The sequence below is a fragment of the Rutidosis leptorrhynchoides genome, chromosome 5, assembly GCF_046630445.1.
Source record: "Rutidosis leptorrhynchoides isolate AG116_Rl617_1_P2 chromosome 5, CSIRO_AGI_Rlap_v1, whole genome shotgun sequence".
NCBI classification, from domain to species: domain Eukaryota; kingdom Viridiplantae; phylum Streptophyta; class Magnoliopsida; order Asterales; family Asteraceae; genus Rutidosis; species Rutidosis leptorrhynchoides.
In genome coordinates, this window is record NC_092337.1 from 99,061,394 (window position 1) to 99,133,482 (window position 72,089).

Genomic DNA, 72,089 nt, shown 5'->3' on the forward strand with positions numbered 1-72,089 from the left:
AAAGCTGTTTTAGCACCAGTCTCAAATTGTGTATCCTATCGAGCGATTGGATTATGAAGATTGCTACCAGCTGAAAACGTAAAGGAGACAGCAATCATTCAAGTGAAAAATGACATTATTAACCAAGATCATATCAATACAGGCTTCTTGACCCTTTCGGTGTCCATGACCAATGACATCAACTCAAAACAATGACATCAGTAGGGTCATCATATTGTATTGAAGGAAAGCCAGATTCATGGTTATCGTTCAGGCTAGTGTTGTAATGTCTAACACTTAAGACCAAAAAGCTAAAACTAACCAGAGTTGTACTTTCAATGCATAAATCTAAAAGATCTAATTGAAACATTATATTAATAATTAAGTGATATTAGTTTGGAAATTTTTAGACAAAGTTTCAATGGACCCAACCCAAAATCCCACACCAAAAATAACTCATTTGACCAGAACACGTTGTTACCCAACAATATTGGACCGCTAGTCATTTCCAACCTTAATACTTTGATAGTAGATAGCATGCACATAGAAGTCAACGAACACATAAGGTTCATGTAACATACCTTATCAAATGTTAGGATATTTGTACTGATGAACACAATTTGTAGAAGCTCATGCGTAGTGGTTTGCAATAGCTTGAGAACGTATGGAAATATTCCAACTGACAAGGCATACAATAAAAGAAAAAGTTGTCATTATAAGATAATTCAATGTGATATAACGATGATAAGAAGCACGTTACATGTTAACGATAAACCTACCAGATCAACAGCACATGGACCTATATCAAGAAATCGTCCAAGAAGCACAAGAGCACGAAACATGTGGCATTGACTGAGTAAAACCTGAACCACAAGAAATTTCAAATAGCCAACACTTGCTTAGACTAATCCAATAAACATAAGTAAACACGATGAAAACAACATTACACATACCTGCAGAATAGTTGGCAATTGCTCGAGTGGTTTCTGGTTCAGATCCATGATCGAGCCACACCTCAAATGCAGTCAATTGTTCTGTGAAAAAGGATTTGGCTGTAATAATAAACAAAAATCGACATCAACATCAACGTAGATTCATAGAAAAAATGTTTTGGTCAAATTCAAACAAAACCAATTTGATTATGTGAAACACAAACCTGAAATTCTGCATTAGGATCCTCAAGTGATCACCGTAGCAACATAGCATGTGGTTCATGTCCCGAGTATTTTAACCCATATCACAGGTTACTCGATCTATCATGCTCCATTTACTCATATGTGTCCCAACCTATTTGATGCAGGATGCAAAATAACTCCATTTAGTGTTGTGAACATGGCTGTACAATTTAACTTTACAAAGTTAGAATCCACATATTTACAAGTACCTCAATTTACATTCCATTTGGCTGATAAAATTTCTCACTTGCGTACCACATCACTATATCAAAAAGTACTTTTCAAACCATAACTTAAAGCCTTATTGTGCTCAGATTTAATGTGTACAATCAAATGATCAATAACAGATATGTAAATAATAAAATATAATCAAACTACTAATATGTCAAACTACTACATTTCAAACAATAACAATAAAATATACGAATTCATTCGCTTGTATCGATGATTTCAAACTACTAAATTAGAGATGTAAACAAATATGTAAACCAGTGATGCCAAATAACAATAATCATCAAAATACTAATATGTCAATCAATAACAATCAAATATATGAATTGAAAGAAATCATGTATACACCAAATAAAAGATAAAAATCATTGATTCATCGACATTATTGTTATTGACCATTCAATAGTTCAATAGACTTATTGGTAGGGTTTAAAGTGTGTGAAAAGGTGTACCTGATTAGTAAAGTTATACGCCAAATCGCATGAAATCGTGGATAAATCTTTACTGCTTATGCAATTACCAGCAAAGGTAACTTCGTTCATTCAATTGGAACAATTACGGACTGCGAATTTTCTATTAAATCGATTGAACATGTAAAACCCTAATCACATGAGACCGAATTCGTCAATTGTAATGGTTTTGATTAAGTAGACGGATGTAATATTGAATCGATTTTCAGGAAAATCTAGGTAACCATAATCTTTAGGTATTATTGAATCGACAGTTGCAGCGTTAATCGATTGTTGTATATGTTTTAGGGTTCGAATGAATCAGGTGATCAATTTAGGGTTCGGTTAAGGAGCAATTTAGGGTGGAATGAATAACGTGAATGAAAGGGATGAGGGTGACCCCTCAACCGTGTATTTTCTTCCGTATACTAATACTAATGTAGGGGTATTTAGGGTGTTTTAATTGCTAAATGTGACTTATTGATCAATAATTAAAATGAATGGTTAGATGATGGGGTAGTGGATGTCTTTTAGTTGATCTAATGGTTATAATTTAAGGAATTTTTTTTAATATATCTCAATTAAGCTTTTCTTATAATGTATAGTGTAGAAGTGTAGATATTATATATTAAAAACCGTCGGCAAACTAGAAAACAAAGGGATTGAGCTGGATCCAGCTGGCCATGCGATCGCATAGCCAGGAAGACCATTATTCATGCGATCGCATGAAGCCAGAAACCTGGCCAGGTCCTATAAATTCAGCATTTTTCGACGAGTAAAAGATATCTTTTTCTCTTCCTTTCTCTGTAAGAAATATATATGTATATATATATATATATATATATATATATATATATATATATATATATGTATATATATATATATATATATAATTTAAAGTTTAATTTAAGTTTAATAATAATTGGGTTATTGTAAGAAATATTTTAAGGTTTTGTAAGTCTGAAATCTGTCCGTGTAACGCTACTCGATTAATCACCACTGTAAGCTATGTTCTTCCTTTTTAAATTAATGTCTTGCAACTAAGTTATTATTTTGCTTATTTGAGCTAAAGTAATCGTGATGTTAGACTAAATATTAAGACGGGGTTATCAGATTTTGTACCATAATTAAGGTTTGGACAAAAGACCGACACTTGTGGACATTGGACTATTGACTATTAATAGATAGGGGGTATTGTCTAATCGAATAACAACTCATTAGAATCTGTCGAACCTATCTTCAAATTAGTTAATCTAATAATTATTTAAATGATTATGTATATTCTATTTAGTGACGTTTATACAACATCTTTTACGATCATTTAATTAATTATTCGGGTTGGGTAATTGATTATTCATTCTGATCAAGTGGGTAAATTAATATTCATATCTCATTAAAACATGGGTGGATTACATACAAGGATAATTGGTGTAATTGTTAACAAAGTAATAAAACCTTGGATTACACGCAGTCGATAACCTGGTGTAATTATTAAACAAAGTATTAAAACCTTGTTATAGTTCGAATCCCTAATTAGTTAGAATATTTGACTTCGGGAATAAGGTTAATTTGACGAGCATTTTATAATTATGACTGATGGACTATTATGGACAAAAACCAAATAGGTATCAAATAATCCAGGACAAAGGACAATTAACCCGGGTAACAATTAATTAAAATCAAAACGTCAAACATCATGATTACAGAAGTTTAAATAAGCATAATACTTTTATTTCATATTTCATCGTACCTTTATTTACTGTCACTTTAATTACTGCAATTTACTTTATCGCAATTTAAATTCTGTCATTTATATTATCGTCATTTATCTTTACGCTTAAAATATAAAATCGACAAACCGGTCATTAAACGGTAAAAACCCCCTTTTATAATAATACTACTATATATAATTATATATATTTTATACAAATATAGTTATTAAAAATATAGTATGTATCACTAGATCCCTGTGGATCGAACCGGACTTACTAAAAATTACACTACTTTACGATTAGGTACACTGCCTATAAGTGTTGTAGCAAGGTTTAGGTATATCCACTCTATAAATAAATAAATAACTTGTGTAAAATTGTATCGTATTTAATAGTATTTTGTAATAAAATAATAGTATTTCGTATACATCTCGCATAACATCAACTATCCAGACATCAAATCGCATGGTTGTGATCACCATGTTTACCATTCTATCTGTCAGCTTCGTATTGCGACATAAAGGCTCAATGTTTTAGATGAGTTTGGTTTCATTCATGATGCATTTCATGCATCCAGCTTACTGAAGACGCCTGTAAGGCTAAAAACATCATCTTTTCTTTTGTGGATATATATTCATATGACATATTCATGTTAACAAGAAACGAAATCAATTTGTTGATCTTAAGGTCAAGAGACTTAATTAAGGGCATATACCTATTCTTATACGCCCAAGTACCTTTCAAGGTAAATCGCTCACTTCTGAGCTCACGAGTCACTCGGAACTTTGATACGCTCCTTCATCTTCAAATTCGGTACCGTTGTTGGTCACTCCTCAAAATTTCGGGACGAAATTTTCTTTAACGGGTGGGTAATGTAACGACCCGACTTTTTTGACTTATATTTTTGCGCTCTATACTTTCACGAATCTGCGTATATGTACGTAATGAGCTAGTTTATGCTCTGGGATCTTTATTCATGATTAATTACTTTCGTTAATGTTTTAAAACGTGCTATTAAGTGTTTAATCACTTAACTTAATCCTCGAATGCTTTTATGGCCGTTAGTATCACTTGACGTTTAAAGCGAGCTACGTACTTGGTACACGTTTAATTTTTGCTATAATTGGAATATTATGACTACGTAATACTAATTGTTATTTTCTAATGACAATTACTTAGCTTATTGGTTGCTTAATTACGCTTAGTAATTTACTAATGCACACTAGTTAGTCTTAATGGACTTTCTACCTTACTGGACTTAAGCCCACCCTACTCTAGCTATTGGACTTTTAAGTTAGCCCAACTTTAATGGATTTATGACCCATTAAGAAGTAGGACAAAAACCCATTAAGATGAGCCAACATATTAGCATTTTTGCTAACCATTACTATACATGTTGCATGGGATCCCAACAATAAGCACCACCTTTAGACCACCACCATGCAAAAAGCAAAATGTTGTCCCCTTGTCCCCCCCCATGAAACCCACGGCCATATGCACCCTCCACCACTATAAATATCAAGCCTATTTCATTCGTTTTACACTTGATCTCATTCTCATTTTACACACACTTGCTCTCTAATTTTCCCTCTAGTTTTTCTCACACTAAAATTGTAAGTTTTAAAATTTCTTCTTCTTCTTCTTATCTTCGAAATCACGACATCATCATCATCATAAGATCAAGCTTTTTTAGCTTTTTGATCTTGTTATATCTTGTAGATTCAAACTTTGATTTGAATCCTTCAAGAACATGAAAGATTCAAGCTTTCTAGCTTTGAATCTTCATTACTTTGTTGGATCTAAGTTTTCTAGCTTATGATCTCTTTATTTTTGTTAAAAGATCAAAACTTGTGTTTATGATCTTCATGGAACTTGAAGATCTAACCTTTTGCTTTAAAGATCTTCAAGAACATAAAAGATTCAAGCTTCTAGCTTTAGATCTTCATTACTTTGATGGATCTAAGCTTTATAGCTTAAGATCACTTTGTTTTTGCTAAAAGATCAAAACTTATGTTTATGATCTTCATGAAACTTGAAGATCTAGCTTGTTGCTTTAAAGATCTTCAAGGACATAAAAGATTCAAGCTTTCTAGCTTTGAAATCTCATAATTATTGTTAAGGGATCCAAGCTTTCTAGCTTAGAGTTTCATTACTTTGTTTGATCTAAGTTATGTGACTTAAGGTCTTGCTTAATTTGAATCAAAGTTTATAGCTTCTTTCTTCTTGACAAATAGAACAGGTGCTCCCCACGGAGACGAGCTAGGACAAATGAAACCTTTCTCCAAAAGTTCTTGGAGTTGGTTAGATAATTCCTTCATCTCTGGTGAAGCTAAGCGGTATGGTGCCTTTGCAATAGGTGCAGCACCGGGGGTCAAATCAATCTGAAACTCAACCTGTCATTGGGGAGGGAGACCAGGGAGTTCCTCAGGAAATACTTCGGGAAAGTCTCTAACCACCGGTACATCTTCAATGCGTTTCTCTTTCGGTTCGACTTCCTTAACATGAGCCAAGATGGATTGATATCCATTCAGTAGATTTGATGCATGAAATGTTATTGAGTTTGGAACCACTCTTTTCACCTTGAATGACTAGAGTTTCACCATTCTCTAGAAGAATACTAACAGTTTTATCTAAGCATGGGATTCTCGCTCTCAATGGGGCTAAACAATCCATTATAAATACATCGAACTTCGTAACTTGATCGACAATAAGTCAATGTACTCATAAGTATGAGGTAGTTTGGTCAAAACGAGTTCTTTGTATGTCTTCAAATCAGATGATGATTATCCTTCATGTAATCACATTGAGATTTTCGAATAAGTGGCTTGGAAATTTTTCTTTGATCCACTTTCTATTCCATATGTCATGATATTGGAATTTCTATATGAATTACCTTAACATAATCACGTTGATCAGGCATCATTATGTTTCACTAATTCACACTTCCATTCCAAGGTCACTCCATAGGGTCAGGATATGTGATCAAACTACAGAATTTTTATTTATTAAAAAACTTTCTAGGGACTTAAAGATCAATTGCCGTTTAAAGAGTTCATAACCTAAAGCGTTTCCCAATGCACTAAAGACTGCATGGAGAGAATCTTCATGAGTCTAGAAGGGCATTTTTTTGGTTCGCAAACCAAGGCATCACGGTATGTACAATAATGTTATATACATGACCGTAATAAATGACATGGAAAATGTCGCAAAATTCAAAAGTCATAAATGTCATCCTTAGGAAAGGAAGCAGTGTATCAAGAGGGATGCTAAGGAAAGATACAAGGGCAAGATATAAAGAAACGTATAATAAGGAAGCACTAAAAATTAAGGCAGGAATATAGACAAATAAGAAAGGCACTTAAGCTAAGCCAGGAAAGGTTATAGTCCTAAAGATTGCTAAAGCACCCTAACTAACATATAAGGCACACATAATATGCAATCCTGGTTCTCTATAACAAACTGTGCTCTGATACCACTCTGTAATACCAACAAATAGGGCTGGGGGTAAATATGACTTTTCCAATATCATCACACGGTTATATAAATGAGAACGACTCTAAATGAGACATTTAATAAAATCAGTAATTTAATTACAACGGAAAATGAATTGTTTTACATGTTAAACCCAAATGTAATAAATGTTTAACAATGCTAAATATAAGAAATGTGGACTCCAATGCAACAGCAAGCAAGCAACATAGGGCAGTATATAAGCTATTCATCACCTGAGACAAACATGCTTAAAATGTCAACACAATGGTTGAGTGAACATCATAAGTTTAATAATTAATAAGTTTAGACCACAAGATTTATTTCAAAATATCAAAATATTCAATATGACATGTGTTATAATACCGAGCTAAACATTAGCCCCTGACACTGTACGGGTGTCGGTAATCATTATTATGTACCCCCTTGACGATCGGTCAATGGGTAGAGACGTCACTCTCAATAGGCCTACTCACAATAATTAAGCTTGCAACATTTTAATTCCAGCAATTAACGATATTATGGCGGGGATTTTGCATGTAAGAATACAAGTTAACAAAGTCTCACGAAGTTGCATATCAAAAAGTTTAGGCACTTGTGTCTAAATTGTAAATCATTTCAAAAGCAAGCATGTATCTCACCCCAAGATTTATAAAATTCAATAAAATATGTAAAAAGCGGGGCTATGAGTTCACCTTAGTAGCACAGAAGAGTTATTCCACAAGAGAAATGAATTTGGACGAAAGAATGTGATCGGAATCTCAACCTAGAGATAGAACGTACGATCAGATATTGCCTAAAAGACTTAAGTATAATAATTATACTAATAACGATGGTTTTCTAAGATAATTTTCATTTTCGGAAAGTTACTATTTATGGAAAGTTTCCACTTATAGAAACTTTCTAATTATAGAAAGTTCGGGTTATAATATTTAGCAAGACGCTATACACCGTTACTCAAATCTAGTTGCTATCATACAAGTCACTCTGATGGTCAGTTGTTATCGGGCGCCCAGGATTCTTGACCAGAATCTATGTCATGGCATTCGAAATCCACAAGCGGTTCCCAAAAGGCAACAAGGACCACCCTAGTGTAGTGACCTGAACTTTTCCATGTTTATATATATTAAATCAAATTGTTATTTACATGATTAATTGTTTCCAACATGTTAAGCAATCAAACTTGTTAAGACTTGATTAATTGAAATAGGTTTCATATAGACATTTGACCACCCAAGTTGACCGGCGATTCACGAACGTTAAAACTTGTAAAAACTATATGATGTCATATATATGTATATATATATATATATATATATGTATATATATATATATATATATATATATATATATATATATATATATATATATATATATATATATATATATATATATATATATATATATATATATATATATATATATATAGTTAACATGATAGTATGATAAGTAAGTATCTCACTAGGTATATTAACAATGAGTGTTATACATAAAAATGAGTTTATTGAATTAAGAAACTCGAAACGATATATATAACGATTATCGTTATAACAACGTCTTACTAATTACCTATGAATCATATTAATATATTGTTACACTATGATAAACATGATAAATGATAAGTAAACATATCATTAAGTGTATTAACAATGAACTACTTATGTAAAAACAAGACTACTAACTTAAGGATTTCGAAACGAGACATATATGTAACGATTATCGTTGTAACGACATTTAGATGTATATATATTATATTAAGATATATTAATATATCATAATATCATGTTAATGTAATAATTTAACATCTCATTAGATATAATAAACAATGTGTTAATAACATTTAACAAGATCGTTAACTTAAAGGTTTCAAAACAACACTTTCATGTAACGACTAACGATGACTTAACGACTCAGTTAAAATGTATATACATGTTGTATTTTAATATGTATTTATACACTTTTGAAAGACTTCAAGACACTTATCAAAGTACTTCTACTTAACAAAAATGCTTACAATTACATCCTCGTTTATTTTCATCAACAATTCTACTCGTATGCACCCGTATTCGTACTCGTACAATACCCAGCTTCTAAAGGTATGTACTATTGGTATATACACTCCAATGATCAGCTCTTAGCAGCCCATGTGAGTCACCTAATCATGTGGGAACCATAATTTAACATCTAGCATGAAATATCTCATAAGATTACAAACTAATGAAGACTATATTGCCATCCTACTTCACGTGAACTAGCATCACCATAAATGCATTCATTTTTCAATTTTCTTGAATCAAACTACTCTCTATCAAGTGTTCTTCCATTGTTCTAAGTGTTCTTCATAATCTTCATCAAAATCTAGCTCAATCTAGTTCATAAATCTATACATAAACCAAGTTATAAAACAACTACTCAAGAACACACCAACAACACTTCCAAGTTTGCTAGCTTACTTCCAATCTTGCAAATCCACTTTGAGTGATCATCCAACCTCAAGAAATCTTTCTTATTTATAGTAAGATATCTTTCTAATACAAGGTAATACTCATATTCAAACTTTGATTCAATTTCTATAACTTTAACAATCTTATTTTGAGTGGAAATCTTACTTGAACTTGTTTTCGTGTCATGATTTTGCTTCAAGAACTTTCAAGCCATCAAAGGATCCTTTGAAGTTAGATCTATTTTTTTTCATTTCCAGTAGGTTTATCCACAAAACCTGAGGTAGTAATGATGTTCATAACATCATTCGATTCATATATATAAAACTACCTTATTCGAAGGTTTAAACTTGTAATCACTAGAACATAGTTTAGTTAATTCTAAACTTGTTCACAAAAAAAAGTTAATCCTTCTAAATTAACTTTTAAAATCAACTAGACACATGTTATATATCTATATTATATGCTAACTTAATGATTTAAAACCTGAAAACACGAAAAACACCGTAAAACTGGGTATACGCCGTCGTAGTAACACCGCGGGCTGTTTTGGGTTAGTTAATTAAAAACTATGATAAACTTTGATTTAAAAGTTGTTCTTCTGGGAAAATGATTTTTTTATTATGAACATGAAACTATATCCAAAAATCATGGTTAAACTCAAAGTGGAAGTATGTTTTCCAAAATGGTCATCTAGACGTCGTTCTTTCGACTGAAATGACTACCTTTACAAAAATGACTTGTAATCTGTATTTCCGACTATAAACTTATACTTTTTATGTTTAGATTCATAAACTTAAGTTCAATATGAAACCATATCAACTTGAATCACTCAAAACGGATTTAAAACGAAGAAGTTATGGGTAAAACAAGATTGGATAATTTTGCTTGTTGTAGCTACGTGAAAATTGGTAAAAAATCTATATTAATCATATCTTAGCTAACTTATATTGTATTATACATGTATTATAATATATTATGTAATCTTGGGATACCATAGACACGTATGCAAATGTTTTGACATATCATATCGACCCATGTATATATATTATTTGGAACAACCATAGACACTCTATATGCAGTAATGTTTGAGTTAGCTATACAGGGTTGTGGTTGATTCCAAAAATATATATACTTTAAGTTGTGATCTAGCCTGAGACGTGTATACACTGGGTCGTGGATTGATTCAAGATAATATATATCAATTTATTTCTGTACATCTAATTATGGACAACTAGTTGTAGGTTACTAACGAGGACAGCTGACTTAATAAACTTAAAACATTAAAACGTATTAAAAATGTTGTAAATATATTTTGAACATACTTTGATATATATGTACATATTTGTTATAGGTTCATGAATCAACCAGTGGCCAAGTCTTACTTCCCGACGAAGTAAAAATCTGTGAAAGTGAGTTATAGTCCCATTTTTAAAATCTAATATTTTGGGATGAGAATACATGCAATTTTATAAATGTTTTACAAAATAGACACAAGTACGTGAAACTACATTCTATGGTTGAATTATTAAACCGAATATGCCCCCTTTTTAGTCTGGTAATCTAACAATTAGGGAACAGACACCCTAATTGAAGTGAATCCTAAAGATAGATCTATTGGGCTCAACAAACCCCATCCAAAGTACCAGATGCTTTAGTACTTCGAATTTATCATGTCCGAAGGGAGTCCCGGAATGATAGGGGATATTCTATATGCATCTTGTTAAGGTCGGTTACCAGGTGTTCACCATATGAATGATTTTTATCTCTATGTATGGGATGTATATTGAAATATGAAATCTTGTGGTCTATTATTACGATTTGATAAATATATTGGTTAAACCTATAACTCACCAACATTTTTTGTTGACGTTTAAAGCATGTTTATTCTCAGGTATTTATTAAGAGCTTCCGCTGTGCATGCTAAAATATGGACAAGATTTGGTGTCAGCATGCTTGTATAATATTGTTTAAAACTGCATTCGAGATTTACTTTGTTGTAACATATTAATATTGTAAATCAATATGTATTGGTAGTGTGTAAGTGTGATATTTTTAGATTATCATTTCTGGATAATCTAGGTAGTGTCCTTTTAACCTTGTCGATAAAATAAAGGTTATGCTTTATTTTAAAAACGAATGCAGTCTTTGAAAAATGTCTCATATAGAGGTCAAAACCTCGCAACGAAATCAATTAATATGGAACGTTTATAATCAATATGAACGGGACATTTCACCTAGGCCATATGTAGCAGTGATGTTCGTATATAGTGCATGTTATCTTGATTATAACCTTCACTTAATATAGGTGTATAAACTTTTATTATATGACTGTGTTAATTATATATATAGTTACTATTTGTATTATATAACTATTAAGTTTAATAATTATACATGTATTATTATTCAAGCCACAATTATTATCTTAACTTAGATTAATTAATATCTATAACCTACTAATCATTATCTCATTCAATAGATATAACATAATTAGTTATATTATTTGTTGTTTAATTTACAAGATACTTCGTAATATAGTACTTAATTAATTCAATATTATCCATAAATACCAAAATAATTAATTAAATACCTAATAATCATATACATAATTTTTATAGCCTTAGTTAGTTATAAAAATCAGTAGAAAAATTTAAGAAAGTAATTTTATTACAATTTTGTATTTATATTTATTTATATTCTTAAATTAATCACAAAACAAGTTTAATTCTACATAAAATACCAAATAAACATAAATAGTTATTTTTAAAATTTTGTAAGTTTCTTACAGTTAATTAACTTGTAGAAAAATATTAAATAAAAGATTTCTTTACTTTTATAATTATTTCCTTATTTACCCTCTATTTACATAATAAAAGAGTTTAATTATACAATAATTATTAAATCAACCCATTTATTAATTTTTATATTTTTTAAGATCTAGACAAATTTTATGAACTCATAAAAATTATTTATTTATTTTTATTTACTGTATACATTTTTATTACGAATTTCCCCTTGTTTCTATAATTAAATAACACATAATTCGAATTTAATTTTTATAAATTATTTTCTGACCTAAATAATTAACTTAAATATCATACTTGACTGGAAAAATATTTATATAGCTTAAATAGCCTTTTTCTAATTTTTTTTATAAATATATATATATATATATATATATATATATATATATATATATATATATATATATATATATATATATATATATATATATATATATATATATATATATATAGATATCGTATATATATATATATATATATATATATTAATAAACTGTTTTAATTAAATAAAATATAAAAATGTATTAAATATCAGAAAAATTATTTTTACTATATCTAATATTACTTATTAGTAATTATCATTCACAATATATAAATTAATTAGCTCGTTACATAATTATTATGTATTTATTTAGGGTTCGGCCGAATAGAATACAAACAAAATAAAAAAAATTAGTAAATTGATCCATAAATCTGAAAAACGAATTTTTATTAATCATAAACTTCATGTTGACAATTATCATGCAAAGTTTTTATTTAATTGAGTTGTAGATTATTTAAAAAAAAATATTTGTTTGTGTTTGTGTTTTCCGGTCGAAAAAAAAACAAGAAAAAGAATTCAGAAAAAAAATAGAAAAGTAAAACTTACAAAAATTTTAGATTTTTGAGAGAGCTCCAAAGATTGAATGAAAAATATTATGGCCTTAGGGTTGTATTTATAGGGATTAAAATACTTGGTGAACAAGAAAGGATTTATATTTGGAAATAAATACACCTTAATTATTTATTTATTTATTTTTTACCCTTAGCCGTCCCATATTATTATTATTTATTTTTTTTATTTTTTTAACATGGAACATTCTAGAATTGTTTGTATTTCCTTGTATTTATTTATTTTTATTTTATTTATCTAATTAATATATATATATATATATATATATATATATATATATATATTTCGACATATATATATATATATATATATATATATATATATATATATATATATATATATATATATATATATATATATATATATATATATATATATATATATATATTTATTTTACAAATTTTATATTTAATACCCCTAACTTATACATTTTATATATTTACCCATAATTATATTTTATTTATATTTTCTTTACACTAATATAGAGTATATACACTTTAATACGTAATATATACTTTGAAAAAAAAAAAAAATAATAATAATAATAATAATAAAAATATTAGGGTTAGGGTTAGAATAATAAATACAATCATTTAATAAATTATAGTTCATTTAATACGAGTATTAGGGTTAGGGTTTGGTTTACGAATATTAACTACTTCATTTATTATGTCCGTATAACAACCCTAACATAATGTACGAATCAACAATGAAACCCTAGGGGCATTATAGTCATTACAGAGTGAAAAAATGAGGGTTGTTATAGTACCTCCCCGTTAATTTAAACTTCGTCTCGAAGTTTCAGGAAGACTTCTCTGATGTATCAGCAATTGGAAAAAGATGAGGATATTTCCGCTTCATCTGGTCTTCACATTCCAAGGTATACTCGGGGCCTCTTCGTGAATTCCAACGGATCTTAACAATAGGAATAGAGCTTTGTTTCAAGCTTTTAACCTCACGATCCATAACCTCTATCGATTCTTCAACAAAATGCATTTTATCATCAATGCGGATATCATCCAATGGAATAATGAGTGTGTCATCAGAAAGACACTTTTTAAGATTCGAGACATGAAATACATCATGCACATTACTAAGCTCGGTGGGTAATTCTAATCAATATGCCACAGGACCAACTCTTTCAATAATCTTGAAAGGTCCAACATAACGTGGACTTAATTTTCTTCGCCTACCAAAACGAACAATGCCCTTCCAAGGGGATACTTTCAACATGACTTTATCACCAACTTGGAATTCTAAATCATTCCAACGTTTATCAGCATAGCTCTTCTGTCGGCTACGGGCAATTTTTAATGGTTTCTTAATCTGGACGATCTTTTCGGTAGTTCCGTGAATGATTTCAGGACCAGTTAACTGTCTGTCCACTAATTCATCCTAGCATAACGGGGATCTACTTTTTTGTTCGCATAAGGCTTCAAAAGGTGCAGCCTTAATACTTGAGTTATAGCTGTTGTTATAAGAAAATTCAGCTAAACGCAAGTGTCTATCCCAACCTTTGCCGAAATCGTAGCACAAGCACGAAGCATATCCTCCAATGTCTGAATGGTTCGCTAACTTTGACCATCAGTTTGCGGATGATAAGCTGTACTCATGTCGAGTTGAGTTCTAAGAGCATATTGTAAAGTTTTCCAGAATCTAGAGACAAATCGACTGCCGCGATCAGAAATGATTGAGATAGGAACTCCATGACGTGAGACAATCTCTTTGATATAAAGTTGTGATAATTTCTCCATCTTGTCAGTTTCCTTGATCGGTAAGAAATATGCAGATTTAGTAAGACGATCAACTATGACCCAAATAGTATCGTTGCCATTTGAAGTCTTGGGCAACTTAGTGACGAAATCCATAGTGATACATTCCCACTTCCACTGCGGCATATCCGGCTGTTGAAGTAAACCAGACGGCTTTTGATGCTCGGCCTTAACTTTTAAACAAGTAAGGCACTTGCTCACATAATCAGCAATGTTAGACTTTAGATGAGGCCACCAATAGAATTTCTTCACATCGTGATACATTTTACTGGAGCATGGGTGAATAGAATATCTAGTCTTATGCGCTTCATCCAAGACTAGTTCTCGAAGATTTCTAAAAATTGGGACCCAGATTCGGTTATTGAAATATCTTGTTCCGTTTCCCTTGAGTTTGAGTTGCTTTTCGAGACCCTTCAGTCCCTTAAGTTGGACATTATCTTCCTTCAATGCCTCAAGTTGTGCTTCTCGAATTTGAGATGTAAGATTCGTACGAATACGTATATTTAAAGCTCGGACTCGAATCGGTTTGAAACGATCCTTTCTACTAAGGGCATCAGCTACTACATTCGCCTTACCGGGATGATATCGAAGTTCACAATCATAGTCATTTAGTAACTCGATCCAACGCCTTTGCTTCATGTTTAATTGCTTCTGGTCAAAGATAGGTTGAAGACTTTTATGATCGGTATGCACCGTGATTCTAACCCCATAGAGGTAATGTCTCTACATCGTTAGCGCAAATACCACGGCTCCTAATTCTAGGTCATGCGTGGTATAGTTCTTCTCATGTTTCTTCAACTGTCTAGATGCATAAGTAATAACCTTTTCATGTTGCATCAAAACACATCCGAAACCTTGATTCGAGGCATCACAATAGACTACAAAATCGTCGGTACCTTCAGGTAATGACAGAATTGGGGCTGTGGTCAATTTATCCTTCAGAATCTTGAAAGCAGATTCCTGTTATTCGGACCACTCAAACTTCTTCCCCTTATGAGTTAGCTTGGTAAGAGGTTTGGCAAGAATAGAAAAATTCTTGATGAACCTTCGATAATAACCAGCAAGTCCCAAAAATTAGCGAATATGCTTCGGATTCTTAGGCACTTCCCAGTTTTGAATAGCGGTGATCTTCGCTGGATCGACGTGTATTCCTTTACTATCAACTACATGTCCGAGAAATTGAACTGTTCGTAGCCAAAATTCACACTTGGAAAACTTAGCATACAATTATTCCTTCTTTAAGAGCTCTAGAATCAATCGCAAATGTTGCTCATGCTCTTTCTCGCTCTTGGAGTAGATTAGAATATCATCGATAAAGACGATCACGAACTTGTCAATATAAGGCTTGCATACACGGTTCATAAGATCCATGAATACAGCAGGAGCATTGGTTAAACCAAAAGGCATGACAAGAAACTCATAATGTCCGTATCGAGTTCGGAAAGCAGTCTTAGAAACATCAGTTTCCTTGACTCTCAATTGATGATAACCGGACCTAAGATCAATCTTCGAATAGACGTTGGACCCTTGCAATTGGTCAAACAGGTCATCAATATACGGGAGGGGATAACGATTCTTGATGGTTAGCTTGTTGAGTTCACGGTAATCAATACACATTCTCAACGTACCATCTTTCTTCTTGACAAATAGAATGGGTGCTCCCCACAGAGATGAGCTAGGACAAATGAAACCTTTCTCCAAAAGTTCTAGGAGTTGGTTAGATAATTCCTTCATCTCTGGTGAAGCTAATGTAGTGACCCGAACTTTTCCATGTTTATATATATTAATTGAGATTGATATTTACATGATTAAATGTTTCCAACATGTTAAGCAATCAAACTTGTTAAGACTTGATTAATTGAAATATGTTTCATATAGACAATTGACCACCCAAGTTGACCGGTGATTCACGAACGTTAAAACTTGTAAAAACTATATGATGACATATATATGGATATATATATAGTTAACATGATACTATGATAAGTAAACATATCATTAAGTATATTAACAATGAACTACATATGTAAAAACAAGACTACTAACTTAATGATTTTTAAACGAGACATATATGTAACGATTATCGTTGTAAAGACATTTAATGTATATATATCATATTAAGAGATATTCATACATGATAATATCATGATAATATAATAATTTAAAATCTCATTTGATATTATAAACATTGGGTTAACAACATTTAACAAGATCGTTAACCTAAAGGTTTCAAAACAACACTTACATGTAACGACTAACGATGACTTAACGACTCAGTTAAAATGTATATACATGTAGTGTTTTAATATGTATTTATACACTTTTGAAAGACTTCAATACACTTATCAAAATACTTCTACTTAACAAAAATGCTTACAATTACATCCTCGTTCAGTTTCATCAACAATTCTACTCGTATGCACCCGTATTCGTACTCGTACAATACACAGCTTTTAGATGTATGTACTATTGGTATATACACTCCAATGATCAGCTCTTAGCAGCCCATGTGAGTCACCTAACACATGTGGGAACCATCATTTGGCAACTAGCATGAAATATCTCATAAAATTACAAAAATATGAGTAATCATTCATGACTTATTTACATGAAAACAAAATTACATATCCTTTATATCTAATCCATACACCAACGACCAAAAACACCTACAAACACTTTCATTCTTCAATTTTCTTCATCTAAGTGATCTCTCTCAAGTTCTATCTTCAAGTTCTAAGTGTTCTTCATAAATTCCAAAAGTTCTAGTTTCATAAAATCAAGAATACTTTCAAGTTTGCTAGCTCACTTCCAATCTTGTAAGGTGATCATCCAACCTCAAGAAATCTTTGTTTCTTACAGTAGGTTATCATTCTAATACAAGGTAATAATCATATTCAAACTTTGGTTCAATTTCTATAACTATAACAATCTTATTTCAAGTGATGATCTTACTTGAACTTGTTTTCGTGTCATGATTCTGCTTCAAGAACTTCGAGCCATCCAAGGATCCATTGAAGCTAGATCCATTTTTCTCTTTTCCAGTAGGTTTATCCAAGGAACTTAAGGTAGTAATGATGTTCATAAAATCATTAGATTCATACATATAAAGCTATCTTATTCGAAGGTTTAAACTTGTAATCACTAGAACATAGTTTAGTTAATTCTAAACTTGTTCGCAAACAAAAGTTAATCCTTCTAACTTGACTTTTAAAATCAACTAAACACATGTTCTATATCTATATGATATGCTAACTTAATGATTTAAAACCTGGAAACACGAAAAACACCGTAAAACCGGATTTACGCCGTCGTAGTAACACCGCGGGCTGTTTTGGGTTAGTTAATTAAAAACTATGATAAACTTTGATTTTAAAGTTGTTATTCTGAGAAAATGATTTTTATTATGAACATGAAACTATATCCAAAAATTATGGTTAAACTCAAAGTGGAAGTATGTTTTCTAAAATGGTCATCTAGACGTCGTTCTTTCGACTGAAATGACTACCTTTACAAAAACGACTTGTAACTTATTTTTCCGACTATAAACCTATACTTTTTCTGTTTAGATTCATAAAATAGAGTTCAATATGAAATCATAGCAATTTGATTCACTCAAAACGGATTTAAAATGAAGAAGTTATGGGTAAAACAAGATTGGATAATTTTTCTCATTTTAGCTACGTGAAAATTGGTAACAAATCTATTCCAACCATAACTTAATCAACTTGTATTGTATATTATGTAATCTTGAGATACCATAGACACGTATACAATGTTTCGACCTATCATGTCGACACATCTATATATATTTCGGAACAACCATAGACACTCTATATGTGAATGTTGGAGTTAGCTATACAGGGTTGAGGTTGATTCCAAAATATATATAGTTTGAGTTGTGATCAATACTGAGATACGTATACACTGGGTTGTGGATTGATTCAAGATAATATTTATCGATTTATTTCTGTACATCTAACTGTGGACAACTAGTTATAGGTTACTAACGAGGACAGCTGACTTAATAAACTTAAAACATCAAAATATATTAAAAGTGTTGTAAATATATTTTGAACATACTTTGATATATATGTATATATTGTTATAGGTTCGTGAATCAACCAGTGGCCAAGTCTTACTTCCCGACGAAGTAAAAATCTGTGAAAGTGAGTTATAGTCCCACTTTTAAAATCTAATATTTTTGGGATGAGAATACATGCAGGTTTTATAAATGATTTACAAAATAGACACAAGTACGTGAAACTACATTCTATGGTTGAATTATCGAAATCGAATATGCCCCTTTTTATTAAGTCTGGTAATCTAAGAATTAGGGAACAGACACCCTAATTGACGCGAATCCTAAAGATAGATCTATTGGGCCTAACAAACCCCATCCAAAGTACCGGATGCTTTAGTACTTCGAAATTTATATCATATCCGAAGGGTGTCCCGGAATGATGGGGATATTCTTATATATGCATCTTGTTATTGTCGGTTACCAGGTGTTCACCATATGAATGATTTTTATCTCTATGTATGGGATGTGTATTGAAATATGAAATCTTGTGGTCTATTGTTACGATTTGATATATATAGGTTAAACCTATAACTCACTAACATTTTTGTTGACGTTTAAAGCATGTTTATTCTCAGGTGAATATTAAGAGCTTCCGCTGTTGCATACTAAAAGAAGGACAAGATTTGGAGTCCATGTTTGTATGATATTGTGTAAAAACTGCATTCAAGAAACTGATTTCGATGTAACATATTTGTATTGTAAACCATTATGTAATGGTCGTGTGTAAACAGGATATTTTAGATTATCATTATTTGATAATCTACGTAAAGCTTTTTAAACCTTTATTTATGAAATAAAGGTTATGGTTTGTTTTAAAAATGAATGCAGTCTTTGAAAAACGTCTCATATAGAGGTCAAAACCTCGCAACGAAATCAATTAATATGGAACGTTTTTAATCAATAAGAACGGGACATTTCAGTTGGTATCCGAGCGTTGGTCTTAGAGAACCAGAAAATTTGCATTAGTGTGTCTTATCGAGTTTGTCAGGATGCATTAGTGAGTCTGGACTTCGACCGTGTTTTCTTTAAAAATGATTGCTTAACATTTTTGTTGGAAACTATATATTTTTAACATATGAATATTATGTGATATATTAATCTCTTAACGTGTTTGATATTATGTGATAGATGTCTACCTCTAGAACAAGTCCCATTGACTCACCTAATAATAATGAAGAGTCAAATGTAAATTGGAATGATTTGTGGACTGATTCACAAGTTCCCGAAGAGGAACCGGAAGAAGAGTCGGAACCGGAAGAAGAATCGGAACCGGAAGAAGAATCGGAACCGGATGAAGAAATAGAACCGGTGGGGGAAATAATAAAACGGTTAAGTAAAAGAAAATCCTCAACCAACCGACCAAAGTTAATTATGGTCAATGGTGTTTCCGCCAAGGAAGCAAAATATTGGGAGGATTACCAATTCTCCGATGAATCGGATTCCGACGAGAATTCCGATGATGTTATAGAAATTACCCCAACTGAATTTAAAAAGGCAAAAGAAAATAATAAGGGAAAGGGCATAAAAATAGAGAAATCTAATTCCAACCCCGATGAACTTTATATGTATCGTCAACCCCCGAAGTCCTTAAGTTGTAACAATGACCCGGGAACCTCTAAACCACCAGGTTTTTCTAAACCAATGCGGACAACGACGGCTCGTATTAGGGGGAACATCATATATCCCTAGAAACTTGGCAAAACGAACCAAAACCGAAGAAGAAGAAACGAGCGAGTTGGAATAAGATAGTTGTATTCGTGTGGTGTAATATATGTAATATAGTGTTCTTATGCTTTATGATATATGTAAAAATTGCTTGTATTAATAAGTATTTTTTTATGAAACTAACTCTTGTCTATTTTACAGTTTAAAAACACAAAATGGATAGACAACCCAATATTTTAAGAGACCTACCCGGAGACATGATTGATGAAATCTTGTCTAGAGTCGGCCAGAATTCTTCGGCACAACTATTTAAGGCGAGATCAGTTTGTAAGACATTCGAAGAACGTTCCAAGAATGTCTTGGTTTATAAGAGACTTTCGTTTGAAAGATGGGGGATATCACATTGGGAAACCCATAAGTTACGATGTGTTTACTTTGACGCATATATTGCGGGGAACCCAAATGCTATTTTACGCAACGGGTTAAGAAATTATTTTGACTCAATATATCCGAATATTGGACTTCGTGATTTAGAAAAAGCGGCTAACATGCAACATAAAGAAGCATGTTATGCTTACGGATTAGTAATGTTCGCTTCTCACCAAAGTGAGAACAAGAACATCGGGCTACAACTATTAAACAAAACGTTTCCACAAGTGACGGAGTCGGTAATTGGGGTAAGAAATGAGGTTTTTAGATTATTAAGGGACTGTTGGACATTACGTAACCCTCGTCCCTTTGATGACGTTACAACACGCTGTCTTATCAACGGCCATAACGGTTATGTTGCACAAGACCAAGGATGGGAAGTAGTCCTAGTAAAACCAGAATGCATGACTTGTTTCTGGACGTATGAATTACGTGTCTTTATTGTCTTTGCTGAACGACTTGTGTACTAGCTAGAATTGTCTTCACAACTATCTTGTATCAAAGTTATTGTGTGCTATATTTCATGCTTTATGTAAAATAAGCGGTATTGTAAGTTTGTAAAATATTGTATAAAAGTTTGAACGCGAAATATTATTACAATCAGTTTTTCATATAGAATTGTAGTAGTTGAATTGTATATTAGCTACTAAGTATGAACTTAACGGGGAGGTACTACCCGAATTTAAACTTATAAAACGCTAATATGAAGAAAAAGCTTTTATAAATGAGTTCATATTATGCTACGAAATACTATTAACTACTCTTAATATTCTGTATGATTAACTTGTTCCATTTAACTATTTTGAAGGAAATGGCACCGACTACTCGACACACCGTGAATATGAATGAAGAGGAATTCCGTACTTTTCTAGCTTCAAACATAGCCGCAGTACAGGCTGCGCTACATACCAACAATAACCTTGGATCTAGCAGTACAGGAAATCGTGTAGGATGCACCTACAAAGAATTCACTGCCTGCAAACCTTTGGAATTTGATGGAACCGAAGGACCGATCGGATTGAAACGGTGGACCGAGAAGGTTGAATCGGTGTTTGCCATAAGTAAGTGTACTGAAGAGGACAAAGTGAAGTACGCTACGCATACCTTCACAGGTTCTGCGTTAACATGGTGGAATACCTATCTAGAGCAAGTGGGACAAGATGATGCGTACGCACTACCGTGGTCAGCATTCAAGCACTTGATGAACGAGAAGTACCGTCCCAGAACCGAGGTCAATAAGCTCAAGACAGAACTTAGAGGGTTACGAACCCAAGGATTTGATATTACCACGTACGAAAGACGATTCACAGAATTGTGCCTATTGTGTCCGGGAGCATTCGAAGATGAGGAAGAGAAGATCGACGCGTTTGTGAAAGGATTACCGGAAAGAATCCAAGAAGATATAAGTTCACACGTGCCCGCCTCCATACAACATGCATGTAGAATGGCTCACAAACTAGTGAACCAGATTGAAGAAAGAATTAAAGAACAGACTGCTGAAGAGGCCAATGTGAAGCAAGTCAAAAGAAAGTGGGAGGAAAACGGTGATAAGAATCACCAATACAACAACAACAGCAATTACAACAATAATCGCAACAATTATCCCAACAATCGCAACATCAATCGCAACTACAACAAATGGCCCAACAACAACAACAACAACAACAACAACAACTACAACAATCATCCCAACAACAATAATAACCGCAACAACAACAACAATCAGAAGCAGCTATGCCAAAGGTGTGAAAAGAATCACTCGGGGTTCTGCACCAAATTTTGCAACAAGTGTAAAAGAAATGGTCATAGTGCGGCGAAGTGTGAGGTCTACGGACCAGGAGTTAATAGAACGAAAGGAATAAATGGTGTCGGAACGAGTGATGGCGGAGCAAGTAGTGTCGGAGCAAGTTATGCCAATGTAGTTTGTTATAAATGTGGAAAACCGGGCCACATTATTAGAAATTGCCCGAACCAGGAGAACACGAATGGACAAGGCCGCGGAAGAGTTTTCAATATTAATGCGGCAGAGGCACAGGAAGACCCGGAGCTTGTTACGGGTACGTTTCTTATTGACAATAAATCTGCTTACGTTTTATTTGATTCGGGTGCGGATAGAAGCTATATGAGTAGAGATTTTTGTGCTAAATTATGTTGTCCATTGACGCCTTTGGATAGTAAATTTTTACTCGAATTAGCAAATGGTAAATTAATTTCAGCAGATAATATATGTCGGAATCGAGAAATTAAACTGGTTAGCGAAACATTTAAGATTGATTTGATACCAGTAGAGTTAGGGAGTTTTGATGTGATAATCGGTATGGACTGGTTGAAAGAAGTGAAAGCGGAGATCGTTTGTTACAAAAATGCAATTCGCATTATACGAGAAAAAGGAAAACCCTTAATGGTGTACGGAGAAAAGGGCAACACGAAGCTACATCTTATTAGTAATTTGAAGGCACAAAAACTAATAAGAAAAGGTTGCTATGCTGTTCTAGCACACGTCGAGAAAGTACAAACTGAAGAAAAGAGCATCAATGATGTTCCCATTGCAAAAGAATTTTCCGATGTATTTCCGAAAGAATTACCGGGATTACCCCCACATCGATCCGTTGAATTTCAAATAGATCTTGTACCAGGAGCTGCACCAATAGCTCGTGCTCCTTACAGACTCGCACCCAGCGAGTTGAAAGAACTGCAAAGCCAATTACAAGAACTTTTAGAGCGTGGTTTCATTCGACCAAGCACATCACCGTGGGGAGCTCCTGTTTTGTTTGTCAAGAAGAAAGATGGTACATTCAGGTTGTGTATCGACTACCGAGAGTTGAACAAACTTACCATCAAGAACCGCTACCCACTACCGAGAATCGACGACTTATTTGATCAACTACAAGGCTCGTCTGTTTATTCAAAGATTGACTTACGTTCCGGGTATCATCAAATGCGGGTGAAAGAAGATGATATTCCAAAGACTGCTTTCAGAACACGTTACGGTCATTATGAGTTTATGGTCATGCCGTTTGGTTTAACTAATGCACCAGCTGTGTTCATGGACCTTATGAACCGAGTGTGTGGACCATACCTTGACAAGTTTGTCATTGTTTTCATTGATGACATACTTATTTACTCAAAGAATGACCAAGAACACGGTGAACATTTGAGAAAGGTGTTAGAAGTATTGAGGAAGGAAGAATTGTACGCTAAGTTTTCAAAGTGTGCATTTTGGTTGGAAGAAGTTCAATTCCTCGGTCACATAGTGAACAAAGAAGGTATTAAGGTGGATCCGGCAAAGATAGAAACTGTTGAAAAGTGGGAAACCCCGAAAACTCCGAAACACATACGCCAGTTTTTAGGACTAGCTGGTTACTACAGAAGGTTCATCCAAGACTTTTCCAGAATAGCAAAACCCTTGACTGCATTAACGCATAAAGGGAAGAAATTTGAATGGAATGATGAACAAGAGAAAGCGTTTCAGTTATTGAAGAAAAAGCTAACTACGGCACCTATATTGTCATTGCCTGAAGGGAATGATGATTTTGTGATTTATTGTGACGCATCAAAGCAAGGTCTCGGTTGTGTATTAATGCAACGAACGAAGGTGATTGCTTATGCGTCTAGACAATTGAAGATTCACGAACAAAATTATACGACGCATGATTTGGAATTAGGCGCGGTTGTTTTTGCATTAAAGACTTGGAGGCACTACTTATATGGGGTCAAAAGTATTATATATACCGACCACAAAAGTCTTCAACACATATTTAATCAGAAACAACTGAATATGAGGCAGCGTAGGTGGATTGAATTATTGAATGATTACGATTTTGAGATTCGTTACCACCCGGGGAAGGCAAATGTGGTAGCCGATGCCTTGAGCAGGAAGGATAGAGAACCCATTCGAGTAAAATCTATGAATATAATGATTCATAATAACATTACTACTCAAATAAAGGAGGCGCAACAAGGAGTTTTAAAAGAGGGAAATTTAAAGGATGAAATACCCAAAGGATCGGAGAAGCATCTTAATATTCGGGAAGACGGAACCCGGTATAGGGCTGAAAGGATTTGGGTACCAAAATTTGGAGATATGAGAGAAATGGTACTTAGAGAAGCTCATAAAACTAGATACTCAATACATCCTGGAACGGGGAAGATGTACAAGGATCTCAAGAAACATTTTTGGTGGCCGGGTATGAAAGCCGATGTTGCTAAATACGTAGGAGAATGTTTGACGTGTTCTAAGGTCAAAGCTGAGCATCAGAAACCATCAGGTCTACTTCAACAACCCGAAATCCCGGAATGGAAATGGGAAAACATTACCATGGATTTCATCACTAAATTGCCAAGGACTGCAAGTGGTTTTGATACTATTTGGGTAATAGTTGATCGTCTCACCAAATCAGCACACTTCCTACCAATAAGAGAAGATGACAAGATGGAGAAGTTAGCACGACTGTATTTGAAGGAAGTCGTCTCTAGACATGGAATACCAATCTCTATTATCTCTGATAGGGATAGCAGATTTATTTCAAGATTCTGGCAGACATTACAGCAAGCATTAGGAACTCGTCTAGACATGAGTACTGCCTATCATCCACAAACTGATGGGCAGAGCGAAAGGACGATACAAACGCTTGAAGACATGCTACGAGCATGTGTTATTGATTTCGGAAACAGTTGGGATCGACATCTACCGTTAGCAGAATTTTCCTACAACAACAGCTACCATTCAAGCATTGAGATGGCACCGTTTGAAGCACTTTATGGTAGAAAGTGCAGGTCTCCGATTTGTTGGAGTGAAGTGGGGGATAGACAGATTACGGGTCCGGAGATTATACAAGAAACTACCGAGAAGATCATCCAAATTCAACAACGGTTGAAAACCGCCCAAAGTCGACAAAAGAGCTACGCTGACATTAAAAGAAAAGATATAGAATTTGAAATTGGAGAGATGGTCATGCTTAAAGTTGCACCTTGGAAAGGCGTTGTTCGATTTGGTAAACGAGGGAAATTAAATCCAAGGTATATTGGACCATTCAGGATTATTGATCGTGTCGGACCAGTAGCTTACCGACTAGAGTTACCTCAACAACTCGCGGCTGTACATAACACTTTCCACGTCTCGAATTTAAAGAAATGTTTTGCTAAAGAAGATCTCACTATTCCGTTAGATGAAATCCAAATCAACGAAAAACTTCAATTCATCGAAGAACCCGTCGAAATAATGGATCGTGAGGTTAAAAGACTTAAGCAAAACAAGATACCAATTGTTAAGGTTCGATGGAATGCTCGTAAAGGACCCGAGTTCACCTGGGAGCGTGAAGATCAGATGAAGAAGAAATACCCGCATCTATTTCCAGAAGATTCGTCAACACCTTCAACAGCTTAAAATTTCGGGACGAAATTTATTTAACGGGTAGGTACTGTAGTGACCCGAACTTTTCCATGTTTATATATATTAATTGAGATTGATATTTACATGATTAAATGTTTCCAACATGTTAAGCAATCAAACTTGTTAAGACTTGATTAATTGAAATATGTTTCATATAGACAATTGACCACCCAAGTTGACCGGTGATTCACGAACGTTAAAACTTGTAAAAACTATATGATGACATATATATGGATATATATATAGTTAACATGATACTATGATAAGTAAACATATCATTAAGTATATTAACAATGAACTACATATGTAAAAACAAGACTACTAACTTAATGATTTTTAAACGAGACATATATGTAACGATTATCGTTGTAAAGACATTTAATGTATATATATCATATTAAGAGATATTCATACATGATAATATCATGATAATATAATAATTTAAAATCTCATTTGATATTATAAACATTGGGTTAACAACATTTAACAAGATCGTTAACCTAAAGGTTTCAAAACAACACTTACATGTAACGACTAACGATGACTTAACGACTCAGTTAAAATGTATATACATGTAGTGTTTTAATATGTATTTATACACTTTTGAAAGACTTAAATACACTTATCAAAATACTTCTACTTAACAAAAATTCTTACAATTACATCCTCGTTCAGTTTCATCAACAATTCTACTCGTATGCACCCGTATTCGTACTCGTACAATACACAGCTTTTAGATGTATGTACTATTGGTATATACACTCCAATGATCAGCTCTTAGCAGCCCATGTGAGTCACCTAACACATGTGGGAACCATCATTTGGCAACTAGCATGAAATATCTCATAAAATTACAAAAATATGAGTAATCATTCATGACTTATTTACATGAAAACAAAATTACATATCCTTTATATCTAATCCATACACCAAAGACCAAAAACACCTACAAACACTTTCATTCTTCAATTTTCTTCATCTAAGTGATCTCTCTCAAGTTCTATCTTCAAGTTCTAAGTGTTCTTCATAAATTCCAAAAGTTCTAGTTTCATAAAATCAAGAATACTTTCAAGTTTGCTAGCTCACTTCCAATCTTGTAAGGTGATCATCCAACCTCAAGAAATCTTTGTTTCTTATAGTAGGTTATCATTCTAATACAAGGTAATAATCATATTCAAACTTTGGTTCAATTTCTATAACTATAACAATCTTATTTCAAGTGATGATCTTACTTGAACTTGTTTTCGTGTCATGATTCTGCTTCAAGAACTTCGAGCCATCCAAGGATCCATTGAAGCTAGATCCATTTTTCTCTTTTCCAGTAGGTTTATCCAAGGAACTTAAGGTAGTAATGATGTTCATAAAATCATTAGATTCATACATATAAAGCTATCTTATTCGAAGGTTTAAACTTGTAATCACTAGAACATAGTTTAGTTAATTCTAAACTTGTTCGCAAACAAAAGTTAATCCTTCTAACTTGACTTTTAAAATCAACTAAACACATGTTCTATATCTATATGATATGCTAACTTAATGATTTAAAACCTGGAAACACGAAAAACACCGTAAAACCGGATTTACGCCGTCGTAGTAACACCGCGGGCTGTTTTGGGTTAGTTAATTAAAAACTATGATAAACTTTGATTTTAAAGTTGTTATTCTGAGAAAATGATTTTTATTATGAACATGAAACTATATCCAAAAATTATGGTTAAACTCAAAGTGGAAGTATGTTTTCTAAAATGGTCATCTAGACGTCGTTCTTTCGACTGAAATGACTACCTTTACAAAAACGACTTGTAACTTATTTTTCCGACTATAAACCTATACTTTTTCTGTTTAGATTCATAAAATAGAGTTCAATATGAAATCATAGCAATTTGATTCACTCAAAACGGATTTAAAATGAAGAAGTTATGGGTAAAACAAGATTGGATAATTTTTCTCATTTTAGCTACGTGAAAATTGGTAACAAATCTATTCCAACCATAACTTAATCAACTTGTATTGTATATTATGTAATCTTGAGATACCATAGACACGTATACAATGTTTCGACCTATCATGTCGACACATCTATATATATTTCGGAACAACCATAGACACTCTATATGTGAATGTTGGAGTTAGCTATACAGGGTTGAGGTTGATTCCAAAATATATATAGTTTGAGTTGTGATCAATACTGAGATACGTATACACTGGGTCGTGGATTGATTCAAGATAATATTTATCGATTTATTTCTGTACATCTAACTGTGGACAACTAGTTATAGGTTACTAACGAGGACAGCTGACTTAATAAACTTAAAACATCAAAATATATTAAAAGTGTTGTAAATATATTTTGAACATACTTTGATATATATGTATATATTGTTATAGGTTCGTGAATCAACCAGTGGCCAAGTCTTACTTCCCGACGAAGTAAAAATCTGTGAAAGTGAGTTATAGTCCCACTTTTAAAATCTAATATTTTTGGGATGAGAATACATGCAGGTTTTATAAATGATTTACAAAATAGACACAAGTACGTGAAACTACATTCTATGGTTGAATTATCGAAATCGAATATGCCCCTTTTTATTAAGTCTGGTAATCTAAGAATTAGGGAACAGACACCCTAATTGACGCGAATCCTAAAGATAGATCTATTGGGCCTAACAAACCCCATCCAAAGTACCGGATGCTTTAGTACTTCGAAATTTATATCATATCCGAAGGGTGTCCCGGAATGATGGGGATATTCTTATATATGCATCTTGTTATTGTCGGTTACCAGGTGTTCACCATATGAATGATTTTTATCTCTATGTATGGGATGTGTATTGAAATATGAAATCTTGTGGTCTATTGTTACGATTTGATATATATAGGTTAAACCTATAACTCACTAACATTTTTGTTGACGTTTAAAGCATGTTTATTCTCAGGTGAATATTAAGAGCTTCCGCTGTTGCATACTAAAATAAGGACAAGATTTGGAGTCCATGTTTGTATGATATTGTGTAAAAACTGCATTCAAGAAACTGATTTCGATGTAACATATTTGTATTGTAAACCATTATGTAATGGTCGTGTGTAAACAGGATATTTTAGATTATCATTATTTGATAATCTACGTAAAGCTTTTTAAACCTTTATTTATGAAATAAAGGTTATGGTTTGTTTTAAAAATGAATGCAGTCTTTGAAAAACGTCTCATATAGAGGTCAAAACCTCGCAACGAAATCAATTAATATGGAACGTTTTTAATCAATAAGAACGGGACATTTCAGCTAAGCGGTATGGTGCCTTTGCAATAGGTGCAGCACCGGGGGTCAAATCAATCTGAAACTCAACTTGTCATTGGGGAGGGAGACCAGGGAGTTCCTCAGGAAATACTTCGGGAAAGTCTATAACCACCGATACATCTTCAATGCATTTCTCTTTCGGTTTGACTTCCTTAACATGAGCAAAGATGGCTTGATATCCCTTCAGTAGATACTTGCGGGTTTTGATGCATGAAATGATATTGAGTTTGGAACCACTCTTTTCACCTTGAATGACTAGAGTTTCACCATTCTCTAGAGGAATACTAACAGTTTTATCGAAGCATAGGATTCTCGCTCTCAATGGGGCTAAACAATCCATTATAAATACATCGAACTTCGTAACTTGATCGACAATAAGTCAATGTACTCATAAGTATGAGGTAGTTTGGTTAAAACGAGTTCTTTGTATGTCTTCAAATCAGATGATGATTATCCTTCATGTAATCACATTGAGATTTTATAATAAGTGGCTTGGAAATTTTTCTTTGATTCACTTTCTATTCCATATGTCATGATATTGGAATTTCTATATGAATTATCGTAACATAATCACGTTGATCAGGCGTCATTATGTTTCACTAATTCACACTTCCATTCCAAGGTCACTCCATAGGGTCAGGATATGTGATCAAACTACAGAATTTTTATTTATTAGAAAACTTTCTAGGGACTTAAAGATCAATTGCCGTTTAAAGAGTTCATAACCTAAAGCGTTTCCCAACGCACTAAAGACTGCACGGAGAGAATCTTCATGAGTCTAGAAGGGCATTTTTTTGGTTCGCAAACCAAGGCATCACGGTATGTACAATAATGTTATGTACATGACCGTAATAAATGACATGGAAAATGTCACGAAATTCAGAAGTCATAATTGACATCCTTAGGAAAGGAAGCCGTGTATCGAGAGGGATGCTAAGGAAAGATACAAGGGCAAGATATAAAGAAACGTATAATAAGGAAGCACTAAAAACTAAGGCAGGAATATAGACAAATAAGAAAGGCAGTTAAGCTAAGCCAGGAAAGGTTATAGTCCTAAAGATTGCTAAGGCACCCTAACTAACATATAAGGCACACATAATATGCAATCCTGGTTCTCTATAACAAACTGTGCTCTGATACCACTCTGTCATACCCCCCAAATAGGGCCGGGGGTAAATATAACTTTTCCAATATCATCACATAGTTATATAAACGAGAACGACTCTAAATGAGACGTTTAATAAAATCAGTAATTTAATTGCAGCGAAAAATGAATTGTTTTACATAGCAAACCCAAATGTAATGAATGTTTAACAATGCTAAATATAAGAAATGTGGACTCCAATGCAACAGCAAGTAAGCAACCTAGGGTAGCACATAAGCTATTCATCACATGAGACAATCATGCTTAAAATGTCAACACAATAGTTGAGTGAGCATCATAGGTTTAATAATTAATAAGTTTAGACCACAAGATTTATTTCAAAATATCAAAATATTCAATATGCCATGAGTTATAAAACCGAACTAAACATTAACCCCTGACACTGTACGGGTGTCGGTAATCATTATTATGTACTCCCTTGACGATCAGTCAATGGGTAGAGACGTCACTCTCAATAGGCCTACTCACAATAATTAAGCTTGCAACATTTCAATTCCAGCAATTAACGATATTTTGGCAGGGATTTTGCATGTAAGAATACAAGTTAACAAAGTCTCACGAAGTTGCATATCAAAAAGTTTAGGCACTTGTGTCTAAATTGTAAATCATTTCAAAATCAAGCATGTGTCTCACCCCAATATTTATAAAATTCAATAAAATATGTAAAAAGCGGGCTATGAGTTCACCTTAGTAGCACAGAAGAGTTATTCCACAAGAAAAATGAATTTGGACGGAAGAATGTGATCGAAATCTCAACCTAGAGATAGAACGTACGATCAGCCTAAAAGACTTAAGTATAATAATTATAATAATAACGATGGTTTTCTAAGATAATTTCCATTTTCGGAAAGTTACTATTTATGGAAAGTTTCCACTTATAGAAATTTTCTAATTATAGAAAGTTCGGGTTATAATCTTTAGCAAGACGCTATACACTGTTACCCAAATCTCGTTGCTATCATACAAGTCATTCTAATGGTCAGTTGTTACCGGGTGCCCAGGATTCTTGACCAGAATCTATGTCATGACATTCGAAATCCACAAGCGGTTCCCATAAGGCAACAAGGGCCACCCTAGGCCATATGTAGCGGTGAGGTTTGTATATAGTGCACGTTATCTTGATTATAACCTTCACATATTATAGATGTATAAACTTTTATTATATGACTGTGTTAATTATATATATATATATATAGTTACTATTTGTATTATATAACTATTAATAGTTTAATAATTATACATGCATTATTATTCAAGCCATAATTATTATCTTAACTTAGATTAATTAATATCTATAACCTACTAATCATTATCTCATTCAATAGATATAACATAATTGGTTATATTATTTGTTGTTTAATTTACAAGATACTTCGTAATATAGTACTTATTTAATTTAATATTATTCATAAATACCTAAATAATTAATTAAATACCTAATAATCATATACATAATTTTTATAGCCTTAGTTAGTTATAAAAATCAGTAGAAAAATTTAAGAAAGTATCTTTATTACAATTTTGTATTTATATTTGTTTCCATTCTTAAATTAATCGCAAAATAAGTTTAATTCTACATAAAATACCAAATATACATAAATAATTATTTTTAAAATTTTTATAAGTTTCTTACAGTTAATTAACCTGTATAAAAATATTAAATAAAAGATTTCTTTATTTTTATAATTATTTCCTTATTTACCCTCTATTTACATAATAAAAGAGTTTAGTTATAAAATAATTATTAAATCGACCCATAAATTGATTTTTATATTTTTTTCAGATTTAGACAAAGTTTATGAACTCATAAAAGTTATTTATTTATTTTTATTTACTGTATATATTTTTATTACGAATTTCACCTTGTTTCTATAATTAAATAACACATAATTCGAGTTTATTTTTTATAAATCATTTTCTGACCTAAATAATTAACTAAAATATCATACTTGACTGGAAAAATATTTATACAGCTTAAATATCCTTTTTCCTATTTTTTATAAATATATATATATATTAATAAACTGTTTTAATTAAATAAAATATAAAAACGTATTAAATATCAGAAAAATTATTTTTCCTAAATCTAATATTACTTATTAGTAATTACCATGCATAATATATAAATTAATTAGCTCGTTACATAATTATTATGTATTTATTTAGTGTTCGGCTGAATAGAATACAAACAAAATTAAAAAATTAGTAAATTGATCCATAAATCTGAAAAATGAATTTTTATAAATCATAAACTTCATGTTGGTAATTATCATGAAAAGTTTTTATTTAATTGAGTTGTAGATTATTTAAAAAAATATTTGTTTGTATTTGTGTTTTCCGGTCGAAAAAAGAACAAAAAAAGAATTCGGAAAAATAAAAAAAATAGAAAAGTAAAATTTACAAAAATTTTAAATTTTTGAGAGAGCTCCAAAGATTGATTGAAAAATATTATGGCCTTAGGGTTGTATTTATAGGGATTAAAATACTTGGTGAACAAGAAAGGATTTATATTTAGAAGCAAATACACCTTAATTATTTATTTAATTTTTTTTACCCTTAGTGTAACATACTGATAACGGGCCTAGTTGTAATTTACCTTTTTGCCCTTCTTGTTTGTTCTGCGTTTTAAAGTGTATTTTTATGAATTAATTAATTATTAAGTGTTCTAATTAATTATTAGTCCAATGGGTTCGTTTTTTGACCAGGGTCACAGAACTTATTTGTTTATTAAATTTGGACTCTGTTTGGGCTATCGAACGAGGTACGTTGCATTTCTGAAAACAGATAAATACCCGTGTTTTATCAAGAATGGGATTTAATCCCCATTTAAGAGCCAAAAACCGCCCCTTGTTTTATTTTAGTACTATACGTGGTTTTTAGTTTCCCCCTTCCCTTGTTTCAATTGACACATACACAAACACATCTATAAACTCTAGTTTTGATTAACTGAAGATTGAAGATGAAGATTAAATTACAAGCTCAAATTTGTGGTGGTTCTCCTCTCTCTCCCTCTTGTTTTTTGTCACGACCCAAACCCACCACCACCATAAAACCCTAGCTTTTTATTATGAAGATGGTGATGAAAATTGGAAGCTTCATTCATGGTTTCTTGCTTCTTTTAACATCTGGCAAAGGTTTGTCTTCAATTTATGTTTATATCCTTGTTTATTTTGAGGTTCTTGTTAATTTTATAAATATTAAATATATGGATGAATTGATGCTTGAATCTTTGAAATTAGGGATAAAATTGCTTGATTTATACTTGTTTATGATAGTATACATGTTAGTAAACCTTTGTGGACTAGAATATGGTTTAAAAATGCAAGAAATAGCAAAAATTGGGGGTGCACCATGGGTGGACAGCAGCTTTTAGCTACTGTTGCTGCTTCTTTTCCGGCGGCTGACCGCCGCTGCTGGCTACAGCTGGTGGCCAGCGGTGGTGGTTGGTGGCCGGTGGTGGTGGTTGTCGTCTTTTCGTGTACGAGATGGTTTGGTTTACCCGTTTGAACCTCGAATTGTTCGTGTTAATTTAGGAGTAATTTAGTTTCACTAATTTAAAGTCTTAACCCATTTGTTAGTTTTAATTAGGGTTGGAATGGTGTAAGTGTACATATTGTGTGGATTGTTTATTTTAATTATATCGACCTCGGCCCGCTCGTATTAATGATGTTTGTTTGGTTTTCGCCCTTTTTAACCATCGACCCGTTTGAGTGTATGTTTATATATAAGTGTATGTTTGTACATATATATATATATATATATATATATATATATATATATATATATATATATATATATATATATATATATATATATATATATATATATATATATATATATATATATATATATATAACGGTTTACTAACTTGTTTTGTGTTTATTCTCAGGTGATTCAGACGAGGAGAAGACTCGGTGACATTAGACTACCGAGTTTTGCTGGAAATCGGTGACTGGGTCTATCTTTGGATAGAGTTTAAGTAGCTGTTCATGCTACTTGTGTTTACTCTCGTTTACTTTAATTATACTGTGCTGAGTATAATACTTAGATGATTGCCATGTTTACCTAGAAATTGCCATGGTAGTGATTTGTTGCATGCCTGATTTATGTGTGTAAATTATGTGTACACTGTGTGAATGGCACCAGTTAGGCCTAGGGAGACTGGGGACTCGAGACCGTGCCTAGGAGAGGTTAGAGTCTGTATGAGGTCAACCGTGCCTAGATGAGGTTGGGTCCATAGGCTACTGATTGTGGAGTATAGTGTGAACGATGCATCCCCTGCATTTGGATAACTATACTATGAATTGAGTAGCAGGGACTATCGATAGACTCAAGCCCAATCAGCTGAGAGTCATGTGCTCGTACAAGCCGCCGATCCTCGTATTGTCTTATTGTATGCTAGTTGGTAGTTAGCATGTGTTGTTGTTAGTATATAACTTGTATGCGGCTTAAGCTATATCTGTTAGATAAATTCCATTCACTTAGCAGTTGTGCTAATCCTCACATTCCACCCTTGCATGTTTAGGTACTGCTGTTAGGATGGGAAATGGTTTGGAAGATATGTTTGACAAGCCGAAACTCTGATGTCGTGTTTTGTTACTAGTGTCGTATTTAGCATAACACCCGATTTTACTGTTAATATCTGTAATAGACTTTTAATATTTATTATTATTTAATGGAATGTAATCGAGATATCTTTTACATAATTATCGGATTTTATAAACGGGACTTCCGCTGTATTTAAAAAAAATCAGGGGTGTTATAAGTTGGTATTAGAGCGTGGATTTGGCAGCGTGTTCACGAAAGTGATATGTTCCCAAATTAAGTGTCGAGTCAAACATATCTTGGGGGACGGGTTATGTGAATGGGGTAGGTATAACTGTGTTAGTCGTTAGCTACTAACCTTTGTTATACTAAGTTTTGGTGTGAGATGATGTGCAGTACAGGTGTGACTGATAGTGATGGTAACACTGTGGCCCCCAACGCCCCTAGAACAGTCAGAGCTGCAGAGTACAGATGCGTATTAGGTAAAGAATCTCGAGGACAGATGTCATGGTTGTAAGGATAGTTATCGAAGGTTCAGGGCAGGTAATAAAAGTTAGAGCAGTAAGTACAGGTGAACCCAATATATTGACCGTAGAGTAGACGATCTAGCTAGTGTCAGACGGGTGTTAGGTTTCTTTTCATCCGTAACCGCAAAGAGTAAAATAAATAAAAATAATAATTAAAAATGGAATTAAAATAAATAAAATAAAAAGAAGGGTTCCGTTAAACAGTCTCTGAGTAGTTGACCCTTTGATTATCCGAGATTACATCAGTCAGCGATCCAGAAAGTCTAGTGGATTTAACTAAGTTGAAAGCTTAAGACAGAATGATACAGATTCTTCTTAAAGGATATAGTGTGACATGTACAGATCGTTTACTACGGGTTATGATTTCCTTCTGATGGTAAGATGGGTGAGGTATTGTAGGATAGGCTAGGAAGTTCAGTTGTTCCTCTTCAGAGACAGTATTGTTGGATTTGTCAGTGTATGGGACACAGAGCGTCTTGTTGTTCGAAAAACCAGAGATTGAGTTCTGGGGTCCGGGGCACAGACTTTATCAGTCGGGTGATCTTCTGCTCTTGTGGTAGGACATGAGAGAAGGAACCTCACAGTGGCTACAGTTAGAGCATATCAGATGCCGGCAGAGACTGATGATACATGCAACGACTTGACTGTCAGTAAGTAATTCTTACATTTTTATGTTATTTTATTTTATTATTACAGTTGGTAATTTGGAGTTGCATGTTGTAAGTCGTCATTTATGGATTTGTATGCTTGATATTTGATGATGATATTGTAGTGGAAACTGTTTAGATGGCCTGTATAGTTTCCTGTTTGGTAATGCTTAGTAGCTTAATTACTGTAACACATTTTTCTTGCTAGTTAAGGTTTGCTAATGGTATTGTGTGCAACATGTTGGATGTATTTGTATTGTGTTAGTGCCATGCTTTAGGTATTGGTTCATAATACTGATTGTGGTTGGCATGTTAGTCCAGATTAGATAAATACTTCTATGTGTAATCTGGTAGTGTTAATCAAGATTTGTAGGAAGTCATTTTATTGCCGTGGACTATTGATCGACGGTACACAGGTAGTGACCCGTACGGACTGTTTTATGGTAATAATCCCTTTAATTATTGGTGAAAGACCTGATCCTTAGTTGTTAGTTTGTTACCATGTAAAGTGTAGCCTGTATGCTTAAAGACCGGGACTGAACTAGTAGGTGTGACTGGCCTAGTGGTACCATAGTTTGACTGGACATATTGTGTAGGACCCGTAGGGTTGTCCTAAAGAACTGTTTTCCTTCTGTGGCCTAATGTGACATTTTTTGTGGTCCCTAGAACGTAAGTGTGGGCGGCTATCTTGAACTGGTCTCTTGGAAAGATAAAGACGGACTTTGACTTGACCGAGGAATGAGTTTTGGGTGTGCGTTGACCTAAGACTCGGGCGAGTGTTAGACTAAGATTGGGAAATTGTGACTAATGTCAATTAAGGATGAAATGATATAGTTTGATAATGTCATGTTCCGAGGGTATTGTAACTTCTTCAATTGACGGTTGTAACCTTAGAGGATTTAAATAGAAGTATCAGGATAATAGTAATCGGGTGACAAGTTTGGATTGCAACCTTTACATGTTAAGATTTAATTATTATTAGTGGATTATAACTACCAGTGACCAGTGCATAACAGACTGCAATGGATTGACGAACTTGATTAGGGTCTTGCTCCGAAATACTTGAAATTAAAGTATGATTTGGGATGATGTATTACACCTGGCCAACGGAAATACATCATGGAAAATCATACAGTAGTTTCGGGAGTTGGAGGAGATGTAGTGATTGATGGATTGGTAGAGATTGATAGTTTGTTTTGATTTTTGGAGGGTTTTGACGGAAGTTGACCTTGCTGACTTGGTACTGACATATGTAATGTACCTAGACTTTGTGTAAGTTATTGATTATATAGGTTTGAATTGTGGATTCTGACGGAATCTTAACCTAGTGGTGACCGTTATGATGTAACTTTAGCGATGTCGGGTGCATGAATTAAGGTTACTTGAAGGAAATAACCAGTAGATAATTACTTCCTGAATAGGATGACAGTTATTCTATAATCGGGATCCGTGATGTAGTGATTAGATTTGACTTGAAACTGTGTTTGTAAGCGCTTATACGATGGATGAATGAACCAGAAATGCAAATTAGTCATTAAATTAGTGGGTGAATATCGACACGGTTGAACGAATTTTGACGAAATTCTTGAATATCGGGATTGAAACAGGTATTAAATTACAAAAATTGGGTAATTTATTGTAATCCGAGTTGACTTAACGATATTGTAGTGATGAAATTAGCTAAGTTTGTGCATTCTAAGGTAAATAATAACCATTAATCAGTATTTTAGACTAGGTTGAGTTGGGAAATTCGAAGAACATGACTCGGGGATAACCCCAAATCATGAGTAATAGATATAATGTAGTGGGTCGTTAGTGGTGACTCGAGAGGTTAGGGTGTAACACCTAGACTTGAGGTGGAATTTTTGTGGTAATTCGTAAGATTGATGACAGATCAAGTTTGGGATTCGGACGGAATTAGACTTGTTCAGTTATTAGATAGCGGTGGGATTTGACCATTGATTTGCAGGTGTTGAAGATTGTAATCTAGACCAGAGTGTGAGAAAACGATTCATATATCGTGTAATGTAAGTAAACTTGCAGATCAACGTATAGCGAGTTTTGACCGTTTGGCGGTAGTCTTAGCAGACGGTGTGTTTCACTTTGGACCAGTGAGTTAGCTTTTGACCTACGAGAATGGACAGAGCTTTGTAAGGCGTATGACCGTAAGACATGTTATGACTTAAGTCTAGTTGTACCTGTTGTGGTGGTTTGTAGCACCCATGACCTTTGTTAACCTTGATTGACCAGATTCTGAGGACGGAATCTCCTTAAAGGGGGTAGATTTGTAACATACTGATAACGGGCCTAGTTGTAATTTACCTTTTTGCCCTTCTTGTCCGTTCTGCGTTTTAAAGTGTATTTTTGTGAATTAATTAATTATTAAGTGTTTTAATTAATTATTAGTCCAATGGGTTCATTTTTTGACCAGGGTCACAGAACTTATTTGTTTATTAAATTTGGACTCCGTTTGGGCTATCGAACGAGGTACGTTGCATTTCTGAAAGTGAAAACAGATAAATACCCGTATTTTATCAGGAATGGGATTTAATCCCCATTTAAGAGCCAAAAATTGCCCCCTTGTTTTATTTTGGTACTATACATGGTTTTTGGTTTCCCCTTCCCTTGTTTCAATCGACACACACACAAACACATCCATAAACTCTAGTTTTGATTAATTGAAGATTGAAGATGAAGATTAAATTACAAGCTCAAATTTGTGGTGGTTCTCATCTCTCTCCCTCTCGTTTCTGTCACGACCCAAACCCACCACCACCATAAAACCCTAGCTTTTTAATTATGAAGATGGTGATGAAAATTGGAAGCTTCATTCATGGTTTCTTGCTTCTTTTAACATCTAGCAAAGGTTTGTCTTCAATTTGTGTTTATATCCTTGTTTATTTGGAGGTTCTTGTTAGTTTTTATAAATGTTGAATATATGGATGAATTGATGCTTGAATCTTTGAAATTAGGGATAAAAGTGCTTGATTTATGCTTGTTTATGATAGTGTACATGTTAGTAAACCTTTGTGGACTAGAATATGGCTTAAAAATGCAAGAAATAGTAAAAATTGGGGGTGCACCATGGGTGGACAGCAGCTTTTAGCTGCTGTTGCTGCTTCTTTTCCGGCGGCTGACCGCCGCTGCCGGCTGTAGCTGGCGGCCAGCGGTAGTGGTTAGCGGCCGGTGGCGGTGGTTGTGGTTTTTTAGTGTACGGGATGGTTTGGTTTACCCGTTTGAACCTCGAATTGTTCGTGTTAATTTAGGAGTAATTTAGTTTCACCAATTTAAAGTCTTGACCCATTTGTTAGTTTTAATTAGGGTTGAAATGGTGTAAGTGTACATATTGTGTGGATTGTTTATTTTAATTATATCGACCTCGGCCCGCTCGTATTAATGATGTTTGTTTGGTTTTCGCCCGTTTTAACCATCGACCCGTTTGAGTGTATGTTTATATATAAGTGTATGTTTGTACATATATATAGTATATATGTATGAAATATATGTGTAAGTGTGTGTGTATATATATATATATATATATATATATATATATATATATATATATATATATATTGTACGTATATATGTATATATTGTACGTATATATGTATATATATATATATATATGTGTGTAAGTATATATATATATATATATATATATATATATATATATATATATATATATATATATATGTATGTATATAGTGTATGTATGTATGTATATATATATATGTAAGTGTATATATATATGTATATAGTGTATGTATATATGTATATATATATGTGTGTGTGTGTGTGTAAGTGTATATATATATGTATATATGTATATATATATATGTGTGTGTGTGTGTGTAAGTGTAAATATATATATATATATATATATATATATATATATATATATATATATATATATATATATATATATGATGTATATATAGAATGTAAAGTAGTTAGTAAATGTGGTACGGTTTACTAACTTGTTTAGTGTTTATTCTCAGGTGATTCAGACGAGGAGAAGACTCGGTGACATTAGACTACCTAGTTTTGCTGGCAATCAGTGAGTAGGTCTATCTTCAGATAGAGTTTAAGTAGCTGTTCATGCTACTTGTGTTTACTCTCGTTTACTTTAATTATACTGTGTTGAGTATAATACTTAGATGATTGCCATGTTTAGCTAGAAATTTCCATGCTGGTGATTTGTAGCATGCCTGATTTATGTGTGTAAATTATGTGTACACTGTGTGAATGGCACCAGTCGGGCCTAGGGAGACTGGGGACTCGAGACCGTGCCTAGGAGAGGTTAGAGTCCGTATGAGGTCAACCGTGCCTAGGAGAGGTTCGTTCATAGGCTACTGATTGTAGAGTATAGTGTGAACGATGCATCCCCTGCATTTGGATAACCATACTATGAATTGAGTAGCAGGGACTACCGGTAGACTCAAGCCCGATCAGCTGAGAGTCGTGTGCTCGTACAAGCCGCCGATCCTCGTATTGTCTTATTTTATGCTAGTTGGTAGTTAGCATGTGTTGTTGTTAGTATATAACTTGTATGTGGCTTAAGCTATATCTGTTAGATAGATTTCATTCACTTAGCAGTTGTACTAATCCCTACATTCCACCCTTGTAGGTTTAGGTACTGCTGTTAGGATGGGAAATGGTTTGGAAGATATGTTTGACAAGCCGAAACTCTGATGTCGTGTTTTGTTACTAGTGTCGTATTTAACATAACACCCAGTTTTACTGTTAATATCTGTAATAGACTTTTAATATTTATTATTATTTAATGGAATGTAATCGAGATATCTTTTACATAATTATCAGATTTTATAAATGGGACTTCCGCTGTATTTGAAAAAAAAAATCAGGGGTGTTATACTTAGCCGTCCCATATTATTATTATTTAGTTTTTTTTTAACATGAAACATTCTAGAATTGTTTGTATTTCCTTATATTTATTTATTTTTATTTTGTTTATCTCATTAATACAAATACAAATACATATATATATATATATATATATATATATATATATATATATATATATATATATATATATATATATATATATATATATATATATATATATATATATATATATGTATATATATATATATACATATATATTGACATATATTTATTTATTTTACAAATTTTATATTTAATACCCCTAACTTATACATTTTATATATTTATCCATAATTATATTTTATTTATATTTTATTTACACTAATATAGAGTATATACACTTTAATACGTGATATATACTTTTAATAATAATAATAATAATAATAATAATAATAATAATAATAATAATAATAATAATAATAATAATATTAGGGTTAGGGTTAGAGTAATAAATACAATCATTTAATAAATTATAGTTCATTTAATACGAGTATTAGGGTTAGGGTTTGATTTACGAATATTAACTACTTCATTTATTATGTCCGTATAACAACCCTAACATAATGTACGAATCAACAATGAAATCCTAGGGGCATTATAGTCATTACAGAGTGGAAAAATGAGGGTTGTTATACATAAGGTTTGACATCCCCACTCGGACTAGTCGCGCTAGCATTCAACGGGTGTTTAATACTTCGTAAACATACGCACTCGCCAAGTGTACTTTTAGAAGGTGATATATTACTTGTTAAGTTAGTTACCGGGTGCCCACGGATAAGCATATACTTTTCATACTGTTTTGAATACGAAATCTCGTGGTCTACATTACATTACTGATTACAAACAAACTATAGCTCACTAACATTCGTGTTGACATTATAAAGCATGTATTTCTCAGGTGCTTAGACGTTGTTGCTTCCGCTGTTAGACTTGCTGTTATAGTCTTGGTGTTATAGACTTGCTATTACAGACTCGCTGTGTTAGACTTTCGCTGCATGGTTTAGAGATGTCTCAATAATGGAACTTTTACTTTGCATTCACAACTTATGTTACATTTTGAACAATGGTTTTGTAATGACCTTTGTGTCACGTACTTATGTTAATGCTTTCTATTCGTAGAAGCACGTTATCTTTGTAAAATATTTTACGTTGATAAAACGTCATATTTTGTAAAACATTTGACGTTGGTAGAGACATCATCTTTTGTAAAACATTTGACTTTGGTAAAGACGTCATCTTTTGTAAAACATTTGACGTTGGTAAAAACGTTACCTTTTCATGAATGCAAAACTTGTTTTAAAACAGCATATAGTGTTGTAACCGTGTAAAGATCCTGTTGTTGATGATCCGTACACGTTGATTTTGTACGGGGCGTCACATCTTCCAAACGAAATCATGTTACTTCCAGGCCTACATAGTGGTAAAAGAGTAAAGTGCGACAATTTGGCAAAACAGAAATACAAATGACTGTGGAAAAAGGAGAAGTCAAAGAAATCACCAAACCTCTGTGTCTCTTATGGATTTAGCCTTTTTTGCAAGGAAAGTCTACTAAAACCTGACACTAAATGTTTATTCAATTACCACTTTAAGTGACGTGCATTTTATCTTATGTATGTTTTCTAGAATAACTATCTTTAAATTGTCTCATGAATTATTGTATGAACAACTATTTTGGATTTTTTATTATAATTGAAGAACCAAATCTGTGCATGTCATATGGTTTTGCCCGTTTTCAAAAAGAAAATTGAATCAAGCTTGGCACAAAATGTTTATTCAATTAGCGCTTTAAAGAGCGTTCTTTTTATTTGTTTCATATTTGCAAGAATGAATAACTTAAGAATATGTTCTGAATAACTTTATGGAAAACCAACTTAGCAACACTTTTATGATATGTATTATTTTTAGATTACAAATACAACCCACAACAGTACTTACAATAATGGCTATAAAGTACCGTTATTTCATATACAACTGAAATATATTATATAAAAATTTCGGATGAGTCCTCGTGCAACGCACGAGCTCATAAATCTAGTATAATATAAAACATGAAAGACTGATCATCATCTAATATTAAACAATGAATTTATTTTACTACCTCAAGTATGATTATTGCTCTAGTGCATATATATATATATATATATATATATATATATATATATATATATATATATATATATATATATATATATATATATATATATATATATATATATATATATATATATATATATATATATATATATATATATATATATATATATATATATATATATATATATATTATATTTTAATAACCGTTATTTAAAAGTCAATATAAACAACTAAGTATATAAACTAAGAGCACTCTCAACGGAGTGTTTTTACACTGTCAATTCCATTGTCAATTTCAAGCATCTTGCCAATTGCTTGTTAATCTTTAGCCAATTCAATTTTTGTCATCTATTTTGTAGATATCAAGCATAAAGCATCACGAATGATTTGGTTTATTTAATTGTACATTTTGTTTTTAAACTTGTACTATGGTTTAATTAATTAAATTATAGTGGTTGAGGAATGGTGTAATGGTTGTGAGTGATATGTAATAGGTGAGTGATAAGAAGAAAATGGTGATGTGACGCTGATGTGACAGTATGTTAATCTAAAGAAGTGATTCATGGTTGTGAATACTCTAAGACCATTCTTAACCATGATATAACATCATGGTATCACTGACTGCCACATCAGCACTTACTTCTCATCACTAACCAACCACTAAACTGCTAATTACCATGACGTACTCATGACTTGGTCCCACCTCAATTTTTATATTAAACTTATTTATTATTATTACTTATTATTTATTACTTATTACTTATATATAACATTTAAAATCCTAAAATAAACATTTTATAAATATAAAAACCTTACAAATTCCTAAAAATAAAAAAAACACATTACAAATTCCTAAATTTTTTTTTCAAATTCCTAAAAATAAAAAAAAAACCATTGCAAATTCCTAAAAAAACATTACAAAATCCTAAAAATAAAAAAAATTCAAATTCCTAAAAATAACCACGAAAAAAGTTCAATACGACCCGATCGTGTCGTCACTCACGTGTCCCGAATCACTACTATTGTGCGGGTAGTGAGGATGAGGTCGAACGCAGAAACGCCGGGTCCAAATACCAATACAATACAACTCGATTCGGTCGCATTTGACTTTGGCTCTCCCGATAATTTCATGTCATTCTTTTTCAGTTGTGATAAACTCGAACTTATCGGTTTCTGGATCACAGTAAGCAAAATCTGAGGCCTCGAAGTCAACATTTTGGCGTATGTAGTCGAACAAACGCCCCGTGTCCCAATAGGTGATATCGAGTGACTCGAAAGACTTACATTGCCCATCCAGGTACATCTTCCAGTCTTCGCTTAGTTCTCCCGCGTACTAAACATCAATCGAAACAGTTAAACGAGCCATGAAATTGAAGTTGAAATTTGAAAAATCTGGATTTTGTTTGATTTTTTTATTACAGTGTGTTTTTTCTATATGTTTGAATGTGCAATGTGTTTCATGTCGTATTTCTATATGTATAGCCACAAACCAACCAATTCAAATTTATAACTGTTCCGATGTTTAAAACGTTCAAAAATAGCTTTTTGTTTCGTGAATGAAATTGCTTTGCAACGTAAATCTAGAGTACGGGGTCGAATGGTGGAAGCAACGACGGGTTGCTAATATCTCCGTCGATGAATGGCGGCTCGAATGGCAGAAGCAACGAGATAACCTGTTGGAAAAATAATCTGATGAGTCAAAAACATTTTGCAGGTTTTTAGAGTCTGAAGTTGTAGAGTCTGAAGTTGCAGACTCTGATGTTTGGTGAAGTCAACGTTTTGGTTTTCTTGGTGGCTAAGATAAGGAGGATTTTGGAGATATGTTTAAATATTTAGAAGATACGTTTTGATTCTGCCTTATCTCCAGAAGATAAACTTTTGAAGTGATTTGAATATTTGTTAAGTTTAGAGTTTATCTTTTCCTTATTATTAGTGAAGTTGTTTAGGAAACCAAATCTTCAGATTTGGTGTTAAAACTGTATAAATAGGGGCTACGGTTTAGCCTTGTGAGGTATCTTTGCACGATTAATATTATCTTTCATATATCTTCATATCATGTTCTCTCAATTATTGTTCTTATAATTCATATTTATTATTCAATTGAGAGTCTGGTGTTCATAGATCAAATACTGTGAACTAATAACTGGTATCAGAACAGGAAAGGTGTAAATCCTATCTCGGTGATCTTTAAAATGATCCATATTTTTCTTATCAGTACTATTACTACTCCAGATATGGCTGTAATTGAAAGGGATGGTGGTTCTAGCAAGTTTGAGGAAGATCTGAAAGCTGTTGAGAAGATGGATTAGGACTCTACTTGTAATAAAGTTTCTGCCTATAAGGTACAAAACTTTGTAAACTATCTTGATAATGAAAAAGTGAGAATGTTTCAGTATTTGTTACTTGACTTTAAATGGTGCTTAGAAGATATTGATAGGTTAAGAACACAAATTTTTGATCTTAAAAACACCATCCAAAACAAAGATGCTGAAATTAAAGAATTAAAAGAATGTGAGGCAGAACTTGACACTTATAAATGGCATACACAGAAGAAACTAAAAGATTAAATACTGAATTAGGAAGATCAATGAAAAGGTCAAAACACTATGAATCAATTTGCAAATCTTGGTGTGTATCTTCCAAAAAGAATTCTGATGCTATTGCCAAACAAATTCCAAATGATGTCAAAGCTATACTAGGTGAAAACTACATATTAAATAATAATGTGGAAGTTGATCCAAGTGTATTCAAACCTGACATTTTACCAAACACTTTTGTAAAATTTGATGGTGACAAAAAGATTTTAACTAATGCTTTTGTAAGGTCATTAGATCCTGTTGAACCTTCTGAGATTATAATACTTGAAAGTAAAAATCCATTAGAGTCTGAACTTTTGAAACCTTCAGACTCTAGCATTTTAGTCTCTCAAGATAATAGTGTATGTTCTGACCTAGAGTCTGACACCCAAGAGTCAAGTTGCAATAACAACTCTGAATCATCCTCGGAAACTGACACTTGTCCAGATCCAAAAAGGTTAACTAAAAGAAGGTCAAAGTCAAAACAAGCTAAGACTATTCAAAAACTCAAAAGGAAAATTTCAAAACTCAATGAAAAAATTAAGAGTCAAGAAAAACCTTCAGTTAAGAGAACATTTTGTTTTCCTAAGAAAATTGAGAAAGAATGGAAATCCAAAGTTTGTGAAAATAAAAGTGTCTTAAAATCTGTTAAGGACGAGTTGATTTGGATTGGAAACAAAGCTTTTGTTTGGAGAGTGAAGAGCACTCCAACTGAACCCACTGAAAAGTGGGTTCCCCTTAAAAACTAACCATTTTCTTTTGTTTGTGTCTTGTGTAACAGGGTAACATGTGGTATCTGGACTTGGTTGCTCAAGACACATGACTGGATGCAAAGAGCATCTTGTAGGGTTTGTTGAAGAAAAAGGTCCTTCTGTAAGATATGGTGATAATTCTGTTGCAAAGACTATTGGTTTTGGTACTGTTATAGCTGAAAGTGTTTCATTCAAGAAAGTTGCTTTAGTTGAAGGGTTGAAGCATAATCTGCTAAGTGTGAGTCAAATTGCTGATGAAGATTGTGAGATCAGATTAAGAAAGAAAGCTGGTATTATTTATGATCCTAAAGGAAGACCAACACTTGTAGCCTGGAGAGTTCAAAATGTGTATATACTGGATCTAGATTCTGTTGATACTGGAATTGAAACATGTCTGTATTCTCAGACTGTTCCTGAACTTAATTGGCTCTGGCACAAAAGGTTATCTCATCTAAATTTCAAAAACATTAATGAGCTTTCCAAAAAGAAGCTTGTAAGAGGTTTGCCTCAACAACCTTTTAAGAAATATAAACCTTGTTCTACATGTATTATGGGTAAACAGATCAAAACAAAGTTTCCCTCAAAAACTCTAGCTACTATTAGTGATCCACTTCATATGTTACACATGGATCTGTTTGGTCCAATGAACACTAGTAGTCTGGGTGGGAAAAGATATACTCTGGTGATTGTTGATGAGTATTCTAGATTTACATGGGTTATTTTCTTAGCTGCAAAAAGTGATGCTCCTGAAGAAATCATCAATTTGATCAAGAGAGAGCAGGTTCAAAAAGGTGTTCTTGTTAAACAATTGAGGAGTAATCCTGGAACTGAGTTCAAAAATGTTACACTAATTGACTTTTTTGAAGAGTCTGGAATTGGTCAAAATTTCTCTGCTGTTAGAGCTCCACAACAAAATGGAGTTGCTGAAAGAAGAAATAGAACACTTATTGAAGCAGCCAGAACCATGTTATGTCAATCAAATGTTGCACTAAGGTTCTGGGCAGAAGCTGTTAATACAGCTTGTTATACTCAAAACAGGTCTTTGATTGTGAAGAAACATGGCAAAACTCCTTATAAGTTATACAATAAAAAGGTTCCTACTTTTCATTACTTCCATGTATTTGGATGTAAGTGTTATATTTTAAATCAAAGAGATCATCTTGAAAAGATGAGGCCAAAATCTGATGAAGGTGTGTTCATGAGATATTCTTCTGTATCTAAAGCTTATATAGTATATAATCAGAGGAGAATGAAGATCGAAGAATCCATTAATGTTTCTTTTGATGAAAGTTCTATAGAAATGGATCAGTCATCCAGCACTGAGCAATCTGCACTTGGTGAATTGTCAAATTTAATTTCTAGAAACAGTGTTCAGACTCTGGATTCAGAGTCTGAGTCAGATGAACCTAATTTGTCTGGGTTGAAAAATGATTCTGCAGATAATTCTCATACTGAAGATGTTTCACAAGAAGATGAGTCTGTTGTTATTCAAGAGGGTGATCAGTCATCAAATACCACCTTGGATCCTGCTGTTCCTACTAGAAAATCATCTAGAAATATAGTTCCTCCAAAGCATCTTGAGGATTATGTTGTGGATCCTACTGGTTTGCCTAAACCTAGCTCTTATTCTCAGACACATGTGTCTGACTTTGCTATTGCAAACTACTGCTTCTTTTCTTTTTTTCTTTCACTAATTGAGCTTATATGTTGTACATGGTGGTGGACCTGAAAACGATCCTACAAATGGTAGAGCCCAAAGATGTATTTGAAGCATTGGCTGACAATGATTGGGTTGAGGCTATGACTGAAGAGTTGACAGAATTTGAAAGGAATGATGTATGGGAGTTGGTTCCAAAACCTGATGGTAAAATTGCAATTGGCACTAAATGGGTTTACAGAAACAAGGTTGATAAAGATGGTGTTGTGATCAGAAATAAAGCAAGATTGGTTGCTCAAGGGTATAGACAAGAAGAAGGAGTAGATTATGATGAGACTTTTGCTCCTGTTGCTAGAATTGAAGCTATTAGATTGTTTCTGGCATATGCTGCTCATAAAGATTTCAAGGTGTTTCAAATGGATGTGAAGAGTGCTTTCGTGAATGGTAAATTGCAAGAAGAAGTGTATGTGAAACAACCTCCTGGTTTTGTAAGTAAGAAATTTCCTAAGCATGTTTACAGATTGAAGAAAGCATTGTATGGTCTGAAGCAAGCTCCCAGAGCCTGGTATGATACCTTGTCAACATTTTTTCTAGAAAAGAATTTTTCCAGAGGAGCCATTGACAAGACTTTGTTTATCAAAAAGGACAAAGGTGATGTGTTACTTGTTCAAATTTATGTTGATGACATTATTTTTGGGTCTACTAATCCACACTTAAGAAAATGGTTTTCTGATATTATGTCTGAAGAGTATAGAATGAGCAATTTATGTACTTTAAACTATTTTCTTGGGTTGCAAATTAAACAGAGTTCAGAAGGCATTTTTATTAACCAAAGTAACTACATTTCTGACATGTTAACTAAATTTGGTTTTAAAAATTGTTCTACTTTAAGAACTCCAATGAGTGTTTCTGAAAAGCTTGATAAAGATGAATCTGGGAAACTCACTTGTCAATCAACCTATAGAGGTATGATTGGATCTTTGCTATACTTAACTGCTAGTAGACCTGATATAATGTTTGCTACATGTCTTTGTGCACGTTACTAATCAGATCCTAGGGAGTCTCGTTATAAAGCTGTGAAAAAAATTTTTAGGTACTTAAAAGGTACCCCTAACCTGGGTCTTTGGTACTCCAAAGACTCAGGGTTTGATCTAATTGGTTACACAAATGCAGACTATGCATGTTGCAAATTAGACAGAAACAGCACTTCTGGTGGATGTCAATTGCTAGGTGGAAAATTGGTCAGCTGGACTAGTAAAAAGCAGAATTCTGTGGCCACGTCCACAGCAGAAGCTGAATATGTTACTGCAGGAAGTTGTTGTGCTCAGTTACTTTGGATGCAACATCAACTTTTGTATTTTGGGTCAACATTGACCAAAACTCCAATAATGTATGACAATGAAAGTGCAATTGCAATTACTGAGAATCCAGTGTTTCACTCCAGAACCAAGCATATTGAAATCAGACATCATTTTATAAGGGATTGTGTTGAAAAGGGCAAAGTGTTTTTAAAGCATATTGGCACTAAGGATCAATTGGCAGATATTTACACTAAAGCACTTCTTGAGAAAAGGCATTTCTATCTTCTTGGACAACTTGGAATGTTAAATCCATCTATTGAAATGTTGTCCAGTGATGATATTTCTTGAGTCTGAATTATTTTCTTAGAGTCTGTGTGACGTAATATTGTTCAGAGTCTGGGAAAGTTTACTCAAGTGTATTTTTGTGTATAAATTTGTTTCCTTCTTTAGTCAAATAAAGTTTTTTTTTAAATTTCATTTTTAGGTTAAATTTTTTTTTCTTTATTCTATTTCCTAAAATAAAAGGGTCAAACTTGGTATTAATGAAAGGAGTTAATGGTAACTTTTTGAAAATTTTTATCAGGAGTATTAATTTGATAATGATTATGTCAATCTTTTTGATAACTTTCTGTTATGATGCATTGGGTCAATCTTGGCCGTGCAGACCAACCTGCAGATTCTGAGCAATCAGAGTCAAAGTTGTTACCCAAGAATTGAATTGAATTAAATTGTACAAATTGTCATTCTCGAGTATCTTTTCCGCCCTACTCCGAAATCGGGTTTAGTTGGCTCGGTAATTTTACTCGACGTGTGGTTGTTTTGACACAGGGAACAACTTTGAATACACAAGCCTGTAACCCGCGGATGAATCGCACACTAGAGCCTTATTGGGGCTAAAACCAGTAACGAGAGCCTTTTTGGTGATGTTCCACATACAGAGCAGGCTGAGGAAATGAATGAGTAAATCCCACCTCATTCTAACCCATATTCACTCACTGCTACTGAGCAAATTTCCCACTCAAACCACCTTATGAACTCACCAGTTCATACAGAGAATACCACCATATCTGAAACCCTAGATGTTACAGCACTTGTGAATTCACCTCAAAAATTCACTAGGCAAGGTGCTTCTAGTACTACTTCATCACCTCTGCTAGAGGTTGGTGAAGGCAGTGCTTTGACCCAACCTAAACCTGATAGGATAGCAAACTTGGATACCCTCATTACAGTCACTGAAGAAACCCACTCAGTTGACTTATTTGAAGAAGTCCCAATCCTGGACTCAAATAACCAAATCCAAAAACCAGCTGCAATGACCAAGCCAACTGTTACCCCAGACTTAAGTTGTTAATTAGTGTCTATGGCTCAAGTCTAACATGAATATATGATTTATATGTTCGATTTTGTTATTTGAAGTAACTAGCATGAACATAAACTTTGGTGTGTTTGATTTGGTGATTTGGTTGTGTGGATGATGTTAAATGTTATAAATGCATGTATTAAATGTGTTCCTAACATCACTAGCTTCAATTTGATGTGTAGGTTGTTTTAGAAAACTTCATAAACATGATTAATGATTTTGATGTTGTTGGTTAGGGTTTGATAGAATTGAATGTGAACATTTAATGTATTGAATGCCATAAATTGTGGTTGGTAAGTAGTTAGTTAGATTGTATGCTTGATTACCTACGAAACGGCGTGTCATATGTATGCAATTAATTCCCGAATCCTATTTTGTGCATATATGAACTTGAGTATTAATTGAGCATTAAATGTTGGAAATTTGGTTATTGCAAATGATGTTTTTGGTTGATGAAATGTGTTTAGTTGTGTTCTTTGTCAAATTAGCTTTCCAACGATATAAAATGCGTGTCATAAGTGTTTACGGTTTGTGATTTGTGTTTGATCGAAGTTCGGAAAAAGACTTGAACAATTGAAACTAACCAGGCACCAGCACACGTTATGTGCCGCGGCGCGGCCAGCCTATGTCGCTGCGCGACATAAGGCGTGGCCAGGTTCTGACCTCCTTGGTCAAGATACGAAAAATGTTTGGCACGCTATGGACCTCCGATTCACATGAGACTTGTTCTAACATGCTTATATATGAAGATAAACCTCAGAAAAATAGTTCTGGACCCGACCCGAACGTGTTGACTTTTTCGTTGACTTTGACCAACCAAAGTTTGACTTTTTGTCAAACTTAACCAAATGATTATGCAATCTTTCTAATTTGTTTCTATACTTGTATCTTGCATGAAACTTGACAATTTGATTCACATGCTACATAATCGAGTCGTAACGAGCCATAGGACTAATTGAACATCTTTGACCTATCGTGTTTACCGTTATTGATACGACCTATTTGTTTAGGTTAAGACTAGCATTATCCTTTGCACACGTTACTCTGTGAAGTACTTTTCATACGTGCACTCAAGGTGAGATCATAGTCCCATCTTTCAACAACTTTTATGCTTTAAACTATGGGATGAGAAACATATACGTTTCATACTTTTACACTTGAACACAAGTACAAAAAAGAACATTTTAAGTACGAGTTTGAACAAAAAGCCTCAATTCAATTATCATTAGTTACACTTGCAGGGTGTAAACGTGAACTTATATTATGTGATCGCATGGGCTTGACGAGCCTCATTCGGACGGTTCGCTACCGTTAGCGGATGAAATATATTTTCGGGTCTAGTGTATGTTCTAACACTACGCAAAGGGTGCAAAACAGTTAAGTTTGATAATTGGGTGCCCGGGATACAAACAACAACTTTGGAATGCAAATGATTTTGATAATCATATTATATTAAATCTTGTGGTTCAAATGCAACGTTTACTAAAACACCTATGATTTCACCAACGTTTTCATTGACAGTTTTCTATATGTTTTCTCAGGTCCTTGAACGCTACTTGATACATGCTTTAGCACTCTTTTTGATACTTGCTTGGATGTCGAGTATACATGCATAGTTGGAGCGTCTTTTGACAACTTTTAAATTGTGTCGCATAGGTTTCATTCGTACGTTAAACTTTGTAATGTAACTAGTCTTTGAACTACTTTTGTAAACTTGAAACATCCTTTTACTTATGAAATGAATGCGACATATTTTGGTCAAACGTCATGTTAAAAACTTATGACCACGTAACGGGACCTAAGTAGTCAGCGCCGTCAAACATGATTTGGTCGGGTTGCTACAGATGGTATCAGAGCGTTGGTTGTAGGGATTTAGAGTTCATTGGTATCGACCCCGAGTCATAGGGTACATTGGTGAGTCTAGACTACAACCGGCATATAGACTTGAAGTAGGAATTACTTGACTACTTGTGCATTATACTCAAAACTCGTCTATCATATCTAATTCTTATTCAATCTTAATCTCACGTTACTTGATTTAATTGACGCGCCACCTTGATTATATGAATTAGTGTCGAATGCACATATGAATTAGGGTAATATAATTTCCGGGATTATATTACGGTGACTCATATGAACATTCCGACATTATGACATAAAGAATTTAAGGCGAATCAAGGAAAATTTCTCTCTATCTTTATTCCATATCATGGTTAGTATTATTAAGAATACTAATCAACGGTATTCTTGTGTTTTGAAGGAACAATGCCTCCTCGTCGTGTGCCACGCCATGAGACACCCGAACAAGCTCTACAACGAATGGTAGCCACCGCCGTAGAGGCGGCCATGGCCGATCACTCCACCAACAACAATAACAATAACAACAACAACAATCAAGGGGCCGGTAACTCAAGCGAAGGGTGCTCCTACAAAGCCTTCATGGGGTGCAAACCTCACACCTTTGATGGGACCGAGGGACCGGTTGTACTCACTCGATGGTTCGAACAAATGGAAGTCGTTTTTAGCATAAGCGGTTGTCGGGACCAAGATAAAGTCAAATATTTTACCCACACCTTTGCCGGTATCGCCCTCACGTGGTGGAACACGTATGCACAATCGGTGGGTACCGACGAAGCTCACGCCCTCTCTTGGGCTGATTTAAGGGAAAGGTTGATCGTCGAGTTTTTCCCTCGTGAAGAAACCCGAAAGCTCGAGCAAGAGCTAAGAACTTTAAAGGCGGTCAAAAACGATCTCAAGTCCTACAATCAACGATTCGCCGAGCTATCCTTGATGTGTCCCAACCTCGTGAACCCCGAATCTCAAAGGGTTGAACTTTACATGGATGGCCTTCCAAAGAGCATCAAACAAGGAGTGATGTCATCCAAACCCGCTAACCTACAACAAGCCTTAAACATGGCCCGCCAATTGATCGAAACGGTTGACAAAATCGTAGTTCCGGCACCTAAGGCCGAGGATAAATCGGGCGGCAACAAAAGAAAATGGGAAGCCCCCCAATCAAGCAACAACTACAACAACAACTTCACCAAAAAGCCTTTCACCTCCGACGCCAAGAAAAGTTATGGCGGAAATAAACCCTTTTGCAACAAATGCCACAAACACCACTATGGTGAATGTAGCAATCTATTTTGCCACCGGTGCCAAAGGGGTGGTCATGTGGCCAACGATTGTAGAAGTGCTTGTAGTGACCCGAACTTTTCTGAACCTTTCTATGATTATATGTTTAATTAAAAACTATATTTACATGATTAAATGTTTCCAACATGTTAAGCAATCAAACTTGTTAAGACTTGGTTGATTGAAACGGAAATTTTGTAAACGTCTGATTACCCAGTTTGACCAATGATTCACGAACGCTATAAGTTGTATATGACATGATGATACATAAATGAATAAATATATATGTTTAACATGATATAATGATCATCAAGTATCTCATTAAAAATAGTAACAATAAGTTATATACTTAAAAAGGAGACTATTGACGTATGAAACTCGAAACGATACATATAACGATTATCGTTATAACCACGTCTTACTAAATATATATGAAGCATATTAATACATTGTTATATTATATATAACATGATAATATGATAATTAAATATATAATTAAGTGTATTAACAATGAACTACATAAGTAAAAACAAGACTACTAACTTAAGGATTTCGAAAAGAGACATATATGTAACGATTATCGTTGTAATGACATTTAAATGTATATATCATATTAAGATATATTAATATATCATAATATCATGATAATATAATAATTTAAAATCTCATTTGATATTATAAACTTTGGGTAAACAATATTTAACAAGATCGTTAACCTAAAGGTCTCAAAACAACACTTACATGTAACGACTAACGTTGACTTAACGACTCAGTTAAAATGTATATACATGTAGTGTTTTAATATGTATTCATACACTTTTGAAAGACTTCAAGACACTTATCAAAATACTTCTACTTAACAAAAATGCTTATAATTACATCCTCGTTCAGTTTCATCAACAATTCTACTAGTATGCACCCGTATTCGTACTCGTACAATACACAGCTTTTAGATGTATGTACTATTGCTATATATACTCCAATTATCAGCTATTAGCAGACCATGTGTGTAACATCCCGCCTTTTTCCATTTACTTTTCCGTTATACTATGTTAAACTCCGTTATATGTTTATAACATCTCCCGTTAATACGCGTTTTAAATTATCTCGTTTAGGTAATTCACGCACCCGTTTCCAAAGTAGAGCGTCTTTTGGCTACTTTAAATTGTGTCACATAGGTTTCATTCGTACGTTAAACATTGTAATGTAACTAGTCTTTTGAACTACAATTGTAAACTTGAAACATCCTTTTACTTATGAAATAAATGCGACATATTTTGGTCAAACGTCATGATAAAGACTTACGACCATGTAACGGGACCTAAGTAGTCGGCGCCGTCAAACATGATTTGGTCGGGTTGCTACAGATGGTATCAGAGCGTTGGTTGTAGGGATTTAGAGTTCATTGGTGTCGACCCCGAGTCATAGGGTACATTAGTGAATCTAGACTACAACCGGCATATAGACTGAAGTAGGAACTACTTGACTATTTGTGCATTATACTCGAACTCTCCTATCATATCTAACTCTTATTCGATCTTGATATCACGTTGTTAAATTTGATTGACACGCCACCTTGACTTTATGAAGTAGTGTTAAATGCACATGTGAATCAGGGTAAAATAATTTCCGGGATTATATTACGGTGGTTCACATGGACGTTCCGACATTATGACATAAAGAATTTAAATCGGGTTAAGGAAAATTTTATCTTTATCCTTATTCCATATCACGGTTGGTATTATTGAGAATACTAACCAACGATATTCTTGTGTCTTGAAGGAACAATGGCTCGTCGACGCGCTCCTCCCGAAACTCCCGAACAAGCTCTACAACGAATGATAGCCACCGCCGTGGATGCGGCCATGGCCGGTCACTCTTCCAACAACAATAACAATAACAACAATCACAACAACAACAACAATGGAGCCGGTAACTCAAACGAAGGGTGCTCCTACAAATCCTTCATGGGGTGCAAACCTCACACTTTTGATGGAACCGGGGGACCGGTCGTGCTCACCCGATGGTTTGAGCAAACGGAAGCCGTCTTTAGCATAAGCGGTTGTCGGGACCAAGACAAGGTCAAATACTCCACTCACACCTTCGCCGGTGTTGCTCTTACATGGTGGAATACTTATGTACAATCGGTGGGTACCGATGAAGCTCACGCCCTCTCTTGGGCCGACTTGAGGGAAAAGATGATTGTCGAATATTTCCCTCGTGAAGAAACTCGAAGGCTCGAACAAGAGCTAAGAACTTTAAAGGCGATCGGAAATGATCTCAAGGCTTATAATCAACGATTTTCCGAACTAGCCTTGATGTGCCCAAATCTTGTGAACCCCGAAGCTTTAAGGGTTGAACTTTACATGGATGGTCTTCCAAAGAGTATCAAACACGGAGTAATGTCATCCAAACCCACTAAACATCAAGAAGCTTTGAACATGGCCCGCAAATTGATAGAAACGGTTGACGAAATCGTAGTTCCGGCAGCTAAGGCCGAGGATAAATCGGGCGGCAACAAAAGAAAGTTGGAACCCTCCCAATCAAGCAACAACAACTTTGCTAAGAAGCCTTACACCTTCGACGGCAAGAAGGGTTATGCCGGGAACCTACCCCTTTGCAACAAATGCAACAAACATCACTTTGGTGAATGTGGCAAGTTAATTTGCCATCGGTGCCAAGGAGTTGGTCATAAGGCCAATGAGTGTAAAAGTGTTGCCCCCATCGCTCGAAAGAGGCCCAATGCACCAAAAACGGGCACTTGTTATGAATGTGGCCAAACGGGCCATTATAGAAATGCATGCCCGAAGAGGAAAGATAACCCCAATACGCGCGGCCGAGCTTTCAACATCAACACCGAGGAAGCCCGAGATGATAATGAATTAGTCACGGGTACGTTTCTTCTCAACAACACTTATGTTACTTGTTTATTCGATTCGGGTGCCGATAAGAGTTTTGTATCCAAGACTTTGACTCATTCTTTTAATACTCCACCACGACCACTAGATACCACTTATACCATTGAAGTGGCCAACGGAAAACTATTGAGTGCCGACACATATTACCGGGGGTGTACGTTAAACATTTTGGGTAATGAGTTTGAAATTGACTTGATACCCATGGAACTAGGGAGCTTCGATGTAATAATCGGTATGAATTGGCTAGCCAAAATGAAATCTCACATCCTTTGTGATCTTACAATCCGAATCCCTATCGAGAATGGTGAACCTTTGATCGTCTATGGCGATAAGAGTTGCACCGGACTCAACATCGTTTCGTGTATTACAGTTAGAAAACTACTCCGTAAGGGTTGTTTTGCGATCCTTGCTCACGTTAAGAAAGTCGAGTCCGATGAGAAGCACATCGATGATGTGCCAATTGTTAGTGACTATTTCGATGTATTTCCCGATGAATTGCCGGGTCTTCCACCTCATCGACCGGTTGAATTCCAAATCGATCTTATTCCGGGAGCCGCACCCGTAGCACGTGCACCATATAGACTCGCTCCATCCAAAATGCAAGAATTGCAAAGTCAAATCCAAGAACTACTTGATCGTGGTTTTATCCAACCTAGCCATTCACCTTGGGGCGCTCCGATTTTGTTTGTTAAAAAGAAAGACGGATCCCTACGAATGTGCATTGACTATCGTGAACTAAATAAATTGACGGTTAAGAATCGATATCCTCTCCCTCGCATCGATGACCTCTTTGATCAATTACAAGGGTCTTGTGTATATTCAAAAATCGATCTCTGCTCGGGTTATCATCAATTGAGGGTTAAGGGGGAAGATGTCTCCAAAACCGCTTTCCGGACTCGTTATGGTAGTTATGAATTCCTTGTCATGCCATTTGGTCTCACTAACGCACCGGCGGTGTTCATGGATCTTATGAACCGTGTGTGCAAACCGTATCTCGATAAATTCGTTATTGTGTTCATCGATGACATATTGATCTATTCTAAAAATGAAGAAGAGCACGAACAACATCTCCGACTTGTGCTTGAACTCTTGAGACAAGAACGACTTTATGCCAAATTCTCCAAGTGTGAATTTTGGTTGAAGGAAGTTCAATTTCTTGGTCATGTTGTAAGTGATCAAGGTATTAAAGTCGATCCCACGAAAATCGAAGTCATTAGTAAATGGGAGACTCCTACTACTCCACTCACATTCGTCAATTCTTGGGTCTCGTCGGGTACTATCGTAGATTCATCGAAAAATTCTCTTTGGTTGCACGTCCTCTAACTGCATTAACTCACAAGGGAAAGAAATTCATTTGGGTGACCGAGCAAGAATCCGCGTTTCAAATCTTGAAGACAAAGCTAACCACTGCTCCTATCTTGTCACTTCCCGAAGGCAATGATGATTTTGTTGTATATTGCGATGCCTCGAAACATGGTTTTGGGTGTGTATTGATGCAACGGAAGAAAGTCATTGCTTATGCCTCTCGACAACTAAAAATTCATGAACGGAATTACACGACTCATGATCTCGAACTCGGAGCCGTTGTCTTTGCACTTAAAATGTGGAGACACTATCTTTATGGAACCAAGAGTACTATCTTCACCGATCACAAAAGCCTTCAACACATCTTCGATCAAAAGCAACTAAACATGAGACAACGACGGTGGATTGAAACTTTGAACGATTACGATTGCGAGCTTCGTTACCATCCCGGGAAGGCAAACGTAGTAGCCGATGCCTTAAGTCGAAAAGAAAGAGCGGTGCCTCTTCGTGTCCGAGCCTTAAACATCACCATCCACACAAACCTTAATAGCCAAATTCGGGTAGCCCAAGATGAGGCTCTCAAGGATGAAAACCTTTCACACGAGCTCTTGAACATTCTCGTCTCTCGATTCGAAATTAGGGAGACCGGACTCCGATATTACGCCGGAAGGATTTGGGTGCCTAGTTATGGGGACCTACGAAGCCTTATTTTAGATGAAGCCCATAAGTCACGATACTCGATTCACCCCGGTGCCAATAAGATGTACCACGACCTTAAACAACTATATTGGTGGCCGAACATCAAAAGGGACGTAGCTACTTATGTTTCCAAGTGTTTGACATGTTCCAAAGTCAAAGCCGAACACCAAAGACCGTCCGGACTACTTCAACAACCTGAGATCCCGCAATGGAAGTGGGAAAGGATAACGATGGATTTTATCACCAAGCTACCAAAAACGACGGGCGGTTATGATACCATTTGGGTTATTGTTGACCGTCTCACCAAATCCGCACACTTCCTTGCCATGAAAGAAATGGACAAAATGGAGAAACTTGCACAACTTTACATTAAGGAGATCGTAGCCCGACACGGTGTACCTCTATCGATTATCTCCGACCGAGATGGCCGTTTCGTTTCTAGATTTTGGCGTACATTGCAAGAAGCGTTGGGAACGCGTTTAGACATGAGCACCGCATATCATCCTCAAACCGATGGACAAAGCGAACGTACAATTCAAACCTTAGAGGACATGTTACGAGCTTGCGTGGTTGATTTTGGAAAAGCTTGGGACAAGCACTTACCTCTCGCCGAGTTCTCTTACAACAATAGTTATCACGCGAGTATTAAAGTCGCACCTTTTGAAGCGCTATATGGCCGAAAATGTCGTTCACCTCTTTGTTGGGCCGAAGTAGGCGACGTACAAATCACCGGACCCGAACTCATTCACGAAACCACCGAGAAGATCGTTCAAATTCGAGATAGACTTCGGACGGCCCGGAGTCGTCAAAAGTGCTATACCGACAAAAGACGCAACGACCTTGAATTTCAAGTCGGTGACTGCGTCATGTTAAAAGTCGCACCTTGGAAGGGTGTAATTCATTTTGGGAAACGCGGGAAGCTAAATCCACGGTATATTGGTCCTTTCGAAATCTTGGAGCGTATTGGAACCGTTGCTTATCGTTTAGATCTTCCGCCTCAATTGAACTCCGTTCATCCTACCTTCCATGTATCTAACTTGAAAAAGTGTCTTGCCGAACCCGATATCGTCATCCCTCTCGAGGAACTTACTATTGATGACAAACTTCATTTTGTGGAGGAACCGGTTGAAATTGTGGACACCTCCGTCAAGACATTGAAACAAAGCCGAATTCCAATTGTCAAGGTCCGTTGGAATGCCAAAAGGGGACCCGAGTTTACTTGGGAAAGACAAGATCAAATGCAAAGGAAGTATCCTCATCTATTAGTGAATTCGGAAACGCAAAATTTCGAGGAAGAAACAACAACTACTACGCCTACTTAAATTTCGGGACGAAATTTCTTTTAAGGAGTAGGTAATGTAACATCCCGCCTTTTTCCGTTTACTTTTCCGTGTACTATGTTAAACTCCGTTATATGTTTATAACATCTCCCGTTAATACGCGTTTTAAATTATCTCGTTTAGGTAATTCACGCACCCGTTTCCAAAGTTGAGGGACTAAGTTTGACAAAGGAGCAAAGAGGTGACTAGGTCAAAGAGTCAACACTCTTCCTCCTCCATTCATTAATTCTTTTTCTTTTTTCCTTTTTCTCTAACACTTTCACCAAATCTCTCAAACACCACTTCAAGGATTCATCATCTAAATCAAATCGAGCAAGCATCCATCTAAACAAATTGCATATTCGGAATCCTCTCATCTTCATCTTCGATTCCATACTGATTTCATCAAGTTTGGGTAACTTTCTAAAATCACTAGATTTTGTGTTCTTGATGTTTTTAACTTATAAAAGTGTTAATTAGTGTCTATGGCTCAAGTCTAACATGAATATATGAATTGTATGCTCGATCTTGTTGTTTTGAAGTAACTAGCATAAACTTGAATTTTGGTGTGTTGTTCTTGAGTTTTGGGTGATCATATGTTGTTAGATGTTAAAAGTTCATGTTCTAATTGTGTTCCTAGTATCACTAGCTTCAATTTGATGTGTAGGTTGCTTTAGAAAAGTTCATGAACTTGATTTATGATTTTGGTGAATTTGGGTTAGGGTTTGATGAACTTGAAATGGACTTTTGATGCATTGAATGCCATGGATTATTATTGGTAAGTGTTTAGTTGGATTGTATGCTTGATTACCTTCGAAACGGCATATCATTCATGTAAATTGGTTGCCCGAATCATTGAATTGCATTTATGAACTTGTATGCGGTTAATGTTAAGCATTAGATGCGGTTTTGGTTGTTGTAATAGGTAGATTGATTGATGAAATGTGTTTAGTTGTTTTCCTCATCAAATTACCTTCCCAATGGTATAAGATACTTGTCTTGGTTGTTTGCGGATCATAAATGGTGATTGTTTGAAGTTAGGTTCATGCATAAAACTTAAAAACTGCCAGAATTCTCTGCACAAGTAATGGCGCGGCGCGCCATATACCCGCGCTGCGCGCCAAAGTGGTCTGTCCAACTTTGTCAATTTTCGAATAATGTTTGCTATGCTACGCACCTCCGATTCACATGTAACTTGTTCTAACATGCTCATACATGATTAAAAACCTCAGAAAAATAGTTCGGGACCCGACCCGAACGTGTTGACTTTTTCGTTGACTTTGACCGACCAAAGTTTGACTTTTTGTCAAACTTAACCAAATGATTATGCAACCTTCCTAACTTGTTTATATACTTGTATCTTGCATGAAACTTGACAATTTGATTTCACATGCTACATAATCGAGTCGTAACGAGCCGTAGGACTAATTGAACATCTTTGACCTATCGTGTTTACCGTTATTGATACGACCTATTTGTTTAGGTCAAGACTAGCACTATCCTTCACACACGTTACTTTGTGAAGTACTTTTCATACGTGCACTCAAGGTGAGATCATAGTCCCACTTTTACTCTTTTTGAACTTACATTTGGGATGAGAAAACATAAACATTTCTTTTACTAAGTGAACACAAGTACAGGAAAACAAACATTCTACATACGAGTTTAGAACAAAATCCTCAATTCGATTATCATTAGTTACACTTGCCGGGTGTAAGCGAGAACTTATGTTGTATGGATCCATATGGGTTTGACAAACCCTCATTCAAACGGTTCGCTACCGTTTACGAATGAAATATATTTTCGTGAAACAGTGTATGTTCTAACACTATTGTGATGGGGTTCTATGGAAGGAAAGTTAAGCATTGATAATTGGGTGCTCGTGAAACAAACTTTTGGAATGTATTACTATTATATCAATGTTACAAATCTTGTGGTTCATTTGTACTTACTTACTTAAACCTATGATTTCACCAACATTTTCGTTGACAGATTTCTATGTTTTTCTCAGGTCCTTGAACGTTTTGTGATACATGCTTCTGCTCATTACTTTTGATACTTGCTTGGATGTCGAGTATACATGCATAGTTGGAGCGTCTTTTGGCTACTTTAAATTGTGTCGCATAGGTTTCATTCGTACGTTAAACATTGTAATGTAACTAGTCTTTTGAACTACAATTGTAAACTTGAAACATCCTTTTACTTATGAAATAAATGCGACATATTTTGGTCAAACGTCATGATAAAGACTTACGACCACGTAACGGGACCTAAGTATTCGGCACCGTCAAACATGATTTGGTCGGGTCGCTACAATGTGAGTCACCTAACACATGTGGGAACCATAATTTGGCAACTAGCATGAAATATCTCATAAAATTACAAAAATATGAGTAATCATTCATGACTTATTTACATGAAAACAAAATTACATATCCTTTATATCTAATCCATACACCAACGACCAATAACACCTACAAACACTTTCATTCTTCAATTTTATTCATCTAATTGATCTCTCTCAAGTTCTAACTTCAAGTTCTAAGTGTTCTTCATAAATTCTACAAGTTCTAGTTACATAAAATCAAGAATACTTTCAAGTTTGCTAGCTCACTTCCAATCTTGTAAGGTGATCATCCAACCTCAAGAAATTTTTGTTTCTTACAGTAGGTTATCATTCTAATACAAGGTAATAATCATATTCAAACTTTGGTTCAATTTCTATAACTATAACAATCTTATTTCAAGTGATGATCTTACTTGAACTTGTTTTCGTGTCATGATTCTGCTTCAAGAACTTCAAGCCATCCAAGGATCCGTTGAAGCTAGATTCATTTTTCTATTTTCCAGTAGGTTTATCCAAGGAACTTAAGGTAGTAAAGATGTTCATAACATCATTCGATTCATACATAAAAAGCTATCATATTCGAAGTGGTAAACTAGTAATCACTAGAACATAGTTTAGTTAATTCTAAACTTGTTCGCAAATAAAGTTAATCCTTCTAACTACACTTTTAAAATCAACTATACACATGATCTATATCTATATGATATGCTAACTTAATAATTTAAAACCCGGAAACACGATAAACACCATAAAACCGGATTTACGCCGTCGTAGTTACAACAGGGGGCTGTTTTGGTTTGGATAATTAAAAACTATGAAAAACTTTGATTTAAAAGCTATACTTCTGGGAAAATGATTTTTATTATGAACATGAAACCATATCCAAAAATCATGGTTAAACTCAAAGTGAAAGTATGTTTTTCAAAACAGTCATCAAGATGTCGTTCTTTCGACGGAAATGACTACCTCTTTCAAAAACGACTTGTAACTTGTATTTCCGACTATAAACCTATACCTTTTCTGTTTTGTTTCATAAAGTCAAGTTCAATACGAAACCGTAGCCACTTAAATCACTCAAAACGGATTAGAAACGAAGAAATGGCGAGCAAAACAAAATTGGTAAAAACTACTCATTTTAGCTACGTGAAAATTGGTAACAAATCTATTCCAACCATAACTTAATCAACTTGTATTGTATATTATGTAATCTTGAGATACCATAGACACGTATACAATGTTTCGACCTATCATGTCGACACATCTATATATATTTCGGAACAACCATAGACACTCTATATGTGAATGTTGGAGTTAGCTATACAGGGTTGAGGTTGATTCCAAAATATATATAGTTTGAGTTGTGATCAATACTGAGATATGTAAACACTGGGTCATGGATTGATTCAAGATAATATATATCGATTTATTTCTGTACATCTAACTGTGGACAACTAGTTGTAGGTTACTAACGAGGACAGCTGACTTAATAAACTTAAAACATCAAAATGTATTAAAAGTGTTGTAAATATATTTTGAACATACTTTGATATATATGTACATATTTGTTATAGGTTTGTGAATCGACCAGTGGCCAAGTCTTACTTCCCGACGAAGTAAAAAATCTGTAAAAGTGAGTTATAGTCCCACTTTTAAAATCTAATATTTTTGGGATGAGAATACATGCAGGTTTTATAAATGATTTACAAAATAGACACAAGTACGTGAAACTACATTCTATGGTTGAATTATATATGCCCCTTTTTATTAAGTCTGGTAATCTAAGAATTAGGGAACAGACACCCTAATTTACGCGAATCCTAAAGATAGATCTATTGGGCCTTACCGACCCCATCCAAAGTACCGGATGCTTTAGTACTTTGAAATTTATATCATATCCGAAGGGTGTCCCGGAATGATGGGGATATTCTTATATATGCATCTTGTTAATGTCGGTTACCAGGTGTTCACCATATGAATGATTTTTATCTCTATGTATGGGATGTATATTGAAATATGAAATCTTGTGGACTATTGTTACGATTTGATATATATAGGTTAAACCTATAACTCACCAACATTTTTGTTGACGTTTTAAGCATGTTTATTCTCAGGTGATTATTAAGAGCTTCCGCCGTCGCATACTTAAATAAGGACAAGATTTGGAGTCCATGCTTGTATGATATTGTGTAAAAACTGCATTCAAGAAACTTATTTCGTTGTAACATATTTGTATTGTAAACCATTATGTAATAGTCATGTGTAAACTGGATATTTTAGATTATCATTATTTGATAATCTACGTAAAGCTTTTTAAACCTTTATTGATGAAATAAAGGTTATGGTTTGTTTTAAAATGAATGCAGTCTTTGAAAAACGTCTCATATAGAGGTCAAAACCTCGCAACAAAATCAATTAATATGGAACGTTTTTAATCAATAAGAACGGGACATTTTAGTTGGTATCAGAGCTGGTATAATGCCGTCCATGTGTGGCGGGTTAGTCGTAAAGGAGGTTCTCACAGTGTTACCTGTGACGAAGCATTGGCTCTTACTCCTTGCGATCCCTTACGAGGGTTGGCAGTAGCCGAGAGGCAGGCCCTAAAATCAGTATCTGAGGTACACTCAGTGGTCACCAGGCGGTTAGCTGGGAAGGCACTGGGTGGGACGGTGGTTGTCCCCAACTATATTTCAGTTGGTATCCGAGCGTTGGTCTTAGAGAACCAGAATTTTGCATTAGTGTGTCTTATCGAGTTTGTTAGGATGCATTAGTGAGTCTGGACTTCGACTGTGTTTACTTGAAAAATGATTTCTTAACAAATTTTGTTGGAAACTATATATTTTTAACATGTGAATATTATGTGATATATTAATCTCTTAACGTGTTTGATATTATATGATAGATGTCTACCTCTAGAACAAGTCCCATTGACTCACCTAGTAATAATGAAGAGTCAAATGTAAATTGGAATGATTCGTGGACTGATTCACAAGTTCCCGAAGAGGAACTGGAAGAAGAGTCGGAACCGGAAGAAGAATCGGAACCGGAAGAAGAATCGGAACCGGAAGAAGAAATAAAACCAGTGGGGGAAATAATAAAAAGGTTAAGTAGAAGAAAATTCTCAACCAACCGATCAAAGTTAATTATGGTCAATGGTGTTTCTGCCAAGGAAGCAAAGTATTGGGAGGATTATCAATTCTCCGATGAATCGGATCCCGACAAGGATTCCGATGATGTTATAGAAATTACCCGCAACCCAATTTAATAAGGCAAAAGAGAACAATAAAGGAAAGGGCATAAAAATAGAGAAATTTGATTCCAAACACAATGAACTTTATATGTATCGTCAACACCCGTATTTATTAAGTTGTGACAATAACCCGGGAACCTCTAAACCACCAGGTTTTTCTAAACCAATGTGGAAAATGACGGCTCGTATTAGGGGAACATCATATATCCCTAGAAACTTGGCAAAAAGAACCAAAACCAAAGAAGAAGAAACGAGCGAGTCGGAATAAGATAGTTGTATTCTTTTGGTGTAATATATGTAATATAGTGTGCTTATGCTTTATGATATATGTAAAAATTGCTTGTATTAATAAGTATTTTTTTTATGAATCTAACTCTTGTCTATTTTACAGTATAAAAACACAAAATGGATAGACAACCCAATATTTTAAGAGACCTACCCAGAGACATGATTGATGAAATCTTGTCTAGAGTCGGTCAGAATTCCTCGGCACAACTATTTAAGGCGAGATCAGTTTGTAAGACATTCGAAGAACGTTTCAAGAATGCCTTGGTTTATAAAAGGCTTTCGTTCGAAAGATGGGGGATATCACATTGGGAAATCCATAAGTTACGATGTGTTTACTTTGACGCATATATTGCGGGGAACCCAAATGCTATTTTACGCAACGGGTTAAGAAATTATTTTGACTCAATATATCCGAATATAGGACTTTGTGATTTAGAAAAAGCGGCTAACATGCAACATGAAGAAGCATATTATGCTTACGGGTTAGTAATGTTCGCTTCTCACCAAAGTGAGAACAAGAACATCGGGCTACAACTATTAAACAAAACGTTCCCACAAGTGACGGAGTCGGTAATTGGGGTAAGGAATGAGGTTTTTAGATTGTTACAGGACTGTTGGACATTACGTAACCCTCGTTCCTTTGACGACGTTACAACACGCTGTCTTATCAACGGCCATAACGGTTATGTTCCACAAGACCAAGGATGGGAAGTAGTCCTAGTAAAACCAGAATGCATGACTTGTTTTTGGACGTATGAATTACGTGTCTTTATTGCCTTTGCTGAACAACTTGTGTACTAGCTAGAATTATCTTCACAACCATCTTGTATCAAATTTATTGTGTGCTATATTTCATGCTATATGTAAAATAAGTGGTATTGTAAGTTTGTAAAATATTGTGTAAAAGTTTGAACGCGAAATATTATTATAATCAGTTTTTCATACAGAATTGTAGTAGTTGAATTGTATATTAGCTACTAAGTATGAACTTAACGGGTAGGTACTACCCGAATTTAAACTTATAAAATGCTAATATGAAGAAAAAGCTTTTATAAATGAGTTCATATTATGCTACGAGATACTATTGACTACTCTTAATATTCTGTATGATTAACTTGTTTCATTTGACTATTTTGAAGGAAATGGCACCAACTACTCGACACACTTTGAATATGAGCGAAGAGGAATTTCGTGCCTTTCTTGCTTCAAACATAGCCGCAGAACAGGTTGCGCTACATACCAACAATAACCTTGGATCTAGCAGTACAGGAAATCATGTAGGATGCACCTACAAAGAATTCACTGCCTGCAAACCTTTGGAATTTGATGGAACTGAAGGACCGATCGGATTGAAATGGTGGACCGAGAAGGTCGAATCGGTGTTTGCCATAAGTAAGTGTACTGAAGAGGACAAAGTGAAGTACGCTACGCATACCTTCACAGGTACTGCGTTAACATGGTGGAATACGTATCTAGAGCAAGTGGGACAAGATGATGCTTACGCACTACCGTGGTTAGCATTCAAGCACTTGATGAACGAGAAGTACCGTCCCAGAACCGAGGTCAATAAGCTCAAGACAGAACTTAGATGGTTACGAACCCAAGGATTTGATATTACCACGTATGAAAGACGATTCACAGAATTGTGCCTATTGTGTCCGGGAGCATTCGAAGATGAGGAAGAGAAGATCGACGCATTTGTGAAAGGATTACCGGAAAGAATCCAAGAAGATATAAGTTCACACGAGCCCGCCTCCATACAACATGCATGTAGAATGGCTCACAAACTAGTGAACCAGATTGAGGAAAGAATTAAAGAACAGGCGGCTGAAGAGGCCAATGTGAAGCAAGTCAAAAGAAAGTGGGAGGAAAACGGTGATAAGAATCACCAATACAACAATAACAGTAATTACAACAATAATCGCAACAACTATCCCAATAATCGCAACATCAATGGCAACTACAACAAACGGCCCAACAACAACAACAACAACAACAGCAACTACAACAATCATCCCAACAACAATAACAACCGCAACAACAACAATAATCAGAAGCAACTATGCCAAAGGTGTGAAAAGTATCACTCGGGGTTCTGCACCAAATTTTGCAACAAGTGTAAAAGAAATGGTCATAGCGCAGCGAAGTGTGAGGTCTACGGACCAGGGGTTAACAGAACGAAAGGAACAAATGGTGTCGGAACGAGTAATGGTGGAGCAAGTAGTGTCGGAGCAAGTTATGCCAATGTAGTTTGTTATAAATGTGGAAAATCGGGCCACATTATTAGAAATTGCCCGAACCAGGAGAACACGAATGGACAAGGCCGCGAAAGAGTTTCCAATATTAATGCGGCAGAGGCATAGGAAGACCCGGAGCTTGTTACGGGTACGTTTCTTATTGACAATAAATCTGCTTACGTTTTATTTGATTCGGGTGCGGATAGAAGCTATATGAGTAGAGATTTTTGTGCTAAATTAAGTTGTCCATTGACGCCGTTGGATAGTAAATTTTTACTCGAATTAGCAAACGGTAAATTAATTTCAGCAGATTATATATGCCAGAATCGAGAAATTAAACTGGGTAGCGAAATATTTAAGATTGATTTGATACCAGTAGAGTTAGGGAGTTTTGATGTAATAGTTGGCATGGACTGGCTGAAGAAGGTGAAAGCAGAGATCGTATGTTATAAAAATGCAATTTGCATTGTACGAGAAGAAGGAGAACCCTTAATGGTGTACGGAGAAAAGGGCAACACGAAGATACATCTTATTAGTAATTTGAAGGCACAAAAACTAATAAGAAAAGGTTGCTATGCTGTTCTAGCACATGTCGAGAAAGTACAAACTGAAGAAAAGAGCATCAATGATGTTTTTGTCGCAAAAGAATTTCCCGATGTATTTTCGAAAGAATTACCGGGACTACCTCCACATCGATCTGTTGAATTTCAAATAGATCTTGTACCAGGAGCTGCACCAATAGCTCGTGCTCCTTACAGACTCGCACCCAGCGAGATGAAAGAACTGCAAAGCCAACTGCAAGAACTATTAGAACGTGGTTTCATTCTACCAAGCACATCACCATGGGGAGCTCCTATTTTGTTTGTCAAGAAGAAAGATGGTACATTTAGGTTGTGTATTGACTACAGAGAGTTGAACAAACTTACCATCAAAAACCGTTATCCACTGCCGAGAATTGACGACTTATTTGATCAACTACAAGGCTCATCGGTTTAATCGAAGATCGATTTACATTCTGGATATCATCAAATGCGAGTAAAGGAGGATGATATTCCAAAAACTACTTTTAGGACGCGTTATGGTCATTACGAGTTTATGGTTATGCCGTTTGGATTGACTAACGCACCAGCTGTGTTCATGGACCTTATGAATCGAGTGTGTGGGCCATATCTTGACAAGTTTGTCATTGTTTTCATCGATGACATACTTATTTACTCAAAGAATGATCAAGAGCACGAAGAACATTTGAGAAAAGTGCTAGAAGTATTGAGGAAAGAAAAACTGTACGCTAAGTTTTCAAAGTGTGCATTTTGGTTGGAAGAAGTTCAATTCCTCGGTCACATAGTGAACAAAGAAGGTATCCAGGTGGACCGGGCAAAGATCGAAACCGTTGAAAAGTGGGAAACCCCAAAAACTCCGAAGTATATACGTCAATTTTTAGGATTGGCTGGTTACTACAGAAGATTCATCCAAGATTTCTCCAAAATAGCAAAACCCTTGACTGCATTAACGCATAAAGGGAAGAAATTTGAATGGAAGGATGAACAAGAGAAGGCGTTTCAGTTATTGAAGAAAAAGCTAACTACGGCACCTATTTTGTCATTGCCTGAAGGGAATGATGATTTTGTGATATATTGTGACGCCTCAAAGCAAGGTCTCGGTTGTGTATTAATGCAACGAACGAAGGTAATTGCTTATGCGTCTAGACAATTGAAGATTCATGATCAAAATTATACGACGCATGATTTGGAATTAGGCGCGGTTGTTTTTGCATTAAAGACTTGGAGGCACTACTTATATGGGGTCAAAAGTATTATATATACCGACCACAAAAGTCTTCAACACATATTTAATCAGAAACAACTGAACATGAGGCAGCGTAGGTGGATTGAATTGTTGAATGATTACGACTTTGAGATTCGTTACCACCCGGGGAAGGCAAATGTGGTAGCCGATGCCTTGAGTAGAAAGGACAGAGAACCCATTCGAGTAAAATCTATGAATATAATGATTCACAATAACCTTACTACTCAAATAAAGGAAGCGCAACAAGGAGTTTTAAAAGAGGGAAATTTAAAGAATGAAATACCCAAAGGATCGGCGAAGCATCTTAATATTCGGGAAGATGGAACCCGGTATAGGGCTGAAAGGATTTGGGTACCAAAATTTGGAGATATGAGAGAAATGGTACTTAGAGAAGCTCATAAAACCAGATACTCAATACATCCTGGAACGGGGTAGCGAAATATTATATATGCCAGAATCGAGAAATTAAACTGGGTAGCGAAATATTTAAGATTGATTTGATACCAGTAGAGTTAGGGAGTTTTGATGTAATAGTTGGCATGGACTGGCTGAAGAAGGTGAAAGCAGAGATCGTATGTTATAAAAATGCAATTTGCATTGTACGAGAAGAAGGAGAACCCTTAATGGTGTACGGAGAAAAGGGCAACACGAAGATACATCTTATTAGTAATTTGAAGGCACAAAAACTAATAAGAAAAGGTTGCTATGCTGTTCTAGCACATGTCGAGAAAGTACAAACTGAAGAAAAGAGCATCAATGATGTTTTTGTCGCAAATACCTAAATAATTAATTAAATACCTAAATAATCATATACATAATTTTTATAGCCTTAGTTAGTTATAAAAATCAGTAGAAAAATTTAAGAAAGTATCTTTATTACAATTTTGTATTTATATTTGTTTCCATTCTTAAATTAATCGCAAAATAAGTTTAATTCTACATAAAATACCAAATATACATAAATAATTATTTTTAAAATTTTTATAAGTTTCTTACAGTTAATTAACCTGTATAAAAATATTAAATAAAAGATTTCTTTATTTTTATAATTATTTCCTTATTTACCCTCTATTTACATAATAAAAGAGTTTAGTTATAAAATAATTATTAAATCGACCCATAAATTGATTTTTATATTTTTTTCAGATTTAGACAAAGTTTATGAACTCATAAAAGTTATTTATTTATTTTTATTTACTGTATATATTTTTATTACGAATTTCACCTTGTTTCTATAATTAAATAACACATAATTCGAGTTTATTTTTTATAAATCATTTTCTGACCTAAATAATTAACTAAAATATCATACTTGACTGGAAAAATATTTATACAGCTTAAATATCCTTTTTCCTATTTTTTATAAATATATATATATATTAATAAACTGTTTTAATTAAATAAAATATAAAAACGTATTAAATATCAGAAAAATTATTTTTCCTAAATCTA